Here is a 72,089-nt window from a genome sequence, read left to right as displayed (position 1 = left end):
AAAAGCACGTTTGCACATGTTAAGGTTGAGCTGTTTATTAAATATTCCATAGAGATATAAAGTTAGAAATAGATTCAAATGTAGGGAAGATATCATATATATGAACTTATATGTAGTTTATTCAAAGCTCTAAGAAGTTGTGCAGCCAAACAACTTCTTTAACATTATTTAGCCCATAGTTTCCCAAAGCAATTTGACCTGGAGGCTTGTATTTCTTATGATGTGTGTATATGTATTGCAGATCTAGTGCCTCACATAATATATTTTGAGATACGCTGACAGATAAATCATAGAATGAAGACCTAATAATTATGTGTCTTGAAAATTGACTGTTGAATTATTTTTTTAAAAAAAGAAAAGAAACTGTCCCAGTGCATGCATAGAGTCCTGTAGAATCAATGGTTATGCAATGTTTCTCCTCACTGTATTCATGTTAAAATTAGTGAAAAGTCATTGTTGGAGAAAAAATATGCTTAAATAGAATAGAGGCTGGATAACATTGAGTGTTTCTCCGCTACCTTATAAATATGTCAAAACTCTGAAGGGCTAAAGCAATTTATTCTGAAAGTGGGAGTGGAGTAGCGAGGGAGCACTTGGCAGGCTGTTTTCAATCTCTCCTGCTGATGGGTAGGTTCATAAAGCATATGGGTATTGAGTTCAGCCGGATGTTTCAAATTATAGGCAGAAAGACCTCAGTGTCTAATATGTATTTAGTGAGTTTGAAAACACTGATTTTAATGCAGCAGACTAGGATGTCATGACACCAAAAGGAGTGGATTAAAATGAGAATAAAAGGTATCAAAGCACTCCCAGCTAGGAAGGTTAAATATTGTTACCTATACAGTCATGCATCGCTTAACAATGAGAATATGCTCAGCAAAACGTGTCCTTAAGTGATTTTGTTGTGAGAACGTTATAGTGTCAGTATACTTAACGCAAACCTAGATAGTATAACCTAATACACGCCTAGGCTATATGATGTAGCCTATAGGCATCTACCATGTCTGGAGCTGGCAGGACTTGCAATTGCTCTGGGTGTGAAGCAAGTGAATGCAAAGGCCTAGGACTGAAGACTCTAGAAACACTGTACACTTAGGCCACGCTAAATTTATAGTTTCGTTTCTTCCTTCAATAGTATATTAACCTTAGTTTATCGTAACTTCTTTATAAACTTATTCTCATGAAATCCAGGGTGGCTGCAGCAACAGAGGGAAGGAGAGTAAGGAAGGCCTGGAGCCGCTGGCCCTGTTTATATGGGGAAGAGCATAGAGCATTCTCCACTCAGAGGGTCAGTGGCTGTGGAAGGGGCTGAGTTATGGAGGGGGAAGGCGTGGAGGTTGAAGTACAGGCTGGGAGGAGAGATAATAGTGGCTTGGAGTAGATGATGCCACAGATATGGAGAATGAATTTGACAACTTCTTGCCACCTTCATTCAGTTATCCTAGTCCCAGCCCCCATTGTCTCTCACCAGGATGGCCGAGTTTGTCTCTTAACTGGTCTCATTCCTCTGCTGTCCCTTACCCACACAGGACCTACTGGGATATTTCCCTTGAAAATTTTTACTAGCATAAAGCATGCATGCAGAGAAGTGTGCATACAATAAGCATACGGCTTGATGAACTTTTACAACTTGAGCACCTCCAGTAATCAGCTCCAGATGAAGAATCCAACCCTCTCCCACCATCCTCAGGCTTCCTCCTACTCCCCGCCAGACACAGCCCCTCTTAACATCAACCACTGCCTGACCTCTCACAGCACAGAAGAGTTGTGCCCACTTTTCTACTTTGTATAAATGGAATGCAGTGTGAGATCTTTAGTATCTGATTTTCCCCCCACTTCACGGTATTTGTGACATTCCTGCACATTGACCTATGGGAAATCCTTTAGAAAACATTCATCCTACCATGTCACTCCTCTGCCCCAAACCCTACCCTGGCTTTTTATGACATTCAATTAAAACTCTTACCTTTCTGCACAGGCGCCCATCCGTTTTGGCTCACACCCCACTCTGGTCTCACTCTGCTTCTTCTTGTAACCCCCTCTCCCTTGATGCTGTGTGTGGGACACGCCAAAATAGTCCCTACATCAAAAAGTTGTCATCTGAGATTGGCGGTACAATGCCCAGTTCAAAAATGTGACTTGTCCTAGGGGCGGGTGTGGTGGCTCATGCGTGTAATCCCAGCACTTTGGGAGGCCGAGGTGGGTGATCACCTGAGGTCAGGAGTTAGAAACCAGCCTGGCCAACATGGTGAAACCCCGTCTCTACTAAAAAAAAAAATACAAAAATTAGCTAGCGTGGTGGCACACACCTGTAGTCCCAGCTACTGTGGAGGCTGAGGCAGGAGAATCACTTGAACCCAGGAGACAGAGGTTGCAGCAAGCCGAGATCATGCCACTGCACTCCAGCTTGGGTGAAAGGATGAGACTCCATCTCAAAAACAAACAAACAAAAAACCTGTGACTTGTCTTAGGTCACAGAACTCAGTAAATGTAGAGCCAGTCTTCCATCCCTCTCTCCAGTGTCCAGCATTGTTTCACTCCCTGTGTAGTTTGAGATTCACCCTTCTGCAAAACATGCCACCCACTACCCTTTGCTTGTCTCTCTGTGAGATCTGGAGGCACAACCACCCTTTTCCCTACAGTTCCCCTTTTTCTCAGTCGCCCTTTCTCCCACAGCTATACTTAGTCCATATCACTTCCTTCCCTGGAAAACCCACCGGTGCAGACACCAACTGCCCCGCTCACTCAAAGGCTGCTGCCTTAAAAATCCTGTTCATTGGACAAGGTTCTGTTGAATGAAAGTTGTTTCCTTCATAGGCATCAGAGAATTTGTAGTTACAGAATTTGGATTTTAGCCTGTCTCTGGCACTTTTAATCTTTAATTTGAAATGCTAACTATTATGCAGCTAGTAGTAACCAGCATTCATAACTGAGAGTGAATTTGGGAGCAAGACCACCTAGATTCGAAGGTCGGCTTTCCTTACATGCTCACAGTGTTTTTATGAGGATTATGAGAGTAAATGCACATAAAGCATCTAGAAGGCCAGCCCAGAGCAGTGCTCAATGCATAATGCCTGTTATTACCATGATCTGCCACCACCTCCATGAGGCCTTCTTCCAGCCACGCCCTCCACCTTGACTAGAAGCACTTTCCTGGAAGATTGTCGGGCAGATACGCTAGGATTTTCCTTCGATTTCAGTTAGTTTTGGATGTGTACATTTCTCCAACGAGGCATTTTCTTCTTAAAGTCAGAAAAGAACTTTGTGGTTTTTGTATCCTCTGTGCTGAGAGACAGTATTTAATATGTTGAACTTTCTATTATGGAAAGAAAAAATTACAATGGAAGTCCAAGGATATCCACGAGATGGAGCTGTGAGTCCACAGTCATGAGGAAAGGATTTTTCTTTTTTTTCAGGAAAGGAAGTGAAGCCCCCAGTAAGCCAGCCCTGGAAAACGTTGCAGGTGAGACAGAATGTTTGGAGCTGGCTAAGACCTTGTGCAAGCCTCCATCCAGCCCATCTCCGTGGAGTTGGGGCAACAGATCATTGCAATTTACACAGATCATCTACAAACCATTTTTCATACAAAAAACTTTTTTTTTTTATCAAGCTTTCATTTCATATGTTAGGGAAAAATTCATAAAGAGCTAGGGAAAGGTGAGAAACATTTTTTAAAAATTGACCACTGATTGTATGACATTCTGTGCATTTATCTAATTTTATTTGATGATTTAATGAATGAATAAATCCTTATGATTGACCACTTTGCAAAGCATGCACTATTATCCCTGTATTATAATAAGCAAATTCAGGGTCCAAGAGGCCAAGTTACTGGCTATGACTCTCTTAATGTTTCCATGTCTAGACTGCAGTGTTGCTTCTTCCAAATTTCAAGCCTGTGTTCTTTATAACTTCCATATATTATCAACTGAATTTCAGTACCCTACTTTTCCAAGATATTATGGTGTGATTGTATATGGGTTTGCTACTCATGCATGGTTATAGTTGTCCCCTCCCTACAAAAGGACCCTGTTCTTATGGGGAGCGGACAATGGGATGACACAGCATGGATTGCCCACCCATGAATGTGTCTAAAGTGTTTGCAAGCCAACATCACATACAGTGTTTATTACATAGACTATCGTGTTGAAATTACTAGCTTATGTTCTAAATATTTTCCAGGCTATAAAAGCGGGTCTACCTCTTTAATGGATTTGCCAGTTTTACTGCGGGTTGATATAATACAGGCAGCAGTGGTCAAGGGCTCAGGGGATTGTGTTGTGACATTTTTCCCCCAGTTTGCTAGATGACCCCAGGCAAATCTCCTAACTTCTCAAAGTTTCAATTCATTGACTTCTAAAATAAGTTAAACTACTGCGAAGGACTATTTTTTTAATACTTTTCTTATTTTTTAAAAAACACAATTTTTGAATACATCACCCCAAAAAGATCAGTCCAAGAGTTTTATGTTCCATTTATTACAGGTCAGCTGTAGTGTTCACATAGCTCTCATTCATTGAAGCATTTCTATATGGCTACTGGCACTAAACTAGGTAGTAGAGACAGAGAGGTAAGGGGACTCCCTGTTCCATGATATTATACTTAATCAGATCCCCCCACACCCCCCACATTCAGCCTTTTGCCTGGAGATGAGCATCTTGACACATTGCAGTGGTTCTTGGCCGAAGCTTGGTGATCAGGGGTTGAACAGAGGGCTTACCCCTGGCCTAACAGCCAGGAGCTACACACTCAATCAGGCTACCCTATCCTCCCTGCACCGACAAGAGCTCCGTTGGCCCTTTTCATTACTGTCTTGTTTTCTATTTGCTGCTGTAACAAATTACCACGAACTTAATAGTTTAAAATGAAACAAGCATATTACCTAATAGTTCTTTAGGTATCTCCCACTCTGATATAAATCTCACTGGGCTAAAATCCCGGTGTCAGCAGGACTATATACCTTTCTGGAGGCTTTTGGGGAAAATACATTGCTTTGCTTTTCCAGCTTCTGGAAGCCACCTACATTCCCTGGTTCATGACCTTTTCTCCATCTTTAAAGTCAGCAGCATTGCATTTCTCTGACCATTATCCTTAGTTACATCTTCCTCTGACCACATTCAGAAAAGGGTCTTAGCTTTTAAAGATTCACGTGACTGGATTATGCCGACCTGAAGAATCCAGTATATTCTCTCCATCTCAAATTTCTTAACTTTAATCACATGTAGAAAACGCTTTTTGCCTTGTAAGGTAATATTATCCACAGATTCTAGGGATTAGGACATAGAAAGCTTTAGGGGTAATAATTCTACCTCCTGTATCATCTCGGTAGGAATTGTCAGGTCATGAAAAATTCATGGTCAATTATTTCTTTTTGCTTATTTAAAAACAGAGACACATTTCTCCTGAAACAATATAGAAATATGTGTATCAAACAAATGAACTCACTAAAGAATTAGAGCAATATTCATTTTTCCTTAATTCCGATATGCAGATATTTTATGAGAAAGGGCAGTATGAACTTACTCTGCTCTGCTTAAGAATAGTGATCTTGATCTAATAATATCCTTCCTTCCCATAAAAAGGAGACAAGAAAAATCATGTGGCAGGAGCCAGGGGCTTTGGGCACATTTGAAGAAAAGTTACCACAAAGGTCAGATATGTTCTCAGGTAGCTTCTGATTTTCAAACAGTATCTCTCTGTTCCTAGGTCCTCAGGCAAACTGTAAATAGATAATAATAGTGAAGATCCTAGTTAAATATAAGGTTCTAACGGGTGAGATTTGGTCCTAGTGAAATATAAGGTTCTAACGGGTGAGATTTGGTCCTAGTGAAATATAAGGTTCTAACGGGTGAGATTTGGACTGTCCTTAGTATTCATAGGCTGTCACACATTTTTCTAGGTAGATATTTAAGTAGGATGTTTGAATTCTCTATTAAAGAGAGGAAGAGTGAGAAAGAGTAAGAGTGAGAGAGAACAAAAAGCTTATATATCCTTCCTACTTTAATTCAACAAATAGTTATAGAGTATCTGCATGAAGCAGACAATGTGTTAGGAGCTAGAAATAGAGAAAATAACACATATGGTTTCTATTCTTAGGAACTTGCAGTCTAGCATAGAAGAAAGAGAACTGAAGGAGTAATAATACACTGCAGAAAAAGAAACTCAATTAGGTTTTTAATGAGGGGAGTGCAGAGAATCATGAGACTCGTGGTTATCAGAAAGTCCTGGGTGGGAGGTGGCAAACTTTTTTTTTTCCCTGAGTAGGTAGCATGGTGCAGCAGGACAGGCACTAGAGGACATGGTGGGGTGAGTTCTGCTTCAGATTGCCCCACTCATCAGCTCCGTAGGTTAATCATACTCAATAACTTTAGTTTGGGCCGGGAGTGGTGGCTCACACTTGTAATCCCAGCACTTTGGGAGGCCAAGGTGGGCAGATCACCTGAGGTCAGGAGTTTGAGACCAGCCTGCCCAAAGTGGTGAAACCCTGTCTCTACTAAAAATACAAAAATTAGCTGGGTGTGGTGTCACATGCCTGTAATCCCAGCTACTCTGGAGCCTGAGATAGGAGAATCGCTTGAACCTGGGAGGCGGAGGTTGCAGTGAGCCGAGATCACGCCACTGCACTCCAGCCTGGGTGACAGAGCAAGACTCTCTCAAAACAAACAAACCAAACAAACAAACAAAACCCTTTAGTTTGAATTGACTTTAGTGTCATCCTCTCTCCCTTCTGGAGCTGTTTGTGAGATGATTAGAAAGGTGACTTTGATGTCTCCTTCCAGTCATAAATGTGGGGATTCTTAGGCTCTGAGATGTGGCAGAATGGCTTGGCGAGTGTATCTCTCCCTGGTGGCAAAGACATCTTTTCAGCCAGAGATAGCAAGCCCCAGCTCAGCGTCTACCTGCTGGAAGTGATGAAGTCAATGCCCGTGGAAAACATGGTTCATTTTTCTATTCTGTACCTCATGGAATCATACCAAAATTCATTCTGAGTTTTATGGCTAAAGAAAAAATAAATAAAGAGTCCCTGTGTTTCCTTCTTCTTACTCACCACCCTTAACCTGTAAATAGAGCTTCTTATGCAATGGTCCAAACATAAGTTTTCAGGAAAATGGATATCAGAAAAATAGCCTTAGAGAAATGAGGGACTCTTAAGAGAATCATTGAAAATATGTGAAGTCTAGAAAAAATATCAGTATTTCAATGAAAACCTATAAAAGGAACATAAAGCAGAACATAAGCATTCAACAACATTCAACAACAAAAAAGTATGGAGAATATGTAACAGAAATTGTTCCAAAAAATGGGGTTCTAGAAGTGGGTGAGACGTGGACTGCCCCTCATTAGAGAAGTAAGCAGACATATTAAAAAGGCAGCCCTGCAAAAACTGTGATATGTGCAATATTACGGGAATGTGAGAATGCCATTTGAATCAAAGAAGTCAGTGGTTGCTTTGCTGAAGTGGTGAGGAGAGGTTTTGCTAATGTTTAAAATGAGTTTTGAAGTACAAGCAGGAGGATTTTATGTGGAATAAGAGAGGCCAATCTGAGCACACAGACCAGCACATGAAGATCAGAGAAACAGGAGAAAATGAGGCGAGCTGGGTTCTGGACAATGGTGAGGTCTGTTTCCCTGCATTGCTGACTTGGGTGCTGACTTTTGATACTGCATGAGACACTTGGGGGTACAAATATGTGCGAGATATTCTCCTCAAGAGGCTTGAAATCTAGCTGGAGAGATAGAACTTGAGATATGAGCCCATTTAACTACTGATATACAAAGGAGAGTGAGGGATTTTAAAGGCAGAAGGGCTGAAGTAGTCAAATATACATTTTCTCATTCCTTTACTCAAAAAAAATTTTGTGTGCTACCATTAGTTTGCTATCCCTGTTCTAGGAGCTAGGGATACACAAGCAAATGGGAGAGACAAGGTTCCCGCTCTGAGGGAGCTTACATTTAATGTAGGAAAGAAAGACATTAAATAAGCTAAAATAAATAAAAAGGAAAAATGATATAAAATAATGAATGGTGTGCAGAGAATTACAATAAGGTGATGAGATAGGAGGTGTTTGGTGGCAGTTTTGAATAAGTGGTCAGGGAGGCTTCATGGAGAAGATAACGTTCTAGCTTAGTTCTGGTTATAAAGTAGGAGCTGGGTGCACACACAGATTGGGGAAGAAGCATTCCTGGAAGGGAGCATGGCTAGTGCCAATACAATGACACATGCTGAGAAAGAATGTTAGTGCCCCAGCTTTCACAATAAAGGCAGTGCAGTGGAGGCATAGCAGAGGGCAAGTAGTTTGGGATGAGGTCTAAGATATATACTAGCGGGAGGCATCTCAGTTCGGGCTGTGTGGTTCTGACTACAGTAGAAGGTCCCTGAAGGGTTTTCAGCAAAGGGATTGTATAAAAGCATGTCTTTGTTAAAGTTGCTCTAGCTACTGCATAGAGATTGGACTGTCAACAAGGAGAGGTGGAAACAAGGGCATCAGTGAAGAGGCTGTCATGGCAGTCAGGAAAAGAGAATGATGACTTGGACTAGACTGCAAATGACAACAAAGAGAAATCAAAACATATTGGGATGAGCTTGGACAAGGAATGATTGTGATGGCTTGTGGGTAGAAATGATTTGAAGAAGATGAACAAAAACAAAGAATCAAGAATAACCCTGGAGCAGTTATCCAGAGAGGTAGGGTAGATGGAATAATTTACCCATACGGGGAAGACTGCAGATGGAGCATGTCTTCCAGAAGAAAACATGAGTTTCATTTTTTCTATATTTTTTTCTGAGAGGTATATTGGACATGTATTAGGACTTCTATGTAAAAGTCTATAATTCTAGATGGAGTTTAGAAATGTAGATCTAAAACTGGGTGTGTGTATCAGTTAGAAATTGTCATGGGCTGATAGAAACAGAGATGAAAATAACTATCATTTAAACAAAAGGGAAGTTTACTATTATCTCACATTAATACCCAAAGGTAGGAAGTCTTGAGCTGACTTAGTGGTTCAGTATTACCAAGGACTAAAGCTCATTTTCTCTTTCTTCTCTGGAAATCATATTAAGTGGTTTAGTCACTGAAGGTGGCTTCGTGGTCAAAGATGGTTTCTGCAACTCTAGCTCTCTTACATGTGTTTCAGGTAGGAGTTATGCCCAGGAAGAAGTGTAAGAAATTATAAAAGGCTTCCCTGGAGACTCAGTCCAACAGCTTCTACTTTTTATTTCTTTTACATCCTATAGGTTGTGCCTATCTGTAAGGGATGCTTTGAAACAGAAAAATCTGGATATATTGCCATCCTTAATAAAATCAGGATTCTGATATAAATAAAAGAGGGATTGGCTACTGAGTAGATAATCAGCAGTTTCTACCACACTGACTCTTATAAATAGATAACCCCTAAAACCAAGGGAGTGAATGAAGTAATCTCAAGAGAGTTAGTAATAAAAGAGGGCTGGGGGACTGGACTGAACTCTGAGCCCACCGCCTTGTAGAAGCTGAAAGGAGGAGGCTACACTGCCAGTGGAAACTCAGAACCTTCAGCAAATGAAGTAAAGGAAAAAAGCAAGAGCATCTATCATCAAGAAAAATATTTCGAATAGTAAGAAATGGTCAGTCTTTCAAATGCTGCTTAATGGTCAAGTAACCTAACAATATAGGGATGGTCATCACTGGCAATTGTTGACCAGACTGTCATTCTCCAAGTATAGATGCAGAGAAACAGAATCGAAGGAGTAAATGTGAGAGTGACCAGATTGTTTGGAGAGAAGGGCTTGCACATGAGAGGAAAGGAATTTGGAGGTTGAAAATGTTAAGATGGGGACAGATCATGAAGGGTCTTGGGCAGGACGCTGAGACCAAACTTTTCCCAGAAGTCATCATCTCTTATAGAGACTGGTACCATTGTGCTGGAGCTCATGTTTAAGCTCATGGGCTGTAGTGAAGCCAGTGAGGGTAGAAGGGGCATTGTTTACCTTGATGAGACTGCATGAACAGTTTCCTCATGGACCTCAGTGGCTGTTTAGATACAGCTGCCACCAAAAGGAAGGAGTCAAAGATTACTATAAAGTTTCAAATCTAAATGATGGGAGGCTGGGCGCAGTGGCTCATGCCTGTAATCCCAGAACTTTGGGAGACCAAGGCGGACATATCACCTGAGGTCAGGAGTTCGAGACCAGCTTGGCCAACATGATGGAACCCTGTCTCTACTAAAAAAAAAAAAAAAAAAATTACAAAAATTAGCCGGGCGTGGTGGTGGGCGACTATAATCCCAGCTACTTGGGAGGCTGAGGCAGGAGAATTGCTTGAACCTGGGAGGTGGAGGCTGCAGTAAGCTGAGATCATGCCACTGCCACTGGACTCCAGCCTGGGCAACAGAGCAGGACTCCATCTCATAAAAAAAAAAAAAAAAAAAAAAAAAAAAAAAAAAAAAAAAAAAAAAAAAAAAAGAAGAAGAAACTCTAAATGATGGGGAAGAGGCCCTTTCATGAATATAAACTGATAATTCACTTAGGAAACAAGCTTAGTGGAGAAAGCAAATAAAGCTGAGTTTGATAAATTTGAAATATCAAAACACAAAATACTAGTTAATTTATAAGGTATGAAAATGAGGTATGAAATTAAGATGATAAAATGGGATGGGTTCAAGGAGAGAACAAGGTGGAGTGCTTTTGGTAATCGTTTACAGAAAATTAATTAAACTATTCATAGCTAATTCTTCATTAATAAATGTTTACTGGATATCTACCACATCCCAGGCATTAGGAAAAGTGATGAAAATACAAGTTGAATACAATATAGTCTCTAGCCTGCAGGAGCTTATCGTCTAGACTTTGGGAAATAAACATATAATGCAATGAATGCATTGACAGTTGACACCATGAGAGGGAAACATGTATTCAAGGGAAGGCAATGGGGATTCAGAGGAATTCCACTTCAGCTTTACTATAGTCTTTCTCTGCTAGAAAAACTTATACATAGATAAAGAGATAGCCATGCCACAGTATGGGAAATAGAAGCTGTTAATATGTCTAGGACCTACTTTGTTGATCATTTATGGGTTTGAAATATAAGGAAAAGAAATGAAGCATTTTCTAAGCACTTATATGCATCCATCAATTTCTTGTACATGATTTCATGTAGCTTGCAGCAATGGTGTCATCATCATTTTCCCATATATAGAAACTGGGTCTCCAGGAAAACAAATCTCATTCTCCAGGTCACAAAACAAGTAAGTGGCAGAGCTGAGATTCTAATCCAGGTCTGTCTTATCTCACAATTGGTGTTCTTTCATTTGTCTCATGTTAATGGTAGAACAAACTTTCTCAGTCTCTGCGCTGTTGACATTTGACACTGTAGAATTATTTGTTACGCATTCTTGGCTTCTATCCATGTCCTACTAGATGCCAGTAGCACCCTCTCCAATGGAAACATTTCCACATATTCCCAAATGTCCCTAGAGGGTCAAAATGGCTTCTGGATAAGAACTGAGGACCAATGTTCTAGAGAAGACTCCAATCTGTCTGTTTCTCTCTGCAGAAACACACCTCCCCACCACGCACACACACACGAGTTTCCTACAGAACAAAATATTTAAATCTGATTGTTCCCCAGACATTCCTTATCTTCTAAATTTTCTTCTCTTGTGTAATCGATTCTGTACAACAACACTATTATCCATCCCTCACCCAAAACAGAGACTTGGGAATCATCCTGGACTCATCCTTCTACTTTTCTCTCTGCCATATAAGATCAGGCTTTTGCTTCTGAAACATCTCTTGGGCTTACCCTCTTCTCTCAAGTTCTATCACCACCACCCCAATCCAGGCCTTCTTCTGATACACCAAAGAGATAAAATATACTGCACACCCAGCACACGTCTCACCCTGTAATCACCAAAGCTCCTGATAGCCCTTCGAGCACTCATTTCCTTTCAAGTCAAAAGACCTCCATAGGCTGTCCTATTATTTTCTTTATTTCCTCTATTGCATTCCATCCCTCTTTACTTTTCTATTTCAATACTTCCTAAGCACAGTCCGGGGGACATATGCCCATCTGTAACAGAGTTCTTATTGTGCCACAGTGAGATGCGAAAAACAAGGGCAAAGGCAGATAACTGTCCTCTTGAAAATTATTTTCTCCTCTACTAATAGTGTGTAATTTTCATCTTTTCCTTTTTTGTGTGTTTTGGAAGGGCTGAACAATTATATGTCCTTCAAAGAATTCCTTTTATTTATTGATGATACTTTGCTGTTCTTTAAATGTCCCAACATGGTAAATGAGGAAAAAAAAGAAATAAAAACAATCATATGTTGCTACTGCTTGAAAATTTGTCAGCCCATGAAATTGCATGTGTAGTGATTACCATTTCTTTACTCTTTATTAGGTTCCCTTAGAAGCATGTCCTAAGACACAGGTTTGCAGGTCACTGGTGTATTTGGAAGGTGAGCCATGAAGTACTTTTGTAAGAGTGGTGGAGGGAGAAAAGTGCAGAAAGGCAACCCATGGTACATAATGGGACCAGTGACCACCATAGGAGGTGGGGTCCAATCCCATAGGCAAACCCTCAAAACTAGTGGGGGCCTATACCGCAATCCCTGTCAGTGATTGGAAGGGGCTACTTCGTCTTCTGTATCTCATTTCATGTAGCCATCCCCAGTGAGTCCTCCCAACTGGCCCCACCCAAGCTCTGATTTAATTGCTCATCCTTGTCCCTCCCAATGTTAAAGCTCTTTGAGGACAGAGACATCTTCTTCTTCATTTTCTTTATCCATGTCTACCCTAGAGCCTTGTGCATGGAAAATCATCATCGAATGTTAACTGAGTGAATTCCTGTGTATAGTGACATAGGAGGAAAAGGGAAGAACTAGTTAGTTTTTAATGCTCATTTAATGGAAAACGTGATGGCATATTTGTTATTCTTTGTGAGAAGTCTTGAGGGTGAGTTCATGCTCTGGTGTGGCAACTTGTCCCAGACAAATGAATCAGTTAGAGTTGATTTGAGTCAGTGTATGTCACTTTCACTCTGAATAAAAGGTGCCAAGGTGACTTTCTAACATCCTGTTTCTGCAAAACCGCCTGGAGTTAGTGTGTGTTAGTACCCATCATGAATCAAGCAGTGTCTGAGATTTGGAAAGGAAATAAGAGTCTAGAACTTCACTGTCCAGTGACGTAGCCTACAGATGCATGAGGCTCTTTATGTTTACACTTAAATTAACTAAAATAAATAAAATAAAAATTTCAGTTCTGAAGTCTCATCAGTTGCATTTTAAGAACTCAGTAGCCACAAAGAGTTAGTGGTTACTGTGTTGGTCAGTGCAGATATAGAACATTTCTGTCACCACAGGAAGTTCTATTGGACAAAGCTGGTGTAGAGGACTGGGCATAAGGAGCGTGTGTGCGCACATGTGTGCTTCTTTGGCTTCCTAAGAAGTGGGAATCAGAACAGAAGAGAAAAAAGAGAATGTTCTATTCGTTCCAGCTGTGTTTTATTTATCCTTCAGCCATCAGTTTCCTGAGGAAGCCTTTCCTGACCCTACACGAGGGTCAGGGATAACCCTTATTATAATTTTTATAACACAAGGTTCCTCTTCTAAGAAATATGGTATTTCTCTTACAATTGTGTGTGTGTGTATGTGTTGTGTGTATGCGGCTATAATAATGTAACTATTGTCTATCTCTTCCGGTTAGTTGTACACTCAATGAGGTCACAGGTTGGGTCTGATTTTTCTTAATATTTTGCATTGCTTGGCCTAGAGTATAAACTGAATATTTGCTAAATAACCTAATGGTATGTTGAGCATTTACCATCACAAAACATTGTGTCAGACAAATTATTAAAGTTATTTTTTTCTATTTTCACTCTAATATTTTAAATGATAATAGTAAGTTCATTTTAGAGGTGAAGAAACCAGAATTCAAAGAGGTTCCATGACTTGCCCTCCCTAATCAATAGATGACAGAGATCAATATTGGGAGAACATTGGCTGGTAAAGCATATATGATCTAAACAACAAGCAGCCACTGATAGAATTAAAGCTGAAGAGAAAATCTGGGGGCATCTAAGAACATGACTTTAGAAAGCTTGCCGTGCCCTAAAATGGAAAACAGAAGCAATGAATGCAATATCTACTGAAGGTGTAAGGCCATGCCATAAGCATGCTGGCAGAGGAGTCTAGAGGGGACTCTGTGAACCGAGTGCCTCTTCTGCCTGGGAAGTGTAGGACAGGGGCCCTCTTGAAGGTGATTTCTGTGTGGTTGTAAAGATGAGCAGGTGATTGGCAGATAATCAGGTACAGGTGTCCTATCCAATCAATCAGCACAGGGAAATGCAGAGTAGTGTGAGGGACCTACTGTATTACAGGAATGACCTGTAGCTGCATGTGACTTGTATGTAGGCAAGAGAATGGAAATCAGACTGAGAAGGTAGATGATCCTTGGTTATGGGGGGGATATACGAGTCATGACACCGACCGTTTTGTTGACAATGAGAAGACCCTGAACTGTTGTCCCATATTGAGATTTGAGCATGGAGGGAAACAGTAGAATGGACGAGCAGTGAGGACAGTCTAGAGTAAATATCAGCCAAGAGTGAGATAATGTAGGGCAAAGGAGAGGGGGTATGGATTTGGGGGCGTAGATAATAGGTTAAGTCTTGTACATGCTGAGGAAGATATGGCCATAGTCTGAATGCAAGAAGATGTCCTCGTCCCCAATAATCTCCAAGCCTTAATGGAATAAGGTTTACAGTGACAATACCTTTGGAACCTGGTTGACGCAGAGCTCAGCATTGGATGATTGCTGTCCTGTGTTTCACATCCCTTCACTTGCACTGAATGAGTAAAGCTATTCAGTAGCTTATCTCATTGGGAATAAAATTCACTATTCTCAACCAAAGCTTGAGTCCCTGGAAATATGCCCCCAAGTTCACCATGTAAACACTGTGTTTTTAATTCTAAAATCTCACACGGAGAGAGGCTGTCCTTCAATTTAATTTGATTCAATCAATATTTAACAAAGGTCAGTTAGGTTAATGCAGTTAATATAGTAGATTCCACAGAGAAGAAGACTGAAAATGAAAGGTTGGGCTTTCTGGACTTCAATTGTGTATAATCTAATTGGAGCCAAAAAATAGAGTGCAAAGAAGATACCTTTTACTGGAATGCATTGTCTGTATGTGAAACATATTTAAAAGAGTGTTATGTTTTTAGTTGATAGAATTAAAAGGTTCTAGCAAATTTCTATAAGTGAATAAGATTTGATTATGGGTTTTCATGATAAAATGACAGGTAGCATTGGAAGAGGACCATTCTTTCTGAATTGAGTCGATTGCTTTTAGGAAGATGGGAATTAAGAGATGCTGGTGCTGAGTCCTTCTGGGGACAGTCATCTTCTTTAGCAGTTCATCCCATGCTTCCTCTGGGGACCCTTCCAGATGCTGATGGATTTCTTGTGTGCTCCAATGCAGGCTGCATAAACTTGGGATGTTGTCACTGAGAACTGGGCATGATGGCATGAGCAGAGCACTAAAGAATGAATGTCCCTCCCTCACAGACATGAAGTTGAATTAAGTATCCCTTGTTTTAGACAGTCAGGGCTTTCAAGTTGAAGCCAACTGATTTCCATGTCTAAGGTCCTATGAGAATTTGTTTATTCGTTCATGTTTTCACTGGGAAGGGAAAGAACTCTGCCAATTCCTTCTGAGGCACAATAAGTCCTCACTTAACATCATCAATAGGTTCTTGGAAACTGTGATATTAGTTGAAACAACATGTAGCAAAACCAATTGTAGCATATGCTAATTAATATAAATAAGAGTTAAGTTTTTACAGTATATTTCTGACCACAAAAACATCAATCATTAAACTTCTAAATACTCAAAACACTGAAATAATTGTAAGCTAATATACATTTTTAAAAATAATAAACATAAGATAATTATTTACCCAATTATTCATTTCAGGGTCACAGGTGGCTGGAGCCTTTCCCAGCAACTCAGGATGAAAGGCATGAACCAGCCTGGGACAGGAGGCCATCCCGTTGCAAGGTGCACTCACACACACAGCCACACTCACTCAGACTGGGACAGTGTAGCACACTAATTAACCTAAGGTGCACAGCTTTGGGGTGTGGGAGGAAACAAAAGTACCTGGAGAAGCCCATGTAGACATGGGAAGAACGTTCAAGCCCCACCTACATGGGGAATCTATTTTTTTCTCATTGACGTCATAATGAAGTGACGTTGAACAAAACAGTGTTATTAAAAGACCTGCTCTATGTACATTCTCATCTAGAACACCCAAAGTCCAGGTGTAAATGTTGTGCCCCAATGAGACAGTTATTCTCCAGATAAGGGGTTACCAGTGTTTGAATTAGGAGTGAACAAACCTGAGATTTCAGGGGCATTCGCAAGAAAGGTCTCATGTCCCAAAAAGACAAATTGCCTCTCCACCACTGATGAAAGATAATCTTCCATAACAAGTGGATCGTGGGGGCAATTTTATTATTTCTGTCATAAGTCATTCCCTGCTGGAGCATAGTAGTGAGGTGGGAGGAATTTTGTCCACCCACTTCCAGAAAAAGAAGAGAGAAACGTCAGGTCAACAAGCACAGCTTCCCAGCAGAGGTTAGAATGTCTCAACATCTAAGGTCAGAATAACATGTTTCTGATAATGATCCATGACAATTAGAGACTATCTTCCCTTGAGGTAGTTCTATGAATTGTCCAGAACAGTGGGAAGAGGAGTGATGACAATGTTAAGAATAGATTCCTTCTTTGAATTGAAAAAACACCCATTGATGCCTTGGACATATTGGAGGAGGAGAACTAAAGAGAAAAACTGTGTCTTCTGACAATTGGTGGGATTGAGACTTGGATCTTTTAAAATAAAGAAAGAAAGGAAATATTACGTGGTTTTGCACCAGAAGCTGGTGAAGATGCCCAAACTATTTACCCCTACAATTTTGCTTGACTCAAACCATGTTAAATGTGTAACGGCTGCCACTAATTTTTAACTTTTAAAAATTTTTAAGTTCCAGGGTACATATGCAGGGTGTACAGGTTTGTTGCATAGGTAAATGTGTGCCGTGGTGGTTTGCTGCACCTCAACCCATTACCTAGGTATTAAGGCCAGAATGCATTAGCTATTTTTCCTAATGCTCTCTCACTGCCCCCAACCCCTGATAGGCCCCAGTGTGTGTTGTTCCCCTCTCTGTGACCACATGTTCTCATTGTTCAGCTCCCACTTATAAGTGAGAACATGCGGTGTTTGGTTTTCTGTTCCTGCGTTAGTTTGCTGAAGAAGATGGCTTCCAGCTCCATCCATGTCCTTGCAAAGGACGTGATCTCATTCCTTTTTATGGCTGCATAGTATTCCATGGTGTGTATGTACCACGTTTTATCTAGTCTATCATTGATGGGCATTTTGGTTGATTCCATGTATTTGATATTGCGAACAGTGCTACAAGAACATACGTGTGCTTGTATCTTTGTAATAAAATGATTTATATTCCTTTAGATATATGCCCGGTAATGGGATTGCTGGGTCAAATGGTATTTCTGGTTCTAGGTCTTTGAGGAATCGTCACATTGTCTTCCACAATGGTTGAACTAATTTACACTCCCACCAACAGTGTAAAAGCATTCCTATTTCTCCACAACCTCACCAGCATCTGTTGTTTCTTGACTTTTTAATAATTGCCATTCTGACTGGTGTGAAATGTTATCTCACTGTGGTTTTGATTTGCATTTCTCTAATGATTCTAAGCACAAAATGGAGGTACTCCTCTCCTAGAGTCATCATAATATGATGATTGCATGTAGTCAGATAGGTGCCTTCCTACCAATATGGAGGGCCACTGTCAGGGATGGAGTCAGAGCTGTGTTACTCCCCTTACTTTCAGATTCTATTTTCATTCCTAGCTTTGTTTTTGTTAAATTGGTTGGTTTAGCACCTCCTGGACTCTATCTGGCATTATCTTCGAAGCAAAGATTACCCAAAGGAATTACAAGGTGTTTAGGAACAGCACCTGTAAGATGAACCCCACTTCATATTACAGACGTTGTCTTAACATAATCAGAGTCACCTGTACTTGGAAATGTCAGCTGAACCATTCATTTAGATCAGATGTTGGTGATCGGTAGAATGCTAAACTAAGAAGGATATATCCACCACCACTTTATGTTTGGGAAAGAAAACCCTCAAGCTTCAGGTCTAGAAATGTAGATTTTTGTTTCCTTAGAGTGATCAGTTAGCAACCGGAAACTGAATTTTGCATGATACTATGTGAAATAATTTATAATTTAGAAAATATGTTATTCTCTTTTAGTTGTAATTGATCCAGGCATTTGAAAACATTTTCAAACATTTTAATGAAAAAAGTGTTTGTATTGGCAACACATTAATATATCTGATATTTGAAAATGCATTTATTTGGATTCACTTAGTCAAACAGGTTTAATTTCAATAAAGGACATTCATGTGTTCATTTTTGAAGTCTCGGTTTCTACTTCTCAATTTGTCTGACTTATTCCAAATAATGTTAAGGTATTCTTTTTAATCAAGCACACATTGAATTAAAAAATATTTTTTGAAGACAGGTAATGATATGAAATGCACACACATAAAGCCATCAGAGAACAATCGTGTTAACTGTTTCCCATGCACCCTGTTGATAAGGAAGGATTTCCACCCAAGAGTTATGGAGATGGACAAACACATGACACCCAGCACTGGACAGAGAAGCTCACAGCAGTTTATTAGTTATATCTACCCATATCCCAAGGAGGAGGACCATGTGGAGGTTACAATTGAGAATGCAGTGAGTAAGCAGGGGTTGTGAGAGACACGTCTTGTAGTATCAAGAGAGTGGGGTGGCCCTTTTTTCTATGGGGGGATGTGATTGGCTTGTTTGAATCATTCTATAGGCTGGCAGGGAACAGAAACCAACTACTCGGTTATAAGCAGAAAGTGTGCCTAGTCCCTTTGAGAAGGTTATTTGGTCAAGGAATCTTATTCATGGGAATAAAGGGAGGAGAAAAAGTTGTGGTAAGGTCATCTCATGAGATGTCAAGGCAACATGTCATATTGAGTCTTGATTTTAGGTCTTACACCCCAACAGTAGAGATTTTCAACATCTATGCCTTCTCTATACTTGACATTTTTCTTCCATAATAAACGACAGTTACTTTTTCGAAATATTCAAAGCCTATTTCTGTGTATCTCTTCCTGACCAAAATTCCATTCCTTGCAAGCACTTTTATGTCAGGAATTTTTATTAAGTAATTTTAAGAATCAGATACCTTGTCTCTTAAAAAAATCAGAAAAACTAAACCTATGTATAATCTTGTGCCTGGTTCTATGTACCTGCTGGTTAAATGACATGTGGACTAGCAACCCAGGTACCTCCTTAGAAGGCTCTCAAATTCCACAAGACAGTATCATTATTATTGTTGCTATTTAACAATATCTATTATTTCTAACCTTATCATAAAAGGAATATATTATATTAATTTATCAGGTGATAAAATGGAATTCCAAAGAGGTTAATTAACTTGTCCAAGGCTACAGCACTGGTAAGAGTTGTATCTAGGACATTTCACATTATAATTCCAATTATTAGGATACACTGTATTGTTTACATCTTTGTTTCCTTCACTTATAGAATGTTTTCTAATGAAAGAGAACATATTCATCTTTATATCTATTGTGGTAGCTTCATGGCTGGAGCAAAATAAACGTCTGATGAAAGGAAATTCTATTTTGCTGTAAAAAGACTGAAAATGGGAGCCTTTTATGGAGGAGTAAAGAAAGAATGACTCTCTACATTATGGAGTGGTGAAGCTAAGGCAATCTCTTTGGACTGGTTAGTTGTCTTACCTAAACCCTATTTCTTATGTATGTATGTTGGAGGTTTGATGGTGTTCAATGGTTTCATCTCCATCCATCCATCTCACGAGTCTTAACAGTTGTGGACTCGAGGATTTAGATTAAAACAGAAAGAAAGTAACATATTTACGAATAATAAGTTTGCATTCAAGTTTATAACAAGACCTCCTATGGCCCTTAGTGAGCCTAGTCTTTGGAACACATCTGTGGAGAGACTTGGGTCCATAGTCAGACACTCAGTCACTCCAGGACAGACTGTCACCTGCTTCACAACTTGGCCACCAGCAGACTAGGCATCGGGGGCATAAACCAGGGCTGCTGTGTCTTTCTAATACCATGAAGCTTGCACTGGTGCAGGGAAGCTGCAAGGGCTTGCTGAGAATTACCTCATGAAATCCTCACAACAGCCCTCTGGGAAAGGGACCATTCTGTTCTTCAGTTTACATGCCAGATGGCCACATATGGATTTGGTGGCTAAACCAAGGAAGAATGAGCTCTTGCCTTCCTGCAACATCTTCCATAAGGAGCCTGATGAGAACTCTATTGATATTCATTGTCTGTCTTCTGATATGGGATGAAGAATGAAGCATTAGCTAATAATGCACCTCTCCAGACTATAAAACCTGAGGGCAAGACAGCATCCGCTCTCACCTTGCCTTATCTCCACTTCCCAAAGCCACAGCACATGAAGATGCTCAAAGCTGGGTTGCTGAAGGTTCATCCCCTAGGAAACATCTGCCAGGTATGCCTCCCCATCTGAATTTTTTTTCTTTTTTTTTTTTTGAGACGGAGTCTCACTCTGTCACCCAGACTGGTGGCGCGATCTCAGCTCACCGCAACCTCTGCCTCCTGGGTTCAAGCGATTCTCCTGCCTCAGCCTCCCAAGTAGCTGGGACTACAGGTGCCTGCCACCACGGCTGGCCAATTTTGTGTGTGTTTTTAGTAGAGACGGGGTTTCACTGTGTTAGCCAGGCTGGTCTCGATCTCCTGACCTCATGATCCACCTGCCTCGGCCTCCCAAAGTGCTGGGATTACAGGCATGAGCCACCGCGCCCAGCCCTGAAAATTTAATTGGGACAAATTTTGGAACTTTCAGAAAGACTATTGAAGAGGTTTCAAATGCCTCACAGAAGAGCTTGTAATAGCCTTCCCATACGGCAGGGAAATGAACAACAGGGTGGTCTTCCCACATATGATAAATTCGGAGTCCCCCACCTTCCCCCAACACTTTGCATTTTAACATAAATGACAGACTTCAGCTTCAAAATTAGACTTTAAAAAACACAGCTTGCTCTAGAGATGATGAGGTCCAGATTTTCTCACTTGCAGAAACTTTCCATTCTAAGTTTTCACTGCTTGTGCTATTTCATGTTTGAGGTCATAGTTTATTTCATTATTGAATAACAGTCTGTTTGTATGGGTATGTCAAGAAAGGGAATTGTACAATGAGAACTCATGGACACAGGAAGGGGAACATCACACTCCGGGGACTGTTGTGGGTTGGGGGGTGGGGAGAGGGACAGCATTAGGAGATATACCTAATGCTAAATGACGAGTTAATGGGTGCAGCAAACCAACACGGCACATGGATACATATGTAACAAACCTGCACATTGTGCACATGTACCCTAAAACCTAAAGTATAATAATAAAAAAAAAGGAAAAAAAAAAAGAAAATGTGGCACATATACACCACGGAATACTATGCAGCCATAAAAAAGGATGAGTTCATGTCCTTTGCAGGAACATGGATGAAGCTGGAAACCATCATTCTGAGCAAACTATCACAAGGACAGAAAACCAAACACTGCATATTCTCACTCATAGGTGGGAATTGAACAATGAGAACACTTGGTCGCGGGTTGGGGAACATCACACACTAGGGCCTGTTGTGGGGTGGGGGGATGGGGGAGGGATAGCACTGGGAGAAACACCTAATGTAAATGATGGGTTGATGGGTGCACATGTATACTTATGTAACGAGCCTCCACTTGTACACATGTACCCTAGAACTTAAAGTATAATAATTAAAAAAAGAAAAAAATTCTAAAAAAGAAAAAAAGAAAGGGAAGTGACAAATGGAATTTCCTTTTTAGACCAGAGAGCAGAGGGGGAAATATCAATGAGCTGGAGTTATGAAATATCTTTCTTCCTTTGGAACTTAAGCAAAGTCAAATTCATCTCTGCCTACCCCAGAAAAAAAATATGAGAGTGACTTTAAACTCTCCCCAAATTAACACTGTCATCTTTCCTGGCTGCTAGACCATGCTTTTATTTTTATTAGAATGAGATGAACATTTCAGTACTCCCAGGGACAAAAACTGGTCAAAGTTTTTCATCTGGAAAATGCAATGTCCTTCAGTGGGTAGGCATCCTCTCCTCTCCTATCTTGACAACATCTACCCTAGCTTCCTGCCAAAACTTAGATTCTCCAGTCATGCAAACACCCCTGGGTTTCAGAGACACTGCTTTCTCAGAGACTGCTGATTGAATGAGAGAACATTATACCTGAAATTCGATGTCAAACTCCCCATGGGTCCCAGCTGGTGCCTGTTTCAACAGGCAAAGGGTGGTTCTGATTCTTTTTCATTGCTTTCTTGGGTTAGGAATTGTGGCCTGTTCTGATATCCACTTAGATCTCCTCTGCACCTTGTTTGTGATTTGTCTCTAATATATCTCTAATCTATCCGTGGGACATATATCTCAAAAAAAGGTAAACAGACAGAATTTAATTATTGAAGGCAAAAAAATGTGCACAGTTGTTAAAGGGAGGTGACTGATAGCTTTATCAGGGCATTTATTAATAGAAATAATACGCACTCTACTTTTACAAAAGGGACATGAGGGCTATGGCCACCTTACATAAGCACACTGGTCTAGGCATTAAATCTCATCTATTCCGGTGAAAAAGAAAAAATATCATATGTTGGTTATACCCGGTTGCATTTGGGAATTTTCTAAGGGTGCTCATAATAAGAGGGGATTGTTTTTAAAACAAATATTCCCACATAGTGACTTAAACAGTTTGCCTCTACAAATTTCAGTAGACTCTTTCAGTGACTGTCCTCATTTGTTTCATGCTGGACTGGGGGCCAGTGCAAGATCAAGGGAGACTCAGTTCCTCCACTGAATGTAAAGCTTCTGTCAGTTGTGATCATCATTGATCAGTTTCTACTTTGAAACGTGCTCAGGAACCTCTGAGGACACCTATATATTAAAAAGCTATTTTTACAAAGTACTCAGTTCTCATTCCCATTTTAAACACAAAACTGAAATTGATTTGTATAGCCAGGAGGCAGGTAGAGACAGAAAACAAAAATGTGGCGGTGGTGGTGGACTTACAAAGGAAACCAGAATGTTGCTGGGGAATATGAAATAGTCCACTACATGTAGCGGGCTGCCAGTTTGAGCATACCGTTCTCGATGAGTATTTTTCCATTGCAGAACATTAAGCTTTGTGAATTGGTGGGTTTCAGAGGGCAGCTAGAAGGAGAGCTAGATGAGTCACATGGGTCCCTGCAATCCAGGCACAGTTTCCGGCCACTACAGACCAGAGACTAAATAGATAAGTCTTCATTTTTTAGGGGATTTATAAGTAAGATCCTTGTTGTTGGGACTGACTTCTCTTTCCTTGGTGATGTGGTTAGGCTTCATGTACACACCCAAATCTCATCTTGAATTGTAATCCCCATAATCCCCACGTGTCAAGGGAGAGACCAGGTGGAGGAAACTGAATCATGGGGGCAGTTTGGCTCTTCTCCCTTTGTTTAGTACTTCTCTTCCTGCTACCTTGTAAAGAAGATGCCTTACTTCCCCTTCCCCTTCCATCATAATTGTAAATTTCCTGAGGCCTCCCTAGCCATGCTAAACTGTGAGTCAATTAAACCTCTTTCCTTGATAAATACCCAGTCTTGGGCAGTTCTTTATAGCAGTATGAAAACAGACTGATACACTTGGAATCTGTATTTTAAATTCTAAAGATAGGAATGAGGAAGAAGTCATAACTAACACTATTGTCTTCCTTGCTGATTCTGTGAGGGAAGGGTTGGTGTTTATATTTATAGCCATTATATCCTTGGTGACAAGCACTATGACTTCTCAATAAATATTTGTTAAATAGATATCATACTTTCCACTTTATTGATGAGGAAACTGAGACTCAGAAAAAAATGAGCATCTTGACCAAAATCGTAAAGCCAGTAATTGAGAGAGTCACAGTAGAAACCTTTTGATACCTGGGTCCAAATCCTGTGCCCTTTATACTACATCACACCATTGCAATCCTGATAAATTAACCTGGTCTTTTTTGACATGAATCAAATAGTTTAAAATGTATCTGTATGAGTGGGGATAATGCATATGTGACCATTTAAACATAATCATACATGTAAAGCCAGCATGGCTTTCTGCAAGATGGATATCTCGTTATTACCCTGCCAAGAGCAAGGATGCATTTTCTCCAGCAGTGAGAGAGGCTCCTCCAAAGAGTTTACATGGACTGCCCACTGGGTTTTTCTTCAAAGAGGCACTGGAGAGTACTTTTAACTCTCAGTAGTGTGTCATTTTTATTTTTTGAATGTGACATGGCATTATGCCTGTTACAAAAGGTAAAGAGGAAAATATACAAATGGCTTTGCTTCCCCCAGGAGCCTGTTTCAGCCATGGGGATTTGCAAATAGGGCACTTAGAGACCAAGTTTCTCTCTCAACTTGTATGACTTTTCGAGAAAGTCGCTTAATCACTCTTGCGTAGGGGTTCGAATTTTCAATGATGGACTTACTGCAAATGGTGGCTAACATTGCAGGTTTGTTGGCAATTTTACATATGTATATATAATGTGTTTGTAGAAGAGTTGTGTGGTTACATTTAGAATTGAAGCTAATTGCATTGCTAGCCCCTCAGTAGAGCAATGTACATGACACTGGCAATATTGAACTGTCTCAAAAGAAATAAACATATATTCTAGGTGGGAAGAAAATTCACATTTTATTTTTAGTATTGAATTCAGATTTTTTTGTATATGTACTATTATCTATTGTGTGTATGTGTGTGTGTGTATGTATATGTATACATGTACATACACAGTCATTTGTCCCAAAACAATGTTTAAAATAATGACAGATCACATATAAGATGGTGGTCACCTAAGATTATGACACCATATTTCTACTATACCTTTTCTATGTTTCGAAGTGTTGGCTGGGTGCGGTGGCTCATGCCTGTAATCCCAGCACTCTGGGAGTCCGAGGCGGACAGATCACAAGGTCAGGAGATAGAGACCATCCTGGCTAACACGGTGAAACCCCGTATCTACTAAAAAATAATAAAAAAAAATAGCCAGATGTGGTGGCGGGTGCCTGTAGTTCCAGCTGCTCGGGAGGCTGAGGCAGGAGAATGGTGTGAACCTGGGAGGCAGAGCTTGCAGTGAGCCGAGATGATGTCACTGCACTCCAGCCTGGGCGACAGAGAGAGATTCCATCTCAAAAAAAGAAAAAAGAAGTGTTTAGATACACAAAACGTGCCATTGTGTTACAATCGCCTACTATATTCAGCATATTAACATTCTGTACAGGTTTGTAGTCTAGGAGCAATAGTCTATACCCTCCATTCCAGGTTTGTAGTAGTCTACACCATCTAGGTTTGTGGAAGTATATGATGTTCGCACAATGACTGTGTTTGACCATTCTTGCACTGCTATAAATAAATACCTGAGACTGGATAATTTACAAAGAGAAGAGGTTTAATTGGCTCCTGGTTCTGCAGGCTGTACTAGCATAGCACCAGCATGTGCCTGGCTTCTGGAGAGGGCTCAGGAACCTTACAATTGTGGTGGAAGGTGAAGGGGAAGCAGGTGCGTCACATGGTGTAAGCAAGAGCGAGAGAAGCAGGGAGGTGCCACACACACTTAAACAATCAGATCTCACAATTCACTTATTATGGTGAGGGCAGCACCAAGCCATGAGGGATTCGTCCACATGACCCACACACCTCCCACCAGGCCCCATCTCCAACACTGAGGATTATATCTCAACATGAGATTTGGGTGGGACAAATATCCAAACCATATCAGTGACAAAAATCACCTAAGGGCACATCGGTGAGAATGTATCCCTGTTATTAAATAATGCATGACTGTATATATACATACTAAGTTGATAAACATTATTGTGATGAAAAGTGGCTACTGTACATGGAAGTGGCTACTAAAGTGCAAATATGTCAGTAACTTCCTCAAGTGTGGCCCTTGGGTTTCCCACGTATGAGGTCTGCAAGGAGCCTCACTGCTGGTTTCAAATTATTTGGCATTTTACAGAGTACTCTAGCAATATTGATGTACTTATTTGATTGGCAGCCACACTGTGATACATCCTCCTACACCTTAGTTGGCTGGTGTAGAACTTGTCTATACCTTCTGTCTATTGCCATAGTAACGCCGTATAACAAGCAACTTTAGAACCTCAGGGGCATACGACAATGGACATTGATTTCTCAGTTTTCCGGGATCAGCTGAGTTTGTTCAGAAGGCTCTGTTGATTTGGACTGGGTTTACTTAGATGTTCAGGGTTGGCTGGCTGTCCACAGAGCTAGGCTGCCCTTTGCTGAGGCAACTGGCCTGACTCTGCTTGTCTTATTATTCATCTTTCATCGGGCTACTCCTAGCATGTCCTCATGCCATGAGAGTGATCCTAAAATGGTCAATCCCTGTAGTTCAAGCACCTTTGACTTGGCTATAATCACTTCCACTATCATCCTATTGCCAAAGCTAGTTACTTGCTCTAGTTCACGGGTCAGGAATTTTACCCTGCAAAGGTTCACCCTGTTCAAATAGTTGAAAGAATTCACCAGAATCCACAGAGCACACTCATGTGAGGCCTTTATTTAAAGGCAAAGGATTTGGTGCAACTAGAGACAGAGAGTTCAGGCAAGCATTAGAAGTCAGAGAGACAATTCAAATACATCCACTAGGTCGTGGGTAGTACCCCTATTCTGCAAGCCCCCAAATTACACCAATGCTGCTGGTCCAAAGAGTTTTGAGCTGCAGGGTGACCGATGTATCACTGCAATAGAAATGTCAGTTTCAGACCGGGTGCAGTGGCTCACACCTGTAATCCCAGCACTTTGGGAGGCCGAGGTGGGCAGATCACGAGGTCAGGAGGTAGAGACCATCCTAGCTAACATGGTGAAACCCCGTCTCTACTAAAAATACAAAAAATTAGCTGGGCATGGTGGCATGCACCTGTAGTCCCAGCTACTCAGGAGGCTGAGGCAGGAGAATCGCTTGAACCCAGGAGGCAGAGGTTGCAGTGAGCTGAGATCCCACCATTGCACTCCAGCCTGGGCAACAGAGCAAGACTCCGTCTCAAAAAAAAAAAAAAAAGAAAGAGAAAAGAAAGAAATGTCAGTTTCAGAGATACCTGTGATGAAAACCCAAATCAGGGACATAGGGGAACGTAGGAAAAATCAATACTGTCTGACAGTGTTTCTTCAATATTTGAGAACTTAGTCTCCTTCAAGAAATTTATGAAATTTCTGCAAACTTCTCTCCTCTATCAAAATGTGTGCATTCACACAAACACATAATTTTGAATACAATTAAAAAGTTTCTGATATCTTAATGCCAATCCATAGACTCCTTGTGGAATTCATGTATAGTTTTGCTAACTGCAATATGGAGGCATCATCAAGTAGGGCAGGAATTCTGGAAGTTAATTTTTGGCAGTTTTTAAGCTTCAATCAAGACACGTGTCTTTCCTTTCCTCCTCATTCTTCAAATGCTGCAAGCCACACCATAAGACCTTGATAAAATTACGTATAACATCAAAGCATGGGCTTTATTTGCTTTTTCTCACCCAAGCGTGAGAATCCCTCTTACTCATGCACACATTTACGCTGCTGTTCTCTCCTTCCACATCTCTTACAGGACAAAAAATGGGTTTTCTTTTCACATTCCTTCTTATTTCTAAGGGGGAAAAAATGTATTTCTTTCTCACCTCATAGTGTGAGCTCCAAATCAGTTATGATGATTGGCCCAACCCTTGAGCATCTGTGCTTAGTGACACAATGCCCATTGTACTAGCCTTGCACCCCTTCTGCCTTGCTTGCTCACATCCTAATAAAACCACTCAATTCTCTTTTATTCATCCCATGCACTGTCCCACAGTGAACTCCATCCTTGGTGTTTTGCAGTGGTCCACAGAAATGGAATAAAACTGTTGATATCTGGCTAAAAGACAAAAGATTTCTATTGTTCTTTGTCATGACCAACAAGACAGTGACAGCTTTCAGGAAAGAAGTGTAAGTTTCAGGAATTAGACTGCTTGTAAAATGGACTTTGCCTTTATAATGTTGGGATAAAACAACTGGCTTGATTTGTCTTACACTTTCTAAATTATCCTTGGTGACAATGCTCTATCCTAATGTTCTGCTGTTTGGCTAGCCTGATACAGTTATCAGCCTTTTATCTACTGAGGCAGTCAGCACCCCACTCTGTTTATGAGCATTTTCTAGAGCTCCCTATTTTAACTTCTCTTCTTCAATGACTTTTTGGTTCCTAATTTTTGGCTTTTTGTCCCAGTCAAGAACGTGCTCCTGCTTTTAGAGTATTTCTCTTCAAATGCATTCTGTCTCCTCTGCTAGAACGCTGGTTTTCTTGTTGAGGAACTGGACAAAATTTATTTCAACTCAGATGAACACAATATACCCAGGACATGCTGAATTTTGTTAACCTTCCAAAGGCATCTGATCCAAACAGATACAGGTAGTATATCAATTTGACCACCTGTTTACCACATGCATTTGAACCTAACCTCTTTGGGCTCAGTGTTCTCATCTGTGAAATGTCAATTATTAGCTCTGACTTGGAGCATGTTATGTAACTTCTGTGAGTCTCAGTCGCTTCATGTATAAAATGGGAGTACTGAGAGTACCAATTGTGCCAATTTTGTAGATTTAGTGAGAGGACTGAATGAGTTAATACATGGAAAACACGTAGCATGCTGCCTTGGATGATAAATGCTCAACACATGTGCCACAATTATTAACGACAGACATGATGTTTATGCTTAATGTGCCTCAAAGCCAACCAGAGATCAGGTAACAGTGAATAAACAATCCTTTAAGAAATGGCTCAGATGTAAAGAAGGGGGAAATAAATACAGAATATTCCAAGGTCGTAGAAAATTTAGCCTATTGAGGATAACTTGGTCTGTGCTTAACTTTCCGATTCAGCACATGAGACTCTGGGATGCAGAGGCTCCCTTCCCAGGGCTCATTCACATTTTATATCATCTTAATATCCCACCAGCAGGAAGACATTTATTCTTAAGTCTATAGATTTCCAGTATCTAGGTCTGACAAGGGAGGCCAAGCCTCTCTATTGCTTTCCAGAATTGATTTGCAGTATTTGATAATAGACTGCATTTGGTGGAGTGCAGGGAAGGGGGTGACTTCAAGAGCATCTGTAAGATTCTGCTTTGAGCTACTTGGATACCTGGTGGCTCCATTTAGTGGGATAAGAACACTGGAGGAGTAGATTCAGGGAAGGGAGCCAGGACCCAGGCATGGGGAGGAACTGTTCATGAAAAGCAGTAGAAAAAACATCTTCATTCTCAAAAAAAGAAGCTAAGAAAACAGGTTAAATTCAAGTCAGTTTGAACAGCAGAAATTCAAACTCAACAATTTGAGTTGTTGGATTCTTGGCACACATTGAAGGTAGTACCATATGAGACATACTATTTATCTCATGAACCCAACGGTGACATAATATGCCATAGTTAAGAGTATGTGCATGGGTATTGAGTGGGGTGGAAGAAGATGATTAAAAAGTTTGAGAATACGAAATGTTTGTTCTACTGAGTGAGTTCAGAGGAAAGTTTAGAGTGTGATCATGGGAGCTGTTGGCATAAGCAGAGTGGAGTAAATGGAAATCAAGACCTGAAAAGGCAGCACTCCATCTGAGTGCAGAAACTACTTGAGATAATGGTGACAGTCACTGTCAGAAAGTCCACACTGGGTACCTGCCTCCAGTGGATTAGATGGAGAGTACCCAGTTACTAGGCTTTCCTCACTTGTAGGGTATACTATAACATCTTCAGGCAGCAGTATTCTATGGTGAAAGCCTTCCAGGTGTAGCTGGCCCCTGCCTCATCCCTATTCCTAGTAGAAATATTCTCTTTGTCTCTTTGCTGAGAAGGCTGCTTTGTTCTGCAGTCTGTTTGATGTGTCAATAAAGCATGTTCCTTGTAGTCTGTCTTCTGACCTCTTTGCTTCAAGTTGCTCCTCTTAAATTGGTCCTTTCAAAAGAAGGCAGAGACATTACTTCAGATTAGTTGCTTTTGTGGTTCTTGGGTTCCAGAGATCAGAGAGGAGTTGGTAACCTGAGTGCTGCAAGGAGCCTATGGGGGAGTTTAAGTTGAAAGTGGCAATAGTGGCTCTAAAGGAGGGTCTCATCGTCCACAGTGAGGGGAACACAGTGGCAGTGGCAGCAGCATTGGAGATGGCATGAGAGGAGATGAGGACTCTGATCCTGACCTTGCTGCTCTTTGTATATGTGACCTCGGGGTGAAAACAAAACCATTACATACCTCTAAACGTCAGTTTCATCAGCGTAAGGCACATTGCTTCTAAGGACCTTTTGACTTTAAAGTTCCTCCTTTTGAGACATGCACTGTAGTGAAAAGAACATCAGGTATAGAATCTGCCTTCAAAAATCTGGGTTCACATTTCATCATCATCATTAATAGCTCTGAGATTTTCTGCAAGTTCCCAAAGAACTCTGCACATCTTCTCATCTGTACAGTGGAGCTAATATGTACTTCATAGTTATTCTGACAACTGAATAAGTTAAAGTGGGGATCAACTAACTTTTGAGAGCCACAGACAATGCTTGATTATAGTTCACTGACTTTCTGTGCACTGCTCATGGCTCCATGCGAGGGACTAAGCAGTGTGATCAATACTTCATTCCATCAGTCTCCTTGTTTATGCATGGCCTTATCACATGTGGACCTAGAGAAGGAGGTTATTAACAAGATGTAAATTAATATAAGTACCATATAGCTGCAATCCCTCTATCTCAAAATATTTCCACTAATTTCTTGCATAGATGATTGAAATCCCCTCATCAGAGGCAGTTTCCTGAGGTCTGCAAGAATTGTCTTAAAATACCCTAAAGTAGGGCGATATATTGAGCTAGACTTTCATTCACCACTGTCAGGGAGATTTTGTAAAAGCAGCAGAAATGGCAAACCTGAGTCCATGTCGCAGGGGCAGACCTGGATACTGAGTGGAAACAGCCCCTGGCAGAGGAGTTGCCATTAGGTTCTCAACTCTACAGCTGAGGAGTTGGGGCATAGGGTATTCTGCATTCTGTAAACCTTGCAGTTGGATTAAAGACCTGAAAAGAAGCTAATTTTGACATGCTGTGCCACAGTGCACTCTGGATCTCTTCAGGAAAACTGGGCAGGTCAACAATAGGAGATGGTATCTCTTAGAAGGCGGTAGCCTGAAGGAGGGTGGGGACATGAACCAGCTAAGTCATAAACAACATCAGCGTGGCTCAGCATCACTCATGGCATGCAAGTTTACTCTGTTAGGCAAGAGAGAAAGTCAGACTGCTGTGATGGAATAAAGCAAAAGGGCTTTGAAACGGAAGAGGAAGGAAGGAAGAAAACACACAGGCAGTCTGGGAACAGTGAGTTGGTTTTCTTTTCTCGAATGTGCTGATTTTCTGGAAATTAACCAGAGTCCAGCCTCTGCAGTCTGCACTGATACATGTTGAGGGAGTCATCAGAGAAAATAATTTTGGATGAGGGTGGATCCTCTGAGAGCCTTGGAGGTTTATTCACACAGCACCACACATAGTAGAGTTACTGTGTGCAGTGTCTCTCAGGGTTTGTCCCCTGGCCCTGACATTCAGTTAATCCAGGATTTCACCTGCATCACCTCACCAGTATTTCTCAACAGTAAGTGATCAAACAGAAAGAAGGCAAGAAACAGAGGAGAGAATGGGCCCTTATCCCCTCACCTGACAGTGACCTCTCTGCCTGTGACCTTAGTCCTAAGTGTCCTTCATTCTTGCTGGACAAGAAGAAGGCTATGTTTGAGTTGGGTTAAACTTGATGCTATGGATATCTAAGGAGTGGTATATTTGCTGAAGAGACAGAATGGTACAAAATTCTAAATATCAGTGCCGTGGCTCCAAGCCCTGAGCCCATTCCATGGCATCAGATGTGGGAAACATCATTGTTTAAGAATGTTTTATTTTTATATTTTTATTTTTTTGAGATGGAGTCTTGCTTTGTTGCCCAGGCTGGAGTACAATGGCGCAATCTGAGCTCACTGAAACCTTTGCCTCCTGGGTTTAAGCGATCCTCCCTCCTCAGCCTCCCAAGTAGCTGGGATTATAAGAGTGCACCACCATGCCTAGATAATTTTTGTATTTTTGGTAGAGATGGGGTTTTGCCATGTTGGCCAGGCTGGTCTCGAACTCCTGGCCTCAAGTGATCCGCTAGCCTTGGCCTCCCAAAGTGCTGGAATTACGGTAATGAGCCACCATGCCCAGCATCTAAGAACTTTCCCTAAACAAATTAATTGTAGTCATCCGTCAGTATCCATGGGGATTGGACCCAGGACCCCCACAGATACCAAGATCCATGGATGCTCAAGTCATGGATATAAGACGGAATAATATTTGCATATGAACCAAGCACATCTTCTGCTACACTTTAACATATCTCTAGATTGCTTTTAATACCTGATATAATGTAAATGCTATTTAAATATACCTATATTTTATTGTTTAAGGAATAATGACAATAAAAAAAATCTGTACATGTTCAGTACAGATGTAACTATCCATTTTTTTTTTCAAATATTTTTGATCTGTGGCTGGTTGAATTCACAACAAGGAACCCACAGACAGGGAAGGCCAGCTGTACAGCCCAAATGATCCTAAATTACTTAGAACTCTTATATGGTTTGGCTCTGTGTCCCCACCGAAATCTTATCTTGCACTGTACTCCCATAATTCCCATGTGTTGTGGGAGGGACTTGGTGGGAGACAACTGAACCATGGGAGTAGTTTCTCCCATATAGTTTTTGTGATAGTGAATAAGTCTCACAAGATCTGATGGTTTTATCAGAGGTTTCTGCTTTTGCATCTTCCTCCTTTTCTTTTTGTCTGCTGTCATCCATGTAAGACAGGACTTGCTCCTCCTCCCCTTCTGCCATGATTGTGAGGCTTTGCCAGCCGCATGGAAATGTAAGTCCAGTTAAACCTCTTTCTTTCGTAAATTGCCCAGGCTCGGTTATGTCTTTAACAGCAGCACGAAAATGGACTACCAATATATTCATCAGTTTTCATGCTACTGATAAAGGCACACTTGTGACTGCGAAGAAAAAGAGGTTTAATTAGACTTACAGTTCTACATGGTTGGGGAGGCCTGAGAATCATGGTGGAGGTTGAAGGCACTTCTTACATGGCGGTGACAAGAGAAAATGAGGAGGAAGCAAAAGCAGAAACCCCTGACAAACCCATTAGATCTTGTGAGACTTATTCACTATCACAAGAATAGCACAGGGAAAGATTGGCCTCCATTATTTAATTACCTCCCCTTGGGTTCCTCCCACAATGCATGGGGTTACTGGGAGATATAATTCAAGTTGAGATTTGAATGGGGACACAGCCAAACCTAATCATTCTGCCCTTGGCTCCTCCAAATCTCATGTCCTCACATTTCAAAACCAACATGCCTTCCCAACAGTCCCCCAGAGTCTTAACTTATTTCAGCATTAACCCAGAAGTCCACAGTCCAAAATCTTATCTGAGACAAGGCAAGTTCCTTCTACCTATGAGCCGGTAAAATCAAAAGCAAGCTAGTTACTTCTTAGACACAATGGGGGTACAGGTATTGGGTAAATATAGCTATTCCCAATGGGAGAAATTAGCCAAAATGAAGGGGTTACAGGGCCCATACAAGTCCAAAATCCAGCAGGGCAGTCAAATTTTAAAGCTCCAAAATGATCTCCTTTGACTCCATGTCTCGCATCCAGGTCATGCTAATGCAAAAGGTGGGTTCCCATGGTCTTGGGCAGCTCTACCCCTGTGGCTTTGCAGGGTTCAACCTCCCTCCTGGCTGCTTTCATGGGCTGGCATTGAGTGTCTGTGGCTTTTCCAGGCTCATGGTGCAAGCTGTTGGTGGATCTACCACTCTGGGGTCTGGAGGATGGTGGCCCTCTTCTCACGGCTCCACTAGAGAGTATCCCAGTAGGGACTCCGTTTGGGGACTCCAGTCCCACATTCCCCTTCAGCACTGCCCTAGCAGAGGTTCTCAATGAGGACCCCACCTCTGCAGCAAACTTTTGCCTAGGCTTCCAGGCGTTTCCATACATCTTCTGAAATCTAAGCAGAGGTTCCCAAATCTTAATTCTTGACTTCTGTATATCTACGGGCTCAATGCCTGATGGAAGCTGGCAAAGCTTGGGGATTCTACTCTCTGAAGCCTCAGTCCAAGGTATATGTTGGCCCCTTTCAGCCAAGTCGGGAGTGGCTGGGACACATGGCACCAAGTCCCTAGGCTGCACACAGCACGGGGACTCTGGGCCCGGCCCACAAAACCACTTTTTCCTCCTGGGCCTCCAGGCCTATGATGGGAGGGGCTGCCATAAATGTCTCTGACATGGCCTGGATACATTTTCCCCAGGGTCGTGGGGATTAACATTAGGCTCCTTGCTACTTAAGCAAAATTATTCAGCCGGCTTGAATTTCTCTGCAGAAAATGGGTTTTTCTTTTCTACTGCATTGTCAAGCTGCAAATTTTCTGAACCTTTACACTTTGTTTCCCTTTTAAAATAAAACACTTTTTAACAGCACCCAAGTCACATTTTGAATGCTTTCCTGCTTAGAAATTTCTTCCACCAGATACCCTAAATCATCTCTCTCAAGTTCAAATTTCCACAAATCTCTAGGGCAGGGGCAAAATGCCACCAGTCTCTTTGCTAAAACATAACAAGAGTCACCTTTGCTCTAGTTTCCAACAAGTTCCTTATCAACATCTGAGACCACCTCAGCCTGGAGCTTATTGTTCCTATCACTATCAGCATTTTTGTCAAAGCCATTCAACAAATCTCTAGGAGGTTCCAACCTTTCCCACATTTTCCTGTCTTCTGATCCCTCCAAACTGTTCCAACCTCTGCCTGTTACCCAGTTCCAAAGTGGGTTCCACATTTTCAGGCATCTCTTCAGCAATACCCCACTCTACTGCTACCAATTTACTGTATTAGTCCATTTTCATGCTGCTGATAAAGACATAACCAAGACTGGGAAGAAAAAGAGATTTAATTGGACTTACAGCTCCACATAGCTGGAGAGGCCTCAGAATCATGGTGGGAGGCAAAAGGCACTTCTTACATGGTGGTGGCAAGAAAAAATGAGGAGGAAGCAAAAGCAGAAACCTCTAATAACCCCATCAGATCTTGTGAGACTTATTCACTATCACGAGAGCAGTATGAGAAAGACTAGCCCCCATAATTTAATTAACTCCCCCTTGATGCCTCCCATAACACATGAGAATTCTGGGAGATACAGTTCAGGTTGAGATTTGAATGGAGAAGCAGCCAAACCATATCATACAGCCTCCCATATTTGCAGCTGAAAAAGGACACGTAACCTGAAGAAACAATAGTATAAACAAACAGCTTACACTACAACTATTTAATTATTTCAATTTCCTCCTAAGAATCAGAAAATCCAGTTCCAAACTCTTTTTCCCCTCTTGGTCATGACCACTTGGAAAAGATATTTAACTTTTTCCTTCTTCCCCTTCCAATCTATTATTCCTAGGAAATAGGAATAATACTTAGCTTAGATGGATATTATAGTCAATAAGTAAAACAATCTATTTGAACAATTAGTAACAGCTTTTGGTTTGGGGTCTTTTTGTTGTTGTTCTTTCTCTTTCTGGTAAATAATTATAATGATGATGTATAGATAATTATTGCCTAGACTGCTAATTAAGATTGTGGTGGTCAAGAGTTACTCACTATTCATTCAAAAATGCTGAGAGAAAAAAGAAAAACTTTCATACAAGTTACCCAAGTCTATAGCTCCTGAGGGCCAATTACCCAGGGAGGTATGAGGAAAATAATACAGCCTTGGGATCAATTGTTGAGCCAGAAAATCAATGGGCTCTGGCACCAGGGCTAAGATATTTGGAGCATTATCTCCAGAAATCCATCCACACACCAATACACAGATTCATATTGGGTCGGCTGCCTTAAACAATGGATAGAAACAATTACAAAACCAAATTATAGGGGGTGATGAACATAGATGATGAAGAAAGAGAGAGAGAAAAAAAGCTAAACAAAACCCCCTGCAAAAACCCAAATTACCATTCAAAACTAGTTTACAGAATAATATTACAAAACACACAAAATCCAATATTAAAGCAGGCTGACATAGTAATTGGATTACAAATATATTTTAGTCAGATAAAATATGTTTGAGGTGTTCAAAAATATAGGTTATAACTTCCATTTATAAAAAGGACACAAAATCAGGCAAAAATTAAGTACAAAAGCAAGGATAGGAAAACATAATTCAAGGGGAAAAAGCCAGTTGAAATAAAATACATGATAGAGATGAAAGCAGTAGACTTCCAAAACACAGTTGGAGAGAAAAGTGGTGAATTGATAGATGTCACTGATGAAGTCATTCAAAACCTAGCAGAGAGGCAATCAGTGAGAAATTTAAAATACCACTTAAATGATATGGAAAGATAGTTTCAGAGGCTGAAATGGGCATCAAATACTGTCAGCAGAGAATAGAAGAGAAACAAGAATTGAGATCATGGCTAAAACATTTCCAGAATTTAACATGAAGGGGAGTTGTACATAAGAAATGGTGGCCACAGAAATTGATAAATGATCAGAAAAACAAATCCAGTGATGCATTAGGTATACAGACACATAACATATACACACTATGACCAAATAAGGTATATTACAGCAATGCAATAATAGTTTAACATTATAAAAATGCACTGACATAATTCACTATATCACATTTTAAATTATATATTTTAACAGATGTAGTAAACATAATTTGAGAAAATAAAATTCTCATCTATGGTTTAAGTAATAAATGTTGAAAAGTTAGAAGAATTTTATTTGCAGTCCAAAATACCAAGGCTCCCTATTACCATTTCTAGTCAATACCATTGAGAAGCCCAAGCCAATGAAATAAGAAAAGTAAACTTATCAAAAAATGGAAAAGAAATAGATTAAAAACTCTTTTACTTAAGGATGACATAATTGTCTCTGGAGAAAACAAAATAATCTAGAAACAATTACAATTAATAACAACATTCAATAAGATTTCTAGATATAAAATTTATATATCAAATATTCAATAGGCCAGTAAAACCCAAATAGAAAACATAAAAATTGAAAATTTAAAAGAAAGGGAAAAAAAAGAACAAAAGAAAAGACAGCAAACTTCTACTTGTGATAGCAACAAGAATTATAATGCACACAGAAATCAACCTACCAAAATATATTAAAAACATCTATGAAAAAATGTTCCAAAGTTATTTGAAGGGCATTAAGTACTGGGATAGAGAAGGCAATTAAGTTGTCATATTAACTGCCACTAATTTAATGCCAGGAATAGAGATGACAAAACTCCTACAGTTTTCAGGAGGATCCCTAACAAAAATTTATCACCCCACTCAAATTGCAGTGTCTTGATTCTACTGAGAAACACTGATCTAAATAAATGCAAAAATAACTCACATCCATTAATGCAAATAATAAAGAAGACTCAATATCCTAAAGATGCAAATTTTCTCCAAGTTAATCTTTTCTCAATTCAAAGAAGGGGAAAAGTTTTTATGCCATGTTTTGTCATAGAAGTGATTTACTAAGACTTCTCGTTTCATTATTATTTCCTTATTTCTTATTTAACAGCTTGTATCAGTACCTTCTTACATTACTGTAAGGACATATGTGAGACTGGGTAACTTATAATGAAAAAAAATTTAATTGACTCATAGTTCTGCATGGTTGGGAAGGCCTCATGAAGGGGTTTACAGTTGTGGCAGAAATGGAAGCAAACACTTCTTTCTTCACATGGCAGTTGGAGAGAGAAGTGCCAAGGAAAGGGGAAAAAGCCCCTTGTAAAACCAGGAGATCTTGTGAGAAGTCACACACGATCATGAAAACAGGAGCATGGGGGTAACCACCCCCATAATTCAATTACTTCCTACCAGATCCCTTGCTGGACAAGTAGGGATTATGGGAACTATAATTCAAGGTGAGATTTGGGTGGGGATGCAGCCAAACCATATCATTCCACCCCTTTCCCCTCCCAAATCTCATGTACTCACCTTTCAAACCACAATAATGGCTTTCCAACAGTCCCCCAAAGTCTTAACTCATTCCAGCGTTAATCCAAAAGTCCAGTGCAAGGCCTCATCTGAGACAAGGCAAGTCTCTTTCACCTATGAGCCTGTAAAATCAAAAGAAGGTTAGTTACTTCCTAAATACCATGGGGGTACAGGCATTGGGTAAATTCACCCATTCCAAATGGGAGAAATTGGCCAAAACAAAGGGGTTACAAGGCCCATGCAAGTCTAAATCTAATAGGGCAGTCATTGAATTTTAAAGGTCCAAAATGTTCTCCTTTGACTCCATGTCTCACATCCAGGTAATGCTGATGTAAGAGGTGGGCTCCCAAGGCATTGGGCAGCTCTGTCTCTGTGGCTTTGCAGGGTACAGCCCCCCTCCTAGCTGCTTTCGTAGGCTGGCATTAAGTGCCTATGGCTTCTTTAGGTGCACAGTGCAAGTTGTCAGTGGATCTCCCATTCTGGGGTCTGAAGGATAGTGGCCCTCCATTCACAGGTCCACTAGGTAGTGCCCCAGTGGGAACTCTGTGTGTGGGCTCTGACCCCACATTTCCCTGCCACACTGCCCTAGCAGAGGCTCTCCATGAAGTCTTTGTCCCTGCTGCAAACTTCTGCCTGAACACCCAGGCATTTCCATATCCTCTGAAATGTAGGCGGAGATTCTGAAACCTCAATTCGTGACTTCTCTGCAACCACAGGCTGAACACCACATGGAAGCTGCCAAGGCTTGGGGCTTGAACCCTCTGAAGCCACAGACTGAGCTATACCCTGGCCCCTTTTAGCCATGGCTGGAGTGGCTGGGATGCAGGGCACCAAGTCCCCAGGGTGCACACAGAAAGGGGCCCTTGGGTCTGCCCAGGAAACGATTTTTCCCTCCTAGCCCTCTGGGCTGTGCTGGGAGGGACTGCTCAGAAGGTCTCTGACATGCCCTGAAGACATTTTCCCCATTGTCTTGGTGATTAACATTAGGCTCTTTGTTACTTATGCAAATTTCTGCAGTAGGCTTCAATTTCTCTCCAGAAAATGGGTTTTTCTTTTTTATCACATTGCCAGGCTACAAACTTTTCAAACTTTTGTGCTCTGCTTCCTCTTGAACACTTTGCCACTGAGAATTTATTCTGCCAGATATCCTAAATCATCTCTGTCAAGTTCAGAGTTCCGCAGATCTCTAGGGCAGGAGCAAAATGCCACTATTCTCTGCATAGCAAGAGTGACCTTTGCTCCAGTTCCCAAGAAGCTCCTCATCTCCATCTGAGACCACCTTAGCCTAGACTTTATTATACATATCAATATCAGCACTTTGGTCAAAGTCATTCAATAAGTCCCTAGGAAGTTCCAAACTTTTCCACATTTTCCTGTTTTCTTCTGAGCCCTCCAAACTGTTCCAACTTCTGCTTGTTACCCAGTTCCAAAGTCACTTCCACATGTTTGAGTAACCTTACAGCAGTGCCCCACTCCCTTGGTACCAATTTACTGTATTAGTACATTCTCATGCTGCTATAAGGACATACCTGAGACTGGATAACTTCTAAAGAAAAGAGGTTTAATTGATTCATAATTCCACATGGCTGAGAAGGCCTTGGGAAACTTACAATCATGGTGGGAGGGGAAGCAAACATGCCCTTCTTTACATGGCAGCAGGAAAGAGAAGTGCCAAACAAAGGGGGAAAAGCCCCTAATAAAACCATCAAATCTCTTGAGAACTTACTCCCTATCAGGAGAAAAGCAGCGTGGGTGTAACTGCCTCCACGATTCAATTACCTTCCACCAAGTCCCTCCCAAGACATCTGGGGATTATGGGAACTACAATTCAAGATGAGATTTGGGTGGGCACACAGCCAAACCATATCACAGCTTTATCATAAAAAGAGATTTTTCTTTTCTAATTCAATGCTAAAATACCAAAGAATGGGGAAGGGTGGATATTTGTTCAAGATGTCTAAGTTGGTATCTGAATGCAGGCAACCTTGCAGACATATATAATAATGCAAATGGCTTAAGGCTATCAGTTAGGTTTTGATAGTTGCATAGTCAGATTGCTTTCTTGTCCATCAATTACTTGTATGACTAGTTATTCTCACATAGGAGACTTTGGTTTGTTTTAATTACAAAAAGCTCTATACATATTTGCTATTTAAACACTAATGTAATAAGAAAACTGGGTACCTTATTTTTTCAAGCACATAGGAAAACATTAAAAAAACACACTAGAAAGTTTTAATTTGTTTCATACAATTTAAATAGGAAAAGACAGCCAATTTATTTTAACAGATTATTATATTCTAATGGTCTAGCACAGTTTTGTATGCATATGGGCACAAAGAACACTGACTCTTGCAGATTTTAGTATAAAATAATTGCTTTCAAAAAACTTAATAAATGGTAAGAAGTCACTGGAAATAGAATATTTGGTTAACAAGATGATTATTTGTAAGACATTATGCCCTTTTTGCTGCCTTTCCTCATTTTCATCTATGCTAGCTTCATTTCTATAACCTCTCCAGCTGGGAAAATGAAGGGGTTGGATTTTACAGACAAATGAGGTACAGAGAACAAGAGTAGAGAAACTGAAGATGTAATGTGCCCAATACTCCACATACGTTATATTATTTTATTTTCTCAACTGCTTCAGGTAGGCATTATTATTCCTTTTAGTGGTTGAGGAAATTCTATCCACCAACATCTTGCTAATGAAAGACTTAGCCACAATTTGAAACCATTCTTAATATTGGTATTCAAATCTACACCCATTTATTCCACTTAGGCATATTAGAAAATCCACTGGTTCCTGAATGTGAGGATGTGTGGTTAGTTCCACTAGCCTGTCTCTTCTTGAATTACCTGAATTTGCAGATTTCAATTACCAGAGACTGCAAAATAAGATTGTATTTCCTTTTCTGTTTGAGTTTCAATTGCTTGAAGTCAGCAGTGCAGTTCTTTTATCAATATTTCCAAGTGTTACTGAGCCCTCACAGTGCTTGTATATTCCAAACAGCTATCCTGACTGCTCCTCATTGCCTTGGTCAGTAGTTCGACATGGAGTCACAGATCTTGGATCCAGCTGGGACAATTCTCTGCTTACAGAGCTTGCTCTGTAACTCCACTCAGGTTGCGCCTGTTCTCTGCTGCACACATCAGCATGGGCACAGGTACTTGACTTATTTTTCCAGTTTTATTTAAGAACAGGATACAGACTCACAATCTGAGTACTTACTTGGATATAACCGAAATGGATGTTAACCCAAAGTAGAGAGTAAACTAAATATAGCTGTTCTCAAGTCCACAAGCCCAAGCTCCTTCATGGACATCTTGGCCCTGATTGCTGCTGTTTTACTTTTGCCAAAGTCAGTCTCCCAATCTGGCCCCTGCTCCAAAGCAGACGAGCCAGCTCATATCCTCAAGGTAGGAATCCTCTTAAGTATGCTTCTGTCATCTAGAAGTCGATCCAAATATTCCTAAAGTCTGGAAAGATTAATCAGGCCCCCACTCACCTACTGCTATATGTAAAGGGCAACTGCACTCCATTTTATTCCAGATCTGCATTTTTCTCCAAATAATTGAGAGTGACAATGCAGCTCTCTTCAGGGAATTCCATTTTCAGCCCTTAGAAGCCTGGGCGCTGGCCCCAGACCCTTAATAAGAAAGCTGTATTCCATTGCAGTGATCTGTCCACTGGTATCATGATTAGAGTTTAGGTTATTGAATATAGAATGAGATCACATTTAGTTCAGAAACAATCTATTTCTTTTCTTTTTTTTTTTTTTTTTGACAATATAGCTTCATTTTGTTTTTCACAGCCACTTTTCCATGTTGAGTAAAGATCAGGTCCACTTTTTTCTCTTGCTGTCTTCAGGGTTCCCACTGTCAATCACTTGTGAACAACTACTTAAACAAGAAAAAGAAAAAAATAAGAGTGTAAAACCAAAGTACAATCTAAATGTGGACTAGGGAAAGTGTCATTTTAATTAAAATGTTCCGTGAATACGCACCTGTGTTAAAGGCTGCAAAGTCAACATGTTTACTATTGAAGATAGTACTGTAGTTCCATGATTCCAGAGCAACTTAATTCTGTTCCATCCTAAAGAGGTCCCTTGCTCTTTGGTCGGCTTAGCTGATTTTCTTAATCAAAAGGAATAGCTAAATTTAAAGGGGAAGTAAGAACTGTCACTCTTATCAAGAAAATTGCTCTAGGAACAATTTTAGAGAATTTTTTTTTTCCTTTTTGAGACAAGGTCTCACTCTGTCACCCAGATGGGAGTGTAGTGATGCAATCACAGCTCACTGCAATCTTGACCTCCCAGGTTCAAGTAATCCTCCTACCTCAGCCTCCTGAGCATCTGGGACTAAAGGCATGTGCCACGGTGCCCGGGTACCTTTTTGTGTTTTTTGTAGAGATGTGGTTTTCCCGTGTTGCCTAGGCTGGTCTCGAACTCCTGGGCTCAAGCCATCCTCCTGCCTCGACCTCCCAAAGTGCTGGGATTAAAGGCATAAGCAACCATGCCCGACCAACAATATTTAAGTTAATTAATTCATTCTACAAATATTAATTGAGTCCATGCCTATTATGTACTCCGGATTACTCCAATAATGTGTGACAGACAGTGAAAGTAAAAGCCAAGTCCCCTATGCCTAGAAGCTTACATTCTAATAAGAAAAAAAAAAATTAAAAGAGCGCATTGTGGCCAACAGTTTCACTCTCAATATGTTCATGAAGAACGCAAAGCAGGTACTCAAACGAATACTTGTACGTGAATATTCATGGCAACGCTGTTAACAATATCCAAAAGTGTAGACATACCAAATGCCCATGGGATGAATGGGTAAATACAATGTGTTAAATCCATATAATTAAATATCATATGGACATAAGAATACAATATTGATCCATGCTACAGCATGAAGGCATCTTGAAACATTATGCTCAGTGAAAGCAGGCACCCAAACTTTATATATTGTATGATTAATTTGTATGAAATATTGAGAGTAGATCAATTTATAAAGGCAGAGAATAGAGTTCTGGTTGCTAGGGGCCGGTGCAGCAGAGAATGGGGAGTGACTGCTTAATTGGTAAAATGGAATTTTCTTTTGGAGCAGTGGAAATATTTTGGCACTGGATAGAGGTGGTGATTATAGAACATTGTGAATTTACTAAATACTGCTGAATTTCGTACCATAACATGGTTAATGTTATGTTATGTGACTTGTACCTCAATTATTAGAAAAAATACACACGTACTGTGATTGCTACAAAACAAATCACCTCTTGTTTGGTAGCAATCACGTGTGGTTTTTTTTCCTAATGCTTGAGGTTAAGGAAGGCCTGTCTGAAGGGGTAGCATTTCAGCTAAGATGGGGATGATTAGAAGAATCAAATCATTTGAAGATTTGGGGAAAGACCTTTCTAAACATGGAATTGTCAGCGCAGAGTCATTAGGGAGGAAAGGGAGACACCCAGTGTGGCTGAGGCCAGAACGGCCAAAGGGAGGGTAGTGCGTGATGACGCTAAGAGGAGAACCACTGGCTGCTTTCTGATCCCAAAGTTTGGCTTTTATTCTAAATAAATAGAAATTTAAGCCAAAAAGTTGTGTATATTTGATACTGACTGTAAGGTGCATTTTAGAGTTGTTATAACATGAAATAACATGTTTACTGGAAAATCGAATACAATATGTTTTTAAAAGACTATTCCGTACTTTGTAGAGAAAAGAATGGGGGAGATTGTGCAAAAATAAAAGCAAGAAGAGTTAATATACACTCCTGAACTGACCCCATAATCACAGCAGTGTCGGTCTAGAATGTGGCTAATGGAGGAGGGTGGACCACAACCCTCCCCGTGGGAGGAACTGTCCCTGTCCGTCTGCATTCACTGTGGTCTGCACAGTGACTGGTGGACTGACAGGGTAATAGCACAGCTGTCAATTTTACTGTGATTTCGATCGAACAGAATAAACACAACAATAAACCTGTCAGAATAGACTCAGAACAACTATATGATGATCTTGAAATGAGGTAGGGCGTAAAACCACAAATGCTTTCAATAATCTAAAATACAGAGGGTTACCATTTAAGACCTTTATCATTTCTTTTTTATGTCCCACATCTTTGCCTTTCACTTTTAACTTTACTTAAGCCACGGGGCCCCCTTCTACTACCACCACCTATCCTGCACATCTTTCCTTGTATTATTTATAGATTTTCTTTCAAATCATTAATGAAAAGTTAACTTTAAGGCTATATGTCAGCTTTGGATTTAGAAGGGTAGTCATTTCAGCTGCTCTTTGTTCTTTAAAGTTAACAACTCAGTCTTGACCATGAGAATTTTAGTCAATTTCATGGCCATGGGAACGAACAAAAAATTATGCGACAAGAACATGGGAAAGAAGTCTATACTCCATCCAAATTAATAGAACTCATCTCTGCTATCTGCTACTTGGCAAAAATACCAGTGATGTGCCATGAAGAACACAATTAATATCTTAGGTTGTAATGAACATAATTTTTTCGTGTACATACCCAAAGAGTAAAATTTTCTGCAGTTTGCTGATAGAACTTTTCTTTTAAATGAGTTTATGGCTCCAGACATGTGCTCAGACATCTTATTGTAATTAAGAAACTCAACTCCTGCTTATTCTACTTTGAGAATAAAATCAAGTAATGAAATGTGAAATATAATGCATATGACATAGAAATGGACATTTTAAAAGGTGCCTGGTGCCTATAAAATTGGCTCCAGAAGATAATTTATAGTCATTGAGCACCTATTACTTGGAAAATAATTCGTGTGTGGCATATTATTAATTTTGACAACAAAATTCTAAAATAGTTCTCACAATGCCAGTTTTGCAGTTGTGGAAACTGAGGTTCAGGGACACTAACTGATTTTCCAAGTCTTACTGAGAGTAAATAAGAACAGAGGAATTGAGATTTTGGTCTGTGCAAATCCCAAGTCTTAGAGTTTCTTCTAAGATGCCTTTTCTCTCTCTCCTTTTGGTACATATTGCTATGGACTGAATTGTGTGCCCCAAATTCCATATGCTGAAGTCCTAACCACCAACATGACTGTATTTAGAGATAGGGACTTTTTAAAGAGGTAATTAAAGTTGGATGAAGTAATAAGGGTGAGATTCCAGTTCAATAGGATTGGTGTCCTTACAAGAAAAGGAAGAACACTACACCTCTAACTGCATACACACAGAAGAAAGGCTTTGTGAGGACACAGCAAATAAGTGGGGACAGCCCTCACCCTAACCCAATCTGCTGGACCTTGATCTTGGACTTCTAGCCTCTAAGACAGTGAGGAATAAATGTCTGTTGTTTAAGCCACGCAGTCTGTTTTATTTTGTTATGGCAACACTAACAGTCTCATACATATATAGAACTCTGTTTTCTGCCCCAGACGTCAAAAACCAAGGGTTGCTCAAAAGTTCCTGAACTACTCCTTCAGATATCGGAAAATACTTGATTACTGTTCATTAAATCCGTTAATGTATTATTTTTCAAGCTACAGAAATATAATTTTTAGCAGTCTTTTTAAAATTTTGTGTCCAAAGCAGGAAGAAAAATGATTTTACTGAATATCTCTACAGTGCATTATACTTTTACTTTTGTCTTTTGATTTTCACCATTGCCTTGAAAATTAGCTAAAATTTATCTCCACTTTGCAAGTTTGGTAAGTGAGGTTTGGAGAGCTTCAGTTACAAGCTGGCAGCTCCTGACTCCAAGTCCTGATATTGTTACACCCCCATGGCTTCCTGCATATACCTTCTCAGGGGAGCTGGGATACCACTCAGTGTTTCCCATGTAGGCTCAAATAATGATGAGAAAAGGGAGATTAATTTCCAAAATAGTTTGATGACTTCCTGCCGTGACAGCTCTTAAATCTGTTGTTCAGCTGTGGGTGTCCGATGATGGCACCACTAATCTTTATTTCTAGCATTCCCTTTCCTGCTCTTGTCCTCCAAAAACGAGTGTTCTAAAGCTCATAAGAATTCTCAGATAATATTAAATTCCTAAGTGAACTTCTCAGACTTTTTTGTAGTTTCCCCAATTTAAATCCAATACTGAATAGATGTAGCTCTATTAAGGATAACTTCACTCTATTTTAGTAAAAGAATAAGAAACAAATAGAGCATATCCTATGTATAAAACCTTGCATAATGGTCTATGATGCTTAGTTATTAATACATGAGTGGACATACATATTTATAAGTATGTATAAGCTACTAGTGTATTGCATATTAAATAATAATTACCATCAGAGTATTCAGAGTTTATTCCTGAATCTCCTATAAGTAAATTGATTTACATAAATGTATTGAATCATCGTGATATTCTCTGTGTCTTTTGTAGTCCCTGACATACAGTTCACAATTAACAATGTCTATTGGGGATTTTGTTTTTAATCTATAAAATGGAAATGGTAAGAGCTGCAAAGTTTTAAAGGAGTGAAATAAGACAATACTTGAGAAATGTAAACTACTCCTACTCTAAGGCATATATTTATAATTGCTTTTCTTAAAATAGATTATGTGATTAAAATATAAAACATTAAAAAGAAAGAAGTGAAAATCTCATTAAAAACAAAAAGCAAGATCTTCCCTACCTAGTATTGGAATATGGGGCACCAGGGCTCAAAGTTATTAGTACATAATGAATGAGATTTATTGTAAAGGAAACCTCAATTAACATTAGATTATTGGATGACTGGTTTGTAGGCACTAAAATTAGATATGATATTATAAATGATTCACATATAGAATACCTGATTCCTTTAAAAAAATAAAGCTTTGTAGAGCCTTTGGGGACTAGTAGCAATTGTTTTTGTGTGGATTGTTGGGAGAGTAGGTTGATGAGGTTGGCTGTGGTCAGGCAGAGGGAGGCGTTAAGTGCCATGTTCAGGACCTTGGACTAATGCTGTATTTAAAGGGGGAATTAGTGGAAGATTTTAAGCAGAGGTGTGATGGCCTGTTTTTGTTTTGTTGTTGTTGTTGTTGTTGTTGTTTTGACAGAGGCTTGCTCTATCCCCCAGGCTGGAGTGCAGTGGCAAGATGTCAGCTCACTGCCACCTCCGCCTCCCAGGTTCAAGCAATTCTCATGCCTCAGCCTCCTGAGTAGCTGGGATTACAGGTGCCCACCACCATGCCTGGCTAATTGTATTTTTGGTAGAGATAGGTTTTCGCCATGTTGAACAGGCTGGTCTTGAGCTCCTGACCTCTGGTGATCCACCCACCTTGGCCTCCCAGAGTGCTGGGATTACAGACATGAGCCACCACTCCTGTTTTGCTGTCTGAAGGAGAGGGGAAAGCTTCTCTTTTGCCATGTCAAACTCCATTTCAAAAAATGAAGATGATGTAAGAAATGGAGAGTGGAATTTACAGTGTTATGCTGGGGACCTGCAGCAGATTGAAAGCACTCAGGGCCTGAGGCAGGAAGAATGGACTCCAGAGAACAGGGCACTGAAAAAAGACTGAACAGGGCACTGAAAAAAGACAGTGCCCCTACTCTCTTCAGGAAGGTAGATTCCAAAGAAGAAATGCTGATACAGTGTGAGTTTCCTCAATGAAACATGTATTAGTCAGTTCTCATACACTATAAAAAACTGCTCAAGACTGGGTAATTTATGAAGGAAAGGAGTTTAACTGACTCACAATTCCATAGGGCTTGGGAGGCCTCGGGAAACTTACAATTATGGCAGAAACGGAAGCAAACACATTCTTCTTCACATGGCGGCAGGAAGGAGAAGTGCTGAGCAAAGTGGAAAATGACCTTTATAAAACCATCAGATCTCATGAGAACTCACTCACTATCACAAGAATAGCATGAGGGTAACTTCTCCCATGATTCAATTATCTCCCACTGGGTCCCTTCCACGACACATGGGGATTATGGGAACTACAATTCAAGACGAGATTTGGGTGGGGACAGAGCTATGCCATATCATTCCACCTCAAGCACCTCCCAAATCTCATGTCCTCACATTTTAAAGCAAAATTATGCCCTTCCAACACTCCCCCAGAGTCTTAACTCAAAATCTCAAGTCTAAAGTCTCATCTGAGACCAGGCAAGTTCCTTCCACCTATAAGCCTGCAAAAACAAAAGCCAGTTAGTTACTTCCTAGATACAATGGGAGTACAGACACTGTGTAAATACATCCATTCCAAATGTGAGAAATTGGCCAAAACAAAGCAGTTATAGGCCCCATGCAAGTTCAAAGTCCAATAGGGCAGTCATTAAACCTTAAAGTTCCAAAATGATCTCCTTTGACTCCATGTCTCACATCCAAATCACAGTAATTCAAGAAGTGGGCTCCCACAGCCTTTGGCAGCTATGACTCTGTGGCTTTGCAGGATACAGCCACATTCCCAGCTGCTTTCATGGGCTGGTGTTGAGTGTTTTTTCAGGTGCATGGTGCAAGCTGTTGGTGGATCTTCATTCTGGGGGCTGGAGAATGCTAGCACTCTTCTCACAGCTCCACTAAGCAGTGCTCCAGTGGGGACTCTGTGTGGGGGCTTCAACTCCGCACTTCCCAACCTCACTGCCCTAGTAGAGCTTCTCCATGAGGCCTTTGCCCCTGCAGCAAACTACTGCCTGGACATCCAGGCATTTCTATGCATCCTCTGTAATCTAGGCAGAGGCTCCTAAACCTCAATTCTTGACTTCTGTGCACCTGCAGGCCCAGTACCACATGTAAGCCACCAAGGGTTGGGGCTTGCACACTCTGAAGCAATGAGGTGAGCTGTATATTGACCCCTTTTAGCCACAGCTGGGGTGCAGGGCATCAAGTCCTGAGAATACACCAAGCAGCAAGGCCCTGGGCCTGGCCCATGAAACCATTATTTCCTCCTAGGACTCAGGTCTGTGATGGGAGGGGCTTCCATAAAGGTCTCTGACATGCCCTGAAGACATTTTCCCTTTTGTATTTGTGTTTAACATTTGGCTCCTTGTTACTTATGCAAATTTCTACAGTAAGCTTGAATTTTTCTCGAGAAAATAGGATTTTCTTTTCTCCAGCATCATCAGGCTGCAAATTTTCCAAACTTCTATGCTCTGCTTTCTCTTGAGCTTTTTGCCGCTTAGAAATGTCTTCTGCCAGATACCCTAAATCATCGCTCTCAGGTTCAAAGTTCTACAGATCTTTGCACCTGTCAGGGATAAAATGCCACCAGTCTCTTTGCTAAGAATAACAAGAGTGATCTTTGCTCCAGTTCCCCAAAGGTTCCTCATCTCCATCTGAGACCGCCTCAACTGGGACTTCATTGTCCATATCACCCATCAGCATTTTGGTCAAAGCCATTCAACAAGTCTCTGAGAAGTTTCAAACTTTTCCACATTTTTCTGTCTTCTTCTGAGTCTTCCTAACTGTTCCCATCTCTGCCTGTTATCCAGTTCCAAAGTTGCTTTTGCATTTTTGGGTATCTTTGCAGCAGCACCCCACTGTCTGCAGTATCAATGTACTGTATTAGTCCATTTTCATGCTGCTCTAAAAAACTGCCTGAAACTGGGTAATTTATAGAGCAAAAAGGTTCAACTGACTCACAGTTCCACAGGGCTGAGAACCCTAAGGAAACTTACAATCATGGCAGAAGGGGAAGCAAACATGTCCTTCTTCACATGGTGGAAGTAAGGAGAAGTGCCGGGCAAAGGGTGAAGAGCCCCTTATATAACCATCAGATCTTGTGAGAACTCACTATCAGGAGAACAGCATGGGGGTAATCGCCCCCATGACTCAATTATATTCCACTGGGTCCCTCCCATGACACATGGGATTATGGGAGCTGCAATTCCATATGAGATTTGGATGGGGACACAGCCAAACCATGTCAAAACTGTTACTTCAGGTCTCCTGAAGACATTAGAAATATTTAAGTCATCTTTGGGTCAGCACTTTTGGGGGTTACTTAAAATTAAATAAGTGATGACTACAGGATTATGGACATAGGACTGTGAACCTTCTTCCAATGTGGAGAATAAAATTTCTTATTATCCTATCTGCACATAATTTCTGAGGCACCCTGGGATGTTACATGTTAGTCATCTGGAAATATTTTCTTTCAAGGTTACGTGCCAAATCCATCAGTCTTGCAGGATCTCAGGTGGTCCTGGCAGTGGGCTTTGTGTGCCCAGCAGTACAGAGCTATGTTTGATGGCAGGGTTAATATGAAGTGACCATGCTGAGGGTAACCAGTGGGATGCATCCAGATGGAGAGCAGCACAGTTCCCCCTCTGCTCCTGGGATTGATACATTGTTAAGCTACAAATGGACCAGGTGCTCCCTGATCACTGAGAAAATCCCTCTCAATCATTGAAGTACACCAACAACAAAGAAACTCTTTCCTCCTGTCCAAATGAACTCCAGTGCCCATATGTGGGCCTTAGGTGAGTATACTTCACAAATAATTGACTGGATTAAAAGAATATTTCACGACATGGCACAATATTCATATACAGTATGGAAAAAAGGTAGCATTTATATCTGTTTGTTAAAGTATTTTGAAGCTCACTGCTTTGAAAATACATGAACACTATAAAAAGCATTACAGAATTGTTCAGTCTTCTAAACGGAAGAAAGTACTGCCTGTGTACCACGAGTTGTGATGTTTCTGAGAGTTTAGGACTATATTTTATTCACTTTTTGTGTCCCAGGATAATTAAGATTTCATTAATTGGCAACTTTTGATGTTGCTCTGTTTTGTTTTTCTGGTCAATTAATTCTTCTCCTCTTCAGAACAACTGTTTTAAACCTTCTTAGCTTACTTTGAACTTCTGAAATCCATCTACCTTTTCTCTACACTTTGAGAAAATAATCTTGTTTCCAATTTTGGAGGGAAAACATCTGTTAAGTATACCACTAAGTCTAGGCTCCTCTTCCCTATTACTGCTCTAAAAGTATTCTTCATTGAACAGCTTTATTGAGGCATAATTGGAATATGATAAGCTGCACATATCTAAAGTGTAGAATTTGATACACTTTGGTATATATATACAACTGTAAAATCATAACTAAAATGAAGAAAGTTAATATATCCACCACTCACAAAAGTTTACATATGCTCCTAATTCTTATCTCCAATTTCACCTCTCAGCTTCTTTCAACATACGATTGATCTGCTTTATGTCACTATATATGTTTGATTTTCCTAATTTTTATATAAATGAAATAATACAGAATCAGCTCTTTTTTGAGGAGTAGGAGGTACGGCTTCTGATTTGGTTTGGCTGTGTCTCCACCCAAGTCTCATCTTGAATTCCCCTGTGTTATGGGAGGGACCCGATGAGAGGTAATTTAATAATGGAGGCAGGTCTTTCCCATGCTGTTCTCTTGGTAGTGAATAAGTCTCACAAGATTATTATAAGGGGAAATTTCCTGCCCAGTCTCTGTTTTTTTGCCTGCCACCATCACATCATGTAAGATGTGAGTCTCTTCTCCTTGTCTTCCACCATGATTGTGAGGCCTCCCCAGCCATGTGGAACTGTTATTAAACCTCTTTCTTTTGTAAATTGCCCAGTCTCAGGTATGTCTTTATCAGCAGCGTGAACACAGACTAATACATCTTTAACTAAGCGTAAGTATTTTGAATGTCATACCTTTTGTAGCATGTACCAATAACCCATTTCTTTTTATGGATGAATAGCATTCCATTGTATGCATATGCTACGGTTTGTTTAACTATTCAGCTGGTGAAGGAAATTTGGGTTGTTTCCCATTTTGGCTAATACAAATAAAGCTACTATGAACATTCATATATAAGTCTTTATAGGTAAGTATACTTTAATTTCTTTTGGGTAACCTCTAGGAGTTGGTTGGTTGAATTATATAGTTGGTAATACGTTTAACTTTAAAACAAACAAAATTGCCAAATTCTTTTTCAAAGTGACTGTATCACGTTAAATGTGTATTAGAAGTGTATGAAAGTTCCAGTTTCTCCCAACAGTTGAATGATTTTTCTTTACAATTTTAGCTATTCTGATAGGTAAATGTATTTGTCTGTTCTCACACTGCTATAAGGAAATACCTGACACTGGGTAATTTATGGAGAAAAGAAGTTTAATTGACTCAGAGTTCCACAGGCTGTACAGAGGGCATGGCTGGGGAGGCCTCAGGAAACTTACAATCATAGCAGAAGTTGAAGGGAAAAAAGTCACAATCTTCACGTGGTGGAGCAGCAGAGAGAAAGTGGAAGGGGAAATACATGCTTTTAAACAACAAGGTCTCCTGAGAACTCACTCACTCTAACGAGAACAGCAAAAGGGAAATCTACCCCCATGATCCAATCACCTCCCACCAGTTCCCATGATATTTGGGTGGGGACCCAGAGCCAGACCATATCAGTGGGAAGTTACATCTCATTTTAGCTTAAGTTTGCATTTCTCTGAGGTAGTTATTCAAATCTTTCACCCCTTGTGTGTGTGGGGAGAGGGGTTCTTATTATTGAGTTTGAGTCCTTTATAGATTCCAGATAAAAGTATTTCATTAGACTTATGATTTACAAATATTTTCTTCCAGTCTCTGGCTTGTTTTTTTTTTTTTTCATTCTCTTAACAGTAAATTTCATAGAAATTTTTTTAAACATTATAAAGTCCAACTTTTTAAATAAACTTTGTTTTTGGTATCATATCCCAGAAATATTTGACTAATTCAAGATCAAAATGATTGTCTCCTGTGTTATTACAGTTTTATAGTGTTGCCTTGCAATTTTGTCTACGATCCATTTTAAGTTAGTTTTTGTGTGTGATTTGAGATATGTATTTGCTTTCTTGAATATGGATATCAATTTTTTCTCACACTGTATGTTGAAAAGACTGACCTTTGTCTACTAAATAGCCTGGAATTTTTCTTGAAAATTAGTTTTGCATAGATATCTGGGTCTTTTCCTGAATTATTATTTTTTTCTGCTCCAATGTTCTATATGTCAATCTTTATACTAATATCACACTCCCTTGATTAATAAAGTAAGTCTTGATATGCCAGCTCTTAAATATTGTTCTTCTTTTCAAAGTTGCTTTCAGTATTCTTTATCATTTAACTTTCCAAATAAATTTTTAAAAATATAATTTGATAGAGATTACATTTAATCTATAGATCAATTTGGAAATGATAGATATCTTAATAACATGGAACCTTCAATTTCATGTACACAGTATAACTTTTAATTTACTTAGGTCTTCTGTGATTTTTCCTCAGCAATGCTTTATTCCCTGTCAGTGTAGAAGTTTTTCACATCTTTATCAGTTTTATCCCCAAACATTTCATATTTTTAATGCAATTGTGAATATTATGGTATCAATTTTCAGTTGTTTATTGGTAGCATATAGAAGTACAATTAATTTCCCTGTATTGTTATTGTATCTTGCAAATGTAATAGATATATTTATTAGGTCAAATAGCTTTATTGTACATCCCACCAGATTTTATATGCATCATCATGTCCTCTATAAGATAAAGGAGTTTCATATTTTTCTTTTCTATCTGGATGCCTTCTATTTCTTTTTATTTCCTTATTGTAATACTAGAACATCTAATACAATGTTGAATAGAAGTGGTGACAATGAACAACCTTTGTTGTATTCCCAATTTTAAAAGGAAAACGTTCAATCTTTCACCATTAAGTATGATGTTAGCTGCAGGTTTTATTAGCAATCTTTATCATAAGGAAATTTTCTTCCACTAAGTGTTCTTATAAAAGTGGATTTTGTGAAATGTGTTTTCACTATCTTTTGAGATTATTTATTTTCCCTCTTTTAGTTTGCTAATTACACTGTTTGTTTTTCAAATGTTAAACCAGTCTTGCATTTTTTGGATAAACCCCATTTGGTCATGGTATTTCTTCAGTCTCACATATGTTGGACATGATTTGCTGACCTTGTGGTTAGAACTTTTATATCTATGCTAATGAGATGTATTGGTCTATGAATTTCTTTTCTTTTAATGTCTATCTTATTTAGAATAAGAGTAATAATAGCTTCACAAAATTAGTTGAGAAATGATCGTTTTTCTTTAAATTTCTGGAAGAGTTTATGTAGAATTGGTATTATGTCTTTCTTTTTTTTAACTTTTATTTTAAATTCAAGGGTACGGGTGCAGGACGTGTACGTTTGTTACGTATGTAAACGTGTCATGGGGGTTTATTGTATAGATTATTTAATCACCCAGTTATTAAGCTTAGTATCCATTAGTTATTTTTTCTGGTCCTCTCCATCCTCCGTCCCTACACCTTCTGGTAGGCCCCATTGTGTGGTGTTCCCCTCTATGTGTCCATGTGTTCTCTTCATTTATCTCCTACTTAGAAGTATGAATATGCAGTACTTGGTTTTCTGTTCCTGTATTAGTTTGTTAATGGTAACGGCCTCCAGCTCTATCAATGTCCCTGCAAAGGACAGGATCTTGTTTTTTTTAATGGCTGCATAATATTCCATGGTATATATGTACCACATTTTCTTTATCCAATCTGTCATTGGTGGGCATTTGGGTTAATTGCATGTCTTTGCTTTTGTAAATAATGTGGCAATGAACATATGTGTGCATGCGTCTTTATAATAGAATTATTTATATTCCTTTGGGGATGTGGGATTATTGGGTTGAATGGTATTTCCATCATTAGGTCTTTGAGGAATCGACACAGAATCTTCCACAATGATTGAACTAATTTACACTCCCACCAACAATATATAAGCATGCCTTTTTCTCCGCAACTTCGCCTGCATCTATTATTTTTTGACTTTTTAATAATAGCCATTCTGACTGGTGTGAGATGGTATCTCATTGTGGTTTTGGTTTGCATTTCTCTAATGATCAGCTAGCATTGTTATACATCAGCAACAGTCAAGCCAAGAGCTAAATCATGATGAATGAACTCCCTTTCATAATTGCCACAAAAACTATAAAATACCTAGATAAACAACTAGTAAGGGAAGTGAAAAGTCTCCATGAGGAGAACTACAAACCACTGCTCAAAGAAATCAGAGATGCCACACAAATGGAAAAACATTCCATGCTCATGGATGGGAAGAATGAATATTGTTAAAATGGTCATACTTCTCAAAGCAATTTAAAGATTCAGTGCTATTCCCGTTAAACTACCATTGACATTTTTTCACAGAACTAGGAAAAAACTGTTTTAAAATTCATATGGAACCAAAAAAAGAATCTGCATATCCAAAGTAATCCTAAGCAAAAAGAACAAAGCTGGAAGCATCAAGCTACCCAACTTCAAATTATACTGCAGGGCTACAGTAACCCAAACAGCATGGTATTGGTACAAGAGCAGAGACATAGACCAATAGGACAGAAGAGAGAACCCAGAAATAAGCCCACACACCTACAACCATCTGATTTTCAACAAAGCTGACAAAAACAAGCAATGGGGAAAGGATTCCATATTAAATACATGTTGCTGGGATAACTGGCTAGCCATATGCAGAATATTGAAACTGGACCCCTTCCTTACACCATATACAAAAATTAACTCGAGGTGAATTAAAGACTTAAATGTAAAATCCAAAACTATAAAAACCCTGGAAGACAACCTAGGCAATACCATTCGGGATATAGGCATGGGCAAATATTTCATGACAAAGATGCTGAAAGCAATTGCAGAAAAGCAAACATTGACAAATGGGATCTAATTAAACTAAAGGGCTTCTGCACAGCAAAATAAACTATCAGTAGAGTAAACAGACAACCCAGAGAATGGGAGAAAATTTTTGCAAACTATGCATCTGGCAAAGGTCTAATATCCAGCATCTGTATGGAATTTAAACGAATTTACAAGAAGAAAACAACCCCATTAAAAAGAGGGCAAAGGACACGAATAGATGCTTCTCAAAAGACGACATACATGCGGCCAACAAGAATATGACAAAAAGCTGAGTATTATTTCTTTTGTAATTGTTTGGTAGATGTGAAACCAAATGAAGTCAATGGGGTCTAGAAGGTTCTTTGTGAGAAGGATTGTAACTACAAATTTAATTTTATTAATAGATACAGAACTCTTTTATTTTTGGTTTATGTTTCTTTTGCAGAAGAGTTGATTGTTTATGTGGTTCAAGGGTGTGCTCATTTTATCTAAATTGTTAAATTTATTGGCTTATGTTTTCAACAATATTTCATTATTATGCTTTTAATATTTGTAGAATCTGTAGTTATGTCTCCTTTTATTCCTGATATTGGTGTCTTTTCTTTTTTCTTATCAATCAAAATGACTAGAAGTTTATTGATTATATTGATTTTTCAAAAAACCAGCATTTGGTTTCAATAATTAAAAAAATATATTTTCTGTTTTCTCTTTTGTTAATCTTTACTCTTTTCTTTAGTACTTCTTTTCTTCTACTAAAATTTGGGGAGCTTGTTTCCTCCTCCCCTTCATTTTTGAGAGAGAAGGTGTGGTTACTAATTTGACATAATTCATTTTTTTCTAATATAGGTGTTTTGGTACCATAAATCATCCCCTTGTAAAAGTGGTGCTTTAGCAGCGCAACACACATTTTATTACATACTGTCTTAATTTCACTTAGTAAAAAATACTTCCTAATTTTCATTTTGATTTTTTCTTTGAGTTATTATTTAGATATGTATCATATGTTAAAAAAATCTTTAGGGATTTTTCAGAGATCTGTTATTGATTTCTAATTTTACTATATTAGATTCAACAAATATACTTCCTTTTTTTTAAGTTCATTGAGGATTATTATTATTATTATTATTTGAGAAAGAGTCTTGCTCTGTCAGCAGGCTGGAGTGCAGTGGCGGGATCTGGGCTCACTGCAACCTCTGCCTCCCAGGTTCAAGCAACTCTCCTGACTCAGCCTCCTGAGTAGCTGGGATTACAGGTGTGCACCATTGCACCCAACTAATTTTTGTATTTTTAGTAGAGACAGGGTTTCACCATATTGGTCAGGCTGGTCTCGAACTACTAACCTTGTGATCTGCCCTCCTGGGCCTCCCAAAGTGGGGAGATTACAGGTGTGAGCCGCCTTGCCTGGCCCGAGGATTATTTTATGTCCTCAAATATGCTCCATTTTTTTTTTTTTTTTTTTTTTTTTGCTGTTTTGGAGTATAGTTTTTCCACAAATGTCAACTATATCCAACCTTTTATTTTGTATAATTTCATACACTTTCAATGTATTTGCTCTACCAATTTTTGAGAGGAGAGTACTGAAATCTCTTTGTATAATTCTAAATTTTTCTATTTCTCCTTGCAGTGTCATCTGTTTTTACTTCATGTATTTTGAAGCTCTCTTATTAGTTACATAAATGTTTAAGACTTTTGTGTTCTTTTGATAAATTGATTCCTTTATTATTATAAAATGATTTTCTTTGTGGCCATTTTCTTTGTAAGTAAAGCTCATTGTTTTTAACTAACACAGATATTGTAGCTCTCTCTATATTAGTGTTATCAATGAATGTCTTTTCAATCATTTTACTTGTAACTTATTTGTGTCTGTATATTTAAAAAGAGCATATACTTATGCCTTATTTTTAAAATTCAATCTGACAATCTCTGTATTTTAATATGGCATTTAGACTTTTAAATTTATTGTTATTATTAAAATTGTTCAGTTTAAATCTATAATTTTGCCACTTATTTTCTATTTGTCTGAATTGATCTTTTTATTTAGTTAGTTTTTACTACCTTTTGGGGAACAATGGAATTTTTTTAATGATTTCAATTTATCTCATTGTTGGACTATTAGCTATCATTCTTTTTTTTATTATTCAAGTGTTTGCTTTACCATACATGTCTTTAACTTACAGTCTGTATTTAGGTAATGTACCACTTTGTGCAAAGTAAATAATCTTTAAATATTATATTTTTATTTCCCTCCTACCAATCCTTTGGCTATTGTTGCCATTTGTGTTATACATTCCAACTTTACATATGTAATAAAACCCATACTATATTGTTATTATTTGCTTAAGCAGTAAAGTTTCTCTTCAAGGTATTTGCATAGTAGGAACAGATTTTACATATTTAGCTAAATAGTTACTATTTTCAATGCTCTTCATTCCTTTCTGAAATGCCAAATTTCTATCTGCTATGATTTTCCTTCCATCTGAAAGACTTCTAATAGGGAAAGTCTGGTGGTTTGGAGTTCTTTAATTTTTTGTATGTATTCTTTTTATGCCTTTGACTAAAAACTAATTTTAATGAGAATGTAATTCTAGGTGGACCTTTACAGACAAGCAAATGAGAAGGGAATTTATTACCACAAGAACTGCCTTATAAGAGGTCCTTAAGAGAGTGCAAAATATGGAAATGAAACCATAACTGGCAACTATAAAAGCACACTTAAGTACATAGACCATTGACACTATGAAGCAGTGGTACCCAACGTTTTTGGCACCAGGGACCGATTTCATGGAAGACAATTTTTCTATGGATTAGGGTTGGGGGTGTTTTTCAGGATGATTCAAGCTCATTATATTTATTGTGAACTTTATTTCTATTATTATTACATACTCACCATAATGTAGAATTACTGGGACCCCTGAGCTTGCTATCCTGCAACTAGAGAGTCCCATCTGGGAGTGATGGGAGAAAGTGACAGATCATCAGGCATTAGGTTCGCATAAGGAGTGTGGAGCCTAGATCCCTTGCATGTGCAGTTCACAATAGTGTTCATTCTCATTAAATATGAGAATTGAATGCCACATCTGATCTAACAAGAGTCAGACCTCAGTTTTGCTCACTCACCCACTGTGCACCTCCTGCTGTGTGGCCTGATTCCTAACAGGCCATGGACCAGTACTGGTCTGTGGCCCAGGGGTTGTTGACCCCTGCTATAAAGCAGCTATAAAATCAAGTCTGCATGATAACCAGCTAGCATCATGATCACAGGACAAAATCCACACATATCAATATTAACTTTGAATGTAAATGGGCTAACTGCCCCACTTAAAGGCACAAAGTGGCAAGTTGAGTAAAGAAACAAGACTTTACAGTATGCTATCTTCAAGAGACTCATTTTACATCCAATGACATCCATAGGTTTGAAGTAAAAGGATGGAGAAAAATCTACCAAGCAAACAGAAAACAAAAAAGCAGGGATTACTATTCTAATTTCAGCCAAAAGAGATTTTAAACCAACAATTATCAAAAAAGACAAAGAAGGGCATTACATAAAGGGAAAGAATTCAATACAACGAGAAGACTTAACTATTCTAAATATATATTCATCCAACACAGGAGCATCTAGATTTATAAAAAAATATTAGAAGCTTATTTAAGCGACTTAAATAACCACACAATAATATGGAGCCTTAAATACCCCACTGAGAGTATTAGAGCATGAAGGCAGAAAACTCTCAAAAATTTTTTGGGACCTGAACTTGACACTTGACCAAATGTACCTAACAGATAGCTATAGAACTCTATACGCCAAAACAACAGTATATACGTTCTTCTCTCTGCACATGGCACATATCTAAAATCGACCACACAGTAGCCCATAAAACAATTCTCAGCAAATTAAAAAAAAAATAAAATCATACCAACCACACTCTGCAACCACAGCACAATAAAAATAGAAATGAATACAAAGAAAATCACTCAAAAATGCACAAATTACATGGAAATTAAACAACCTGCTCCTAAATGACTTTTGGGTAAACCATAAAATTAAGGCAGAAATCAAGCAATTATTTGAAACTAATGAAAACGAAGATACACTATTTCAGAATCTCTGGGACACAGCTAAAGCAGTGTTAAGAGGGAAGTTCATACCATTAAATGTCCACATTAAAAGGTTAGAAATATCTCTTATTAACAATCTGTTACTGCATCTAGAGGAACTAGAAAAACAAGAGAAAATGAGCCCCCAAACCAGAAGAAGACAAGAAATTACCAAAATCAGAGGTGAACTAGATGAAACTGGTACACCAAAAACCATACAAAAGGTCAATGAAACCAGAAGTTGGCTCTTTGAAAGAGGAAATAAGACTGATAAAGACAATAAGAGAGAAGATACAAATGAACACCATAAGAAATGACAAAGCAGACATTACTACCAACCCCACAAAAATACAAAAATCCTTCAGAGACTATTGTAAACAACTCTATGCACACATAGTAGAAAACCTATAAGAAATGGATATATTTCTGGAAACATATAATCTCTCAAGATTGAACCAGGAAGAGATTGAAACCCTTAACAGACCAATAACACGTTCTGAAATTGAATCAGTAATAAAAGCCTGCCAATGAGGAAAAACCCTAGACCAGATAGATTCACAGCCAAATTCTGCAGGACATATAAGGAAGAGCTGATACCATTCCTACTGAAACTATTCCAAACAATTGAGCAAGAGGCACTTCTCATTAATTCATTCTATGAGGCCAGCATCATTCTGATACCAAAACTTGGCAGAGACACAACTACAAATGAAACTTAAGGCTAATTTTCTTGATGAACATAGATGCAAAAATCCTCAAGAAAATACAAGCAAAATGAATACAGCATGTATTAATCTTTTCTCACACTGGTAATAAAGACACACTGAAGAATGGGTAATTTATAAAGGAAAGAGGTTTAATGGATTTACAGTTCCATATGACCAGGGAGGCCTCACAATCATGGCAGAAGGCAAAGAAGAAGCAAAGACACATTTTACATGGTGGCAGGCAAAGAGAGCTTGTGCAGGGGAACTCCCATTTATATAACCCCCAGCTCTCATGAGACTTATTCACTACAATGAGAACAGTAGAGGGAAACTGCCCCCATGATTCAGTTATCTTCACCTGGCCCTGCCCTTGGCATGTGGGAATTATTATAATTCAAGGTGAGGTTTGGGCGGGGACACAGCCAAACCATATCACAGCAGCACATCAAAAACTAATCTACCATGACCAAGTAGGCTTTAACCCTGGGATGCAAGGTTTGTTCAACATATGCAAATCAATAAACGTGACTCATCACAAAACTAAAAATGAAAACCACATGATCATCTTAATAGATGAAGAAGAGGCTTTACATAAAATTCAGTATCCCTTTATGTTAAAAACCTTAAAAAATTAGATGTTGGAAGAACATACCTCAAAATAATGAGTCATCTATGACAAACCCAAAGGCAATATCATATTGAATGGGCAAAAACTGGAAGCATTCCCATTGAGAGGCAGAACAAGACAAGGTTTCACTTTCTCACCACTCCTATTCAACATATTACTGTATGTCTGAGTCACAATAATCAAGTGAGAGAAAGAAATAAAAAGCATCCAAATAGAAAGAGAGAAAGTCAAACTATCTCTCTTTGCAGACAATATGATTTTATACCTTGAAAACCCCATAATATCTGCCCCAAAGCCCCTAGATCCAATAAACAACTTCGGCAAAGTTTAAGAATACAAAATCAATGTACAAATATCAGTAGCATTTGTATACACCAGCAATGACCAACCTGAGAGCCAAATCAAGAACACAGTCCCATTCACAATAACCACACACACACACCACATACAAACTTAGAAGTACAGCTAACCACGGAGGTGAAAGACCCCTAAAATGAGAATTACAAAATACTTCTGAATAAAATCAGACATGACACAAACAAATGGAAAAACATTTCATGCTCATAAATAAGAAGAATCAATACTGTTAAAATGGCCATATTGCCCTAAGCAATGTACAAATTAAATGCTATTCTTATCAAACTATCAATGACATTTTTCACTGAATTAGAGAAAAAATTCTAAAATTCATATGGAAGAAAACAAGAGTCCCAATAGCTAAAGTGATCCTATATAAAAAGAGCAAAGCTCTTACTCAACTTCAAACTGCACTAAAAGGCTACCATAACCCAAACAGCATGGTACTAATACACAAACAGACACATAGATTAATGGTCCAGAATAGAGAACCTGGAAATAAAGCTGCACACATACAGCCATCTGGTCTTCAACAATGTCAACAAAAATAATCAATGAAGAAAAGACTCCCTGTTCAATAAATGATGCTGCAACAGCTAGCTAGCTATATGCAGAAGAATAAAACCTGACCTCTATATGTCATCATATATAAAAATTAACGCCAAATGGATTACACATTTAAATGTAAGTCCTCAAAGTATAAGAATTATAAACGAAAATCTAGAAAACATCATTCTGGTAATCAACTTTGAGAAAGAATTAATGACTAAGTAAAAGCATAGGCAAATGCAACAAAAACAAAAATTGACAAGTGGGAGCTAATTAAACTAAGGAGCTCCAGCACAGCAAAATAAACTAACAACAGAGTAAACAGACAATCCACAGAATGGGACAAGATACTTGCAAACTATGCATCCAACAAAATTCTAATATCAAAAATCTATAAGGAGCTTAACTTAATAAGCAAAAAACAGTGCCATTAAAAAGTGGGCAAAGGACATGAAAAGACACTTTTCAAAAGAAGACATACACGTGGCCAGCAAGTATATGACAAAATGCTACACATCACTAATCATCAGAGAAGTGCAAATTAAAACCATATTGAGATACCGTCTTACACCAGTCAGAATAGTTATTAATGAGAGTAAAAAAATAACAGATGCTGGTGAGGCTGTGGAGAAAAGGGAATGCTTATACACTGCTGGTGGGAATGTAAATTAGTTCAACCATTATGGAAAGGAGTGTGACAATTTCTCAAAATACTTAAAGAAGAACTACCATTTGACCTGGCAATCCCATTATTGGGTATATACTCAAAGGAATATAAATCATCCTACCATAAAGATATATGCACACTTAGGTTCATCACAGCACTATTCACAATGGCAAAGATGTGAAATCCATCTAAATGCCCATTAACAGTAGACTGGATAAAGAAAATGGGGTATGTATATATCATGGAATAGTACACAGCCATAAAAAATAATAAGATCCTGCCCTTTGCAGCAACATGGATGGTAGGCCATTATACTAGGAAAACTAACACAGGAAAAGAAAACAAATACCCATGCTCTCACTTACAAGTGAGAGCTACACTTTGAGTACACATGGACATAAGGAAGGGAACAACAGCCACCAGGCCCCCTTGAGCATGGAAGGTGGAATGGGAGTGAGGATCGAAAAACTACCTATTGGGTACTATGCTTTTCACTGCGGTAATGAAATAATACATACTCCTAACCCCCACAAAACACAGTTAACCTATATAAAAAACCTGGACATGGACCCCTGAATTAAAATTTAAAAAAACAAAGACACCGTGCAGAAAAGGAATTGTACACATTAAGTGGATTTAAAACAAGAAGTTTAGGCCGGGCGCAGTGGCTCATGCCTGTAATCCCAGCACTTTGGGAGGCCAAGGTGGGCAGATCACGAGGTCAGGAGATTGAGATTATCCTGGCCAACACAGTGAAACCCCATCTCTACTAAAAATACAAAAAATTAGCCGGGCGTGGTGGTGGGCGCCTATAGTCCCAGCTACTCAGGAGGCTGAGGCGGGAGAATGGCATGAACCTGGGAGGCGGAGTTTGCAGTGAGCCAAGATCATGCCACTGCACTCCAGCCTGGGTGACAGTGCGAGACTCTGTCTCAAAAAAAAAGAAGTTTAACATGTAGGTGCTTATGAAGACTTAATGACAACTTTAATTTTCACCATAATAATTTAGCAATCAAAACTTTCACTTGTCTTTTGGAGTTTTCTCCTAATGTCAGCCGCTGATTGGGTGATAAACTTATCTTTTAAAATAAGTTGGCCTTCTACGGAATTTGGAGTTAGGGAGGTGTGCTTTTTTAGGGCCCCCCTTAGCCTTTCTAGAAAAGCGGAGGGGTTTTCCTCTTTTCTCTGCATAATTGTGGATAGCATTGAGTAGTTCATAGGCTTTTTCCTAGTCTTCCTCAACCCTCTTAAAATGCAAGTTAGCAAATGCCTGCAGCTCTAATTTCCATGATCTGAGTCGGTGTCCTAATGAGGTCCTACAGTGGGGGCTGCCTGTTGCCCTGTGGGGAAGTTTTCCCTCTCCTCCAGGGCCATTTTGGCTGTTTACCCTAAATTGCCAGGCTGCTGCTAAAGCTGCTTCCTTCTCAGTAGGACTTAAGGTTTGATCAAGAAGTAACATGATATCTCTCCATGTTAGATCAAAGGACTGCCCTAATCTTTGCAGGACATCTCTATCATTATCAGGATCATCTGAGAATTTCCCTAAATCTGCCTTTGTTTTAAATCTGAGAGTGTGAAAGTGACATGTACACAGGTGGGCATAAATTCCCCTCCTACTGCTTGTAAGGGACATAGTTTGGGTGCTTGGCTTACGGAGTTTATGTTCTCTTTCCAGTGTGCCTTTAACACTTCGGTGGGGCTGGATGGAGGAGAGTCAGTGGGGAAGGAGAGTGGGGCTGAGGGAGGAGGCCCTGAGTATGGAGGCAACTGTGGGTCTCTGTCATTTGGGCAAAGCTTGTAGGCTTGGCACAGGGCAGTATTGTCACAAAGGGCAAAGAAAGTCTGTACATAAGGGACTTTACTCCATTTACCTTCCTGTTTACAGAAAAGATCTAGTTGTAGAATGGTGTTATAATTAATACTTCCCTCAGGGGGCCAAGTTTCTTCATTTTGTAAGGAGTACTGTGACCAGGCATTGGTACAGAAGAAAATCAGCCGTTTCTTTTTTAAGGTCTCAGGGTCAAATCTGTCTTAGTTATTCAGGATGCAACTTAATGGAGTGTCCAGTTTTGAAGGTGTGGTGCCCATCTGGAATTTTAAATACAAGGATGCCCACACCCCTGGTTAGTCCTGTGACTCATCTTCCCCTAGGGTGTCCCCTAAGGGACAGGTCCAATTGTGCTCAAAGCTCATGGCCGCTTTTCCTGAGCTTTCCATCTACCGGATTTAACCATGCTTACCAGCAGGATGGAAACTTCCCTTGCCCCTGCCATGTGCCATTGACCACTAAATGGGGTACAAGGACTGCTGGATTTATTGTGGTCCTTCTGCCAATGCATCCTACCTATTCCAGGGTGGCAAGGCCTGGGTTGGGAGCATCACTGATGCTTGCATGCTAAGGCCCAATTTACATGGGCCTGGCCATAAAACTGTCCTTCAAGGAGAAATCTCTGAATTGGCAACAGGAGGCTTGGTAAGCTCAAAGGGGGTTGTGGATGTCCTCTAGGCCAGGGCTGAGAGAACAGCTGCTGTACTTTAGCCTTCTGTCCCCACTTGCCATCAAGGGAGTAAGCCCCTCTCTCAAGGCGGTACCGGTATCCCGTGTCCCAACTGACTATATTTTCTTCCATCCAATACCAATTATTGAATGGTTGAAACAACAATTCAACGGTTCTAAGACCATGCCTATGCACCACAGATTGTACTTGAGAGGGCCCAAGGAAGGGGAAAGCCTATCTGGGGAGCAATGGAGGAAATGCCCTGAGACTTCTACTATCCACATGAAAATCACAGACCTGTCTTTAAATTGTCCTGATGTGGGGGACAATACACTATGGTGGAGAACTGGCCCTTTGAAATAGCCATCAAATGGCAACACCTGCCTAAACACTGGAGGGCATTATGAACAGAGATCTTCTGGACACCACCCCAAGAATTTAAGACTTCTAAACAGGGAATCTTGATCCTGCCTAGTGGGAATAACCATGCTTATGGGATGAGGAAAGAAGTCAAAACAGGGGACATTAGCACCCATGAGGCAGGAATCAGAAAATGTGGCTGTCTCATGCTTAGTGCTCAGTAACCCGTGCAGGGGGAGCCTCTGACGGGGCCATAGTCTCAACCAGGATATCTGGGAGACCAAGACGTCCGCTGAGCACTCCCAGGTGTACTTTGGTACCACCATGGAAAGTGAAAGAGTTAGAACTGGTTCCAGGCAAACCAACGCTCCCAACTCCGAAGGGCTGGGGGTTGTTAGCCCCTTACCAGACATCCTGACACCCACTAATCACTTTTAACTGGTCGACAGGTGCCTGGTGTTTCGCTTCCGAATTCTAAGGAAGGACAGGACAGAATAGCAAGAGAAAGAGGTCTGATCGTACTCACCACTTGATGATCTAGATGCCTTTCCTGGAGACTCCTGATTGGCTCACCGAGATATAACACCTAAGGTTCTTAGCGTAGGCATGCGAAAGAATTGGTGTGGCGGCTGACCACAGTGAGTGATAGAGACTCAGACTGAGAGAGAGTGAGCAGAAGGTTTTATTGAGCAGAGCAAGAGTACAAAGCTTCCACAGTGTGGAAGGGGTTCCGAATGGGTTGCCAGAGTTAGATTAAATGATTGCCTTTTAAACTCTTTAAGGTCGGAAATACCTGTGGTGGGAAGATGTTACCAGAGTGAGAAACAAAGGCAGTAAATTATTTTGTGACATGTCTTAGATTTTGAGGAAAACCGGAATTGCAACTTAGGTTTTATCTACTTTATGACCTTGCAGCGATATAAAAGGAGACAGGATCTTACAGGACTTTACAAAGTATGTTTTCAAGGAATTGGTTTTGGGAGTATAGATAAAGTCCACTGGTCACAGAAAAAGGGGCAGTTAACATTCCTTTTACTTTAGTTTCGGAGGAGGGGGAAGGGAGAAAGGAAGAGAAGACAGAGGGAAATACAGCAAAATTTTTGCTGTTTATAGCTTAGTTGGGGAAGAAAACATATGCACAAATCCTGGTGTTAGGAATATTTTAAGCATAATCTTCAATATTATTCATCCAGGACTGAAGTAAGTCCTGATGCAGGAAGTGAGTGAGTTTCACAGCTTTCTGAGCCCCTTCTCGACCCAGGAAGCCTAGCTGGCCCCTCGTCTCAATAGGTATAGGTAATCTGATGAAATCAGATTGGTTAATTACAAGTGAGCCAACAGCAGATGGTTCAAGACAACAATTTAGTCAAAATAAAAAATTATCCTCTATTCCCAAGCACTGTTTACAAATATTTGATTCTATTGCACCCTAGAATAGGTTTGAAACCTTTAATGGATGTTTACATGTCTGCTAATGATTTAGATTCCCACTCCTACTCCTGCCCACAGTTCCAGGGGTAAGTCCACCATATTTTCTTTTAAATTAATTTTGCAAATTTTGATACTCTAGTTCAGATTATTATTACTGTCTTCCAGAAACCATATACTCATTTTAGCCCTTCCCCTACCCCTTCATAACCCTTCTCCCACACAGTGGCCATAATTATCTTCGGAAGATACAAATTTGAGCACCTAAAGCTTGAAGGAAGGGGTGAGGGAGGGATCTATGTTTACCTGGAGTTCCTTGTTTATAGCACTTGAAAATCCCCAGTCTAGGCAACCCTCAATGTCCCAAGGAATCTGGGACAGTTGGTCATGCTGGCACCTAGGTTCTTCTCCTTTAATCTGCACACATCCCTTTAAGGCAGCTACTGGCATAAAGATTGCAATGACAGAGCCACTGAAGCTCCCCAGGAACTGAAATATCAAGCCAATGTTCCGACACAGTTTCTGTATTCCTATATGCACCATAGTACATTTTTAAGTCTGAAAAACTGGGACCTTCCTATGGGGAGTCACTGCCAAGTTCTTCCACTCCACAGTGGAGTCTGACATAGGTCCTATACTCACCTGGGTGAGGGCTCACAGTAAAGACTTCCATCCCCAGCTGTCCCCTCACTCGGGGACAGCTGCTGAGGTACTGCACCAACTCAGCTTCCTATGTAGCCCTAAAATGCCTTCCTGGAGTCTGGTTCCCAAAACCAGAGGTGTTGCCATCTTCTTTCAAGTCTAAAGGAGGTGCCCAGAGAGGACTTTACAGCTGCAGTGCTGGCCCCTAAGGAGCAGGCACAGTGTTAACTCTCCAGCTAGGGAAAACAAAACAAAGCAACTCGCTCAGGTGCTCCACACATCTCAGGAGGATGGCACACGTTCCATCCACCTGGCAGTGCCTCATGGGCTGGAGCCCAGATTGCTCTGTCTGGGATGGGTCACAACTTTATTGTGGTGTATAGTTTACATGTGATAACATTCCCCCATTTTAAGTGTACCCTTAGATAATTAATACTACCATTAGATGAGTTTAAGTAAATGCAATCACCCCACTCTCAAGTTTTAGAACACTCCCATCCCCTCAAAAAGTTCTTTCATGTAATCTTTGCATTCAATTATCGTTCTGTGTTCTACCCCAGGCAATAGGAACCTGTGCTCTTTCATTCTAATTTTAACTCTGGGCTCTTGTTTAACCCATGATTCTAAAATCTTCCGGATTCTAGAAAAAAAAAAAAAATCTTAGCTATTTTTCCCTCCTCAACTCTTTCTCTTCCTTCTCCTTCCCTTTTAGTTTTTTCCCTCTTTTCTCCAAGCTGAGAATAATTCTGACTGGTTCTAGCCCTCGTCTTGTTGAAGGACGCCAGCAATTCTCTCACATACCATTGCAATTCCTAGTGTATTGGACGTTGTGGTTGCTGTCGGATTAAGGCAGACATCTATTTGTATTTTTGATGGGGAATTTTTGGAGGGTAAGATATTGATATCAATACCAAGGCCAGCCTATCGTGGGGCCACTGGCCGTTAGATCTGAGACCAGAAGTGAGTGGGCCCCAGGATCCATGTGCACCCTTGGGCTGTGCTTTAAAATCTGTCAAGGCTCTCAGATCTTTGAAGGCTGTCATTAGAATTATCGCTTGGATTATAGAGAACAGGAAGCAGGCTGGGAAGCTGGTTGTAGCATCCCTTTAGAACTGGAGTGTTAATTTCCTAAGGATATGGAACACACAAATAACACCCCTTCCACCCCCACATAGCCAAAGCCACCCATATTGGGCTAGGTCTAGTGCCAAAAGTTGTCACTAATGTGTACTCAATTATTGTAGTAGCATTTTGCACTGCTAGCCATTTTCGGCTCTATATATTTATGAAGAAATCCATGCTTATGGACAAATAGACCTGCCCAAGTTCACAATACTATCAGGTCTTGGGGCCAAGATTTGAACAACACATTTCTGAGCTCAATTCACAACCTCATTCTGCTGCATTCTCCTGCCTGTGAGCTCAGTTTTCAGGCAGGACCTGAAACCTCTAATCCATAACAAGAACTGGAGCTTTCTGTGATTTCTGCCTATGTGTCCTTTGCTTATTTCCCTTTAGGTTTTCATATATTTATTACTTTTTAAAGTCTCTTTTAGCTATACCAAGAAGAACCAAAGAAAGAAAATTTCTTATGAGCCAACATACTGAGAACATTCTCTATCAAAGAAAAATAAAACCCAGCAACTCTATTTTGTGTATGAAGCAGAGGCTAACAAATATTATTGAACAGAGGTAGGAAAATCTATCCTCTGCCCCAGAGTAATAAACAATCTTTCTTCTTCTTTTTTTTTTTTTGAGACGGATGCCCAGACTGGAGTGCAGTGGCACAATCTCGGCTCACTGCAAGCTCCGCCTCAAGCGATTCTCCTGCCTCAGCCTCCCCAGTAGCTGGGACTACAGGCGCCCGCCACCAGGCCCGGCTAATTTTTTTTGTATTTTTAGTAGAGACGGGGTTTCACAGTGTTAGCCAGGGTGGTCTCAATCTCCTGACCTCGTGATCCCCCCACCTCGGCCTCCCAAAGTGCTGGAATTACGGGCTCGAGCCACTGCGTTTTTTTGTTGTTTTTTTTTTGGGATGGAGTTTCCCTCTTGTCGCCCAGACTGGAGTGCAATGGTGTGATCTCGACTCACTGCAACCTCCGCCCCCCGGTTCAAGCGATTCTCCTGCCTCAGCCTCCTGAGTAGCTGGGATTACAGGTGCCTGCCACTACGTCCAGCTAATTTTTGTATTTTTAGTAGAGACGGGGTTTCATCATGTTGGTCAGGCTGGTCTTGAACTCCTAACCTCAGGTGATCCACCTGCCTTGGCCTCCCAAAGTGCTGGGATTACAGGCGTGAACAACAGGGCACAGCCCTTTCATATGGTTTATATGCAGCTAGAGTTCCTGCACAGCCATTTTAACTTAGACACCGTGCAAGTTAAGAAAAGCTGTACTGACAAAAGCTCATAACAAAGGAATTAAATGCTTGGTGGAGGCAGAGAAAATGCACATAATCAAGCCAATTTTAGTGCTGGATCTTAATGTATGACTCGGATTTTTAAGAATAGGAATAGAAATATTTTTGCAGCTAGAGAAAACAGTGAGTACAAGATTGTAAGATAGAAATGGGCGTCACAACAGTGAGTAGAAGAGTGTAAGATAGCAATGGGCTCAGGGTGTTGCTGAATGTCGGGAGCTTGAAGTGGATCCTCTAAGTCAGGAGTCCCCAACCTTTCTGGCACTGGGGACTGGTTTTGTGGAAGGCAATTTTTCCACGGACTGGGGGTTGGGGGTGGTTTCGGGATGATTCAAGTGCAGTACATTTATTATGGGCTTTATTTCTATTATTATTACATTGTAATATATAATGAAATAATTATACAACTCATCATAATGTAGAATTAGTGGGAGCCCTGGGCTGCTTTTCCTGCAACTAGATGGTCCCATCTCGGGGTGATGGGAGACAGTGACAGATCATTAGGTATTAGATTCTCATAAGGAGTGGGCAACCTAGATCCCTCGCATGTGCAGTTCCCAATAGAGTTCGTGCTCCTATGAGAATCTGATGTCACCACTGATCTGACAGGAGGCGTAGCTCAGGCAGTAATGCAAGTGATAGGGAGTGGCTGTAAACACAGATGAAGCTTTGCTCATTTACCTGCTGCTTGCCTCCTGCTGCATGGCCCAGTTCCTGACAGGCCACGGACCAGTACCAGTCTGTGGCCTGGGGTTTCGGGACCCCTGCTCTAAGTCACAGGAAGTCAGCAAAAGCTTTGATACAAGACTTTAGAGTCAATAATAATTGTTAATGCTCATTCTGCACCAGGGACTATTTTTAAGCAATCTGCATAAATTAACCCAGTTAATCATCATAACAATTCTAAGGGATAGATGCCCTTATTCTCTTTATTTCTTTATAAAGAAACTTATGTACAAAGTAATTAAATCATCTACCTTGTCTGAAGTTTAACAACATAAAGTGGCAGAAACAGGGTTGGAACTCTCAGATATTGGCTCGAGTGCTCACATACCTTTAATGATTTTGTCCTTTTTGCTTTCTGATGCCCAGTTTCCCCTTACTTTACCTGATTTGGGAATAGTGGTGTGGGCAGAGAGAAAAGCGGGAGATGAAGAGTGATATTATAGTAGCCTCTGTAAAATTGCAGTGAAGGAGAATGTGATTTTTATAAGCATAATTTCCAAAGCAAGTCATTCAGGAAGCAGGAGGGGTGCAATTTGGCAGAAGCTAATTTCTTCCAGACAGTTCACTTTTCTTTTCCATCTCCTCTCTGAGTCCTGCTGGTGTTCCTTGGAAAATCATTCATGCAAAGGTAAATTATATTTAGTCTGTGATAGGCTGGGCATTTCCTTTCTGTCATCTCAGATTTCTGTAATGTCCAGTGTTACTTCGATCCTTTAAGACAGATCAGATTAGAAAATGTTAACTCTAAGAAAATAATAATTTCTAACCTGCTGCTGTTGCTGATTTATGGAAAGTAGCCAAACAGAGCAAGCAGGACTAATACTGGGCTGTGTAAGGGCCGCAAGGAGTAAAGTGAGGGTCTACCCAAACATGCACATCTGCTCTGCCTGCCCTGCAAATTGAGACCTAGTGATTCATCCATGTCTAGGTCAGCAGTTTCTAAGGCATTACAATTTCTTGTATTCTACTTCTTCCACAGTTTTCCTTGATTCCTGAACTTGCATGGGAATTTTAATATATCCCTCCAAAATCTTATTGATATTTTCTACCTTTAACCATATATTTCTGTGCCTATGTCTTGTTATCTGTGAGTTTTCATGCTCTTTGATGGCAAAGCCTCAGTTGAAACCCAGGATTGGCAAGCTACACCCTGCA

Source organism: Symphalangus syndactylus, chromosome 7, assembly GCF_028878055.3.
Source record: "Symphalangus syndactylus isolate Jambi chromosome 7, NHGRI_mSymSyn1-v2.1_pri, whole genome shotgun sequence".
Classification (NCBI taxonomy): Eukaryota; Metazoa; Chordata; class Mammalia; order Primates; family Hylobatidae; genus Symphalangus; species Symphalangus syndactylus.
Note: the sequence above shows the minus strand (reverse complement) of the source record.